At 43.0% G+C, this 70,500-nt stretch overlaps 5 protein-coding genes across 21 annotated transcripts; 4 read left to right on the plus strand and 1 right to left on the minus strand.

The window, feature by feature from the left end:
* Nucleotides 1-3,329: 3,329 nt before the first annotated feature.
* On the plus strand, nt 3,330-15,774 carry LOC119030469. 11 transcript variants are annotated; one of them, XR_005078280.1, is made up of 4 exons: nt 3,330-4,489; nt 6,512-14,382; nt 14,879-14,970; nt 15,158-15,774. XR_005078280.1 is itself a non-coding variant. In XM_037118077.1 (3 exons), the coding sequence occupies exon 3, from the start codon at nt 7,278-7,280 to the stop codon at nt 13,116-13,118; it is 5,841 nt and encodes a 1,946-aa protein (XP_036973972.1). In that variant the 5' UTR covers nt 3,330-4,489; nt 5,917-6,038; nt 6,512-7,277; the 3' UTR covers nt 13,119-15,774. The 11 variants fall into 11 exon arrangements, 5 of the variants coding, with proteins under 5 accessions (XP_036973972.1, XP_036973971.1, XP_036973973.1 ...); XR_005078277.1 differs by having other exon boundaries at nt 6,512-14,970; XR_005078279.1 differs by having other exon boundaries at nt 14,879-15,774.
* LOC119030483 (interferon-induced GTP-binding protein Mx-like) lies at nt 15,121-36,243 on the plus strand. Of its 5 annotated transcripts, XR_005078288.1 has the most exons (5): nt 15,121-15,260; nt 15,823-15,992; nt 29,940-30,150; nt 31,263-33,930; nt 35,718-36,243. XR_005078288.1 is itself a non-coding variant. In XM_037118113.1 (4 exons), exons 1-4 carry the CDS (start codon nt 15,216-15,218, stop codon nt 35,967-35,969), a joined length of 678 nt encoding a protein of 225 aa, XP_036974008.1. In that variant the 5' UTR covers nt 15,121-15,215; the 3' UTR covers nt 35,970-36,243. The 5 variants fall into 5 exon arrangements, 4 of the variants coding, with proteins under 4 accessions (XP_036974008.1, XP_036974011.1, XP_036974009.1 ...); XM_037118113.1 differs by lacking the exon at nt 31,263-33,930; XM_037118114.1 differs by lacking the exon at nt 31,263-33,930 and having other exon boundaries at nt 15,125-15,260; nt 15,816-15,992.
* Nucleotides 36,244-36,503: 260 nt separating this feature from the next.
* Nucleotides 36,504-39,282, minus strand: LOC119030479. Its single transcript, XM_037118106.1, has 3 exons — nt 38,507-39,282; nt 38,207-38,299; nt 36,504-37,974 (listed from the first exon to the last, which is right to left on the minus strand). Exons 1-3 carry the CDS (start codon nt 38,957-38,959, stop codon nt 37,342-37,344), a joined length of 1,179 nt encoding a protein of 392 aa, XP_036974001.1. The 5' UTR covers nt 38,960-39,282; the 3' UTR covers nt 36,504-37,341.
* A 12,693-nt stretch (nt 39,283-51,975) lies between these two features.
* Nucleotides 51,976-55,804, plus strand: LOC119030481. 3 transcript variants are annotated; one of them, XM_037118110.1, is made up of 3 exons: nt 51,976-52,701; nt 52,810-52,871; nt 54,621-55,804. In XM_037118110.1, the coding sequence occupies exon 3, from the start codon at nt 54,704-54,706 to the stop codon at nt 55,685-55,687; it is 984 nt and encodes a 327-aa protein (XP_036974005.1). In that variant the 5' UTR covers nt 51,976-52,701; nt 52,810-52,871; nt 54,621-54,703; the 3' UTR covers nt 55,688-55,804. The 3 variants fall into 3 exon arrangements, with proteins under 3 accessions (XP_036974005.1, XP_036974006.1, XP_036974004.1); XM_037118109.1 differs by having other exon boundaries at nt 51,980-52,701; nt 52,810-52,949; nt 54,627-55,804; XM_037118111.1 differs by lacking the exon at nt 52,810-52,871 and having other exon boundaries at nt 54,627-55,804.
* Nucleotides 52,958-57,239, plus strand: LOC119030476. Its single transcript, XM_037118101.1, has 4 exons — nt 52,958-53,308; nt 54,602-54,698; nt 55,830-56,812; nt 57,042-57,239. The coding sequence occupies exons 1-4, from the start codon at nt 53,018-53,020 to the stop codon at nt 57,060-57,062; spliced, it is 1,392 nt and encodes a 463-aa protein (XP_036973996.1). The 5' UTR covers nt 52,958-53,017; the 3' UTR covers nt 57,063-57,239.
* The last annotated feature ends 13,261 nt before the right edge of the window (nt 57,240-70,500 follow it).

Here is a 70,500-nt window from a genome sequence, read left to right on the forward strand (position 1 = left end):
GAAATTATTTGCCGTGGCAGTCAGGTTGGTTGATACTGTTTTCTCCCTGTCTGTTTTCCCCTCCTGTCTCCCTCACCTGCTTTTTCTTAATGTGTGTCTGTCTTTCATCAACATCTGCCAGATCAATTTGGTCTCTTCACTTCGGTGTAAGATTGTTTCATCCTGTAGGGTGACAATATTTGTGTTGTACCCTCGAGGTTTTTGCCAATTCTTGTTTGTCTAGTGTTGCTATGTTTTTTGTGTGCTGTTGCTCCAGTGTTTTTAACAAAACACTTTGATTTTTCTGTCATATTCACGTTTTTTACTCTCTCTCTCGTGTGCAGTACCATTTGTTTGCTCAGCTCCACCTGCTATACTGTGGGTTTCACTGACTCACTTTCAGACCACTCACCCTCATTGCCTGCCTTCCTCTCTGTCAGTGTACCAGCTATTTTTGTAAATAAATACCTCTGAACTCTTCTACTACCTCCAGTCTCTGTATTCTGGGTCTAGCATTTTTACCTAAACTAGCTTTAACGTTAAGGCTGACATTTTTAAACATTTGCATATGACACGTTGATGTAAAACAAGGCTTTTCTTTAAATGTATTTTCAATGTAGTTTGAATACACCAAAAAATATGTTTAAATTCCATCCATTTATCTTTTTTTGACTATCTGGGGTGAGGTTGCAGTGGCAGTAGTCTTAGCATGATTTTTAGACCTTCTTCTCAACACTCATTAACTTACTCTGTTCAACATTAACTCATATTTATTGTTTTTTTTTGGTTCAAAATCATAAAATTAGGAAAAAAGTTTTTTTGTTTAAAAAATGTAATTTAAAAAAATTAACTGAAACAACACAGTACCTTAAATGTTGTGTGGCAGGTTGACTGCAGGTTTCGCTGTTGTGTGGGTTTGAGGTGGGTCACCACGGCTGTCTCCCCAACCTTTAGGGGCTCCATGGCGGCCTCCCGCCAGAGGCAAAGGCCTATGGTGTCATTCCCCTGTCAAGACAGTGGAATAAATTTTTTTACCAACAACAACACTTGAATACTGCTTCCTTTTCATCCTTCCACTTTCTTTCCTCCTTTCTCTATCTCCTCTTCCTCTTCCTGTTCTGTGTTCTCTTTCTCTTTTTGACTAGTCTTCCTCCTTTGTCCCAGCCTCTTCCTGTAGCTCATCTATCACCTCCTCTTCTCCCACTTCTGCCCCCTTCCTTCTCCTCCCTATATCTACCTGTCCAAGAACTCCTAATTATGTCTGAAATTGTCTAGCATCAGTTCCTCTCAATTTGTTGGCGGAAACAGCATGCAGAGCTACCTATAGTTTGGATATGGGTCAGACATGCTCTTTCTTTTCATCTTCCCTCTTTCATTCAAACTCTCTGTATTTAACCTTCCTATTCCACATACCTATGGTTTGAAAGCTTACCTGTTGTAGGGTCACCTTTTTTAGGGGCACACAGTCACCATCAATTTGATTTTTTTTTATTGGTGATACCTGAATGACAAGATGGATTATTTTTATTTCTCATGTTTTATCATGATATTCCACGGTAAAGTTTATATCATTTTATGATAGTACTTTTAATTGTTAACATCAGTCTTGTTTTTTTTTATTATCAACTAATAGACAATCAACCTCTGAACACAAACACAAAGTTTATTAGTATAAAAAAAAAACATGAGTTACAAGAGTAAATTGAAAGTGCCCAATACAGTACTATGGCTCCTCACTGTCACTTTACCATCTTAATACTAGAGGCCTATACTTAATACTAGAAAAAAACTTGTATATTGCCTCCTTGACTTGGCCCTGTACTGTAATGAAGGTGTTGGTGTCCAGGCAGTCAGCAAGCAGAGTAGGGGTTGACTTCGGACACAGAAGAGCTTGTGCCTTCTCTCTTAGCTCCTCTGTGACCGTGATGTTTGTTGTTCTAAAGAACATTGTTTTTTGTGTAATGTTAATATAATAGGGGGGTTCCCTTCCCCTAATTTCGTGGCCTCGAATTATGTAGCTGTTGCCTTCCTTGATTTTGTCCCCAAATTTTTCAAAGAGGGTAACCTTCGTCAATGTTTTGCCGTCTGTTAACACGGCCACCTTGTTCATTTTTGTGGTGGCCGGTTTAACGTCAGACTGGGAAAAATCCCACATAATGACTTTAGCACTGTCAATTAATTTAACTACGGAAACTGTCGGGGGGGTGGTCTGAAGTATGGGTTTGGAGATTTAGTCCCCAGCAAGATTGATAGTTTCAAAGTTTCAAAGTTGGCTTTATTGTCAATGCTGCAATATGTGCAAGACATACAGAGAATTGAAATTCTGTTACTCTCTATCCACAATGAGTGTAAAAAAAGTAGAAGTAAAAATGAAAAAATAAAGATTTAAATATAGATTTTAAATATATACAGGTGACATCACGGAATGTAAACATGTGAAACATTTGTACATAGTGCAATTTGCAATTTTTTTATTTTTATATATATATATATATTTTTTTTTTTCTAAGTGTTCTTTTACTGAGTTTTTACTGAGTTTGTAAAGTGGCTGGTGCCTTTTGGGTGGGGGGGCGGGGGGGGGTCAGTAATGTCCGTGGGGGGAGGGGAGGGGGGGGGGGTCGGGGGGGGTCAGCAAGGTCCAGAGTTTGTGGGGGCAGCGGGTGGAGAGGGAAGGGGGGGCAGTTCTGGGAGAGAGTTCAGCATCCTGGTGGCCTGGTGCATGAAGCTGTCCCTCAGTCTGCTGGTTCTCGCCCGGAGGCTCCTCACCCTCCTCCCGGATGGCAGGAGACTAAAGAGATGGTGGTTGGGGTGGGTGGGGTCGCCCGCAATGCTGAGTGCTTTGCGGGCTAGGCGTGTTTTGTAAATGTCCTGGAGGGAGGGGAGGGGGGTACCGATGATCCTCTCAGCTGCTCTCACTATGCGCTGCAGGGTCTTCTTGCAGGATGCAGTGCAGCTGCCGTACCACACAGTGATGCAGCTGGTCAGGATGCTCTCGGTGGTGCCGCGGTAGAAGGTGCGCATGATGGGGACTGGTGCTCTGGCTCTTCTCAGTCTGCGGAGGAAGTAGAGGCGCTGCTGAGCTTTCCTGGCCAGTGATGCGGTGTTGCTGCTCCAAGAGAGGTCCTCAGAGAGGTGCACACCCAGGAACTTGGTGCTGCTCACTCTCTCCACAGCAGCACCATTGATGGTCAGTGGAAGGTGCTGGGTGGGGGCTCTCCGGAAGTCGACAACAATCTCCTTCGTCTTCATCACGTTCAGAGAGAGGTTGTTGTCTCTGCACCACTTGGCCAGTTGGCTCACCTCGTCCCTGTAGTTTGACTCATCGTTGTTTCTGATGAGCCCCACCACATAGTGCCATTCTGAAATGACAAAAAACAAAAACACACAGAGACATAAGTGGTTTTTAAGTGTCAAAAGTCTTGTCAAAGGCCTTATGGGTGGGTCTGACTGTCTGTCTGTTGCTAGACAGCACGGTTCCCTGAAGATGGATCACCAAAGGCATTTAAACAAAAAAAAACCTACACTCTAGAGAGTTGTCAATACAGGGCCTAGACTTGCAAGATCCATCAAGTCTATTCCATTGTTACATATTGGTTATTTGGGAATTTTGTTCACAGTAACTAAAAAGTAATTAGTAGTGAGTAATTAATTACTCTATATTTACAGTACATTGTTATGTAATATATGACATTAAAATCAAGGTAAGTAGTAATATGTAATACACTGCATTTCAAAAATAATGTTAATGTTGAAGACATTATGAGATGGTAAGTGAGATGTTTTTATTTTGAGGGTGTCTTTTGTATTTCTGATAGTATATAGAGAGTATCTGGGTTGTACACAGTCAAAAAAAAATTGTCTCCAAAAAGTCATTGTATTAACTTGGCAGAGAAGCAGCGATAACAAAGAACAAACTGAAGGTAATAACATTGAGAAATTAAATAGACAACTGAATCAGGACAACAAAATGTAATTTCAAGGTTTAATCTGAGAAGTGATAGAGGATTTTTTTTTTTTTTTTTTTTTTTTAATATATGTTATTTGTATTTTTTTTCAGCTGCCAACACATATAACTGCACATTTACTTTATCAAGCACTTGGACAGTTAAAGTTCAATTTAATAAATCGAACTTTATATTGGTATCTCTACCAAATTGTTTTTTTTTTTTCACCTAAAATAAAATACATATGTATTTTGCAGTAAAATTCACATACCGTAAAATACCAAATAATAGCTGGGCGTTTATTTGTTTGTTTCAACCACAACAGATTAGGTGTTTATTTGGGACAGGCATTTAACTGAGACCCTGGTTAACTGAAACTCGGCTATCATTTGGTAATATACGGTAGGGTCATAATTTGGTGTGACACCGGAACCAACGCTTTTGTTTCCTGTTTGCACCCGGTTGTTTTACGACTTCCCGGTGTCTTCTTGCAGCGTGAAGTTCATCGTTGTTGCAGTCGAGCTCTCTGCAAAATGGACTTTGGTCCGATAAAAGGACTTTTACAGGTAAGTTTTGCAAGATGCATTGTAAGAAGGTGTTTCGATGGCCTGTTGCTGTGTTTATTACCCCGAAAAAATTCAGTGTCTGTATTTTGCAACGATTTTGTTGAGGCTTTGTAATGCGAGTTGCGCGAACGTGAAGCAAGGCGTTAGCCCAGATAAAGAAAGCTAATTTAGTCGGTAACTGTTAGTCTGCTTGATTAACTGTTGTGATGGACCGTGCGTACATTTAAACAAAATTATGTGGTTCGCCCCGAAGTTGTGCTTGAGTTGTTTTTGTACATATTTCAATGTTTCCTGTTTGCGCCTCTTTTCAAGCGCCATATAGACAACAGAGAGTGCTTCAGGCATTGTGAATAGAAAAGTCCGTAACGCCAGCGATTGTCGTAGTATGATATATATCCCGCCCACAGCCGCCAAGATCCGATTGTCTGGTTCGTTGAACCGGGAAACCTATCAGCCAATCGCGTAGTTGCATTGATGGGTCCGTTGGTCTCAGCCCGGGGTTGTTGCTATGGCTGCCTGCTGTCAAGACTTGAGTTAAAGGTCTTTGGTAATATTGCCATATAGCTTTTTGGCTATAATAACCCATGTTACTAATGGTATAAGGTTGAAAGGTCATCGTCCACAGGATTCATTCAACGTTAATAATAAAGGTTAATTGTGAAAGCCAACTGAGAAAACCTTGTAGTTTAGCCTGCTAACATAGGCTGCTAACGACACCTCAGCCTATGTATAGCGTTAACCTCTTATTAACTGACTGCCGGTAATGGCAAATTTAGAACAACATTTAGTTGTAGTTCAGGTAAAATAAATGTATGTTAGGTTTGCTTAGAATGAAGGAGTGTTGGCTGAATGCTGCTAGGCCACTTCACCAAAGAAAGCTCAGTTCACCAAAGAAAGTAAAGAAAGCTCAGTGTTCATAAATGAGTGAATGGCTCAAGCTAGCTATCTTTGGCTAAATGACTTACCGGTCGGTTGGAGTTTTTACGTCTGTCAATCTGGAATACGAAGGAAGACAAGCAATAATTGTCAGCAAATACGTTCCAGTAAAACATAATTATTTACATGAGAACATATGATATTTACAGACATTTACTTGGTTTTTAGGTATATACTCACGAGAGCAGTAGCAAATGTAAAAGCTTCCTTCGGTCGGTTGATGACAGTGACGGTGTGATAACAGTCGGCACGGGCTTTAAATTTTACCGCCACTGCAATCAGGGTTGCCAGATATCGCGACAGAAACAAGCAATTGGGCCTATGAAAACAAGCCTAAAACAAGCAACTCCTCTGTTTCTGGTAGAAAAAATAAAGAGAGATTATTAGACTTTGAACACACACATAAATATCACCCTGAATCCTGAAATGGATTGTATTGTATAATTGTATCTATTATTGTTTTCATATGATATGATCCTTTTTTGTTTTAGTTCCAGGAATTCAAAACGATATGCCATGTAATACAATAGGAAGAGGAACTCTCAAACATGGACAAAAACCCACAACACGACTACCAATATGATAATAAGCGGACTTGGCAACTGTGGCTGCAGTGAGCACCTGATGGACTCTGTGTGTGTGTGTGTGTGTGTGTGTGTGTGTGTGTGTGTGTGTGTGTGTGTGTGTGTGGTACACATGGCTTACTCAGAGTAACATTTTGTTTGTGAGATACTTTCAATGACTAAGATCTGTATATTAGTATTGTTCTTGTTCACTTAAAGTATTGTTTCAATACTTTTTCACTTATCTGTTGTTTAAGGTGTTTTACTAATGTGATGAAGTCTGATGAACATGGTTCAAGTAAAGCTCAGGGCTGACTGGATGATGATCAAGAGCTGCTTAAATAGATGGATAAAAAAGTATGAGCAAGCCCCACAATGTATATACTTAACAGTGTTTTTGGGTGCATTTGATATTTTATTTCCTTATGGTGTCCCTTTTATCCAGGCAAGAAATATCATGTCAATTACTTGTTCTCTTTGGGAAAATGCTGACATCAAGCCATATGTATATGTCTTTCAACAGAAGCCAAAACACGTCATCAACATGCAGAGATTCTCGGGGCTCGGTGAGGAGGAGGATGAGAACATTCAACAGGAGTATCGAGTGCATGTTCTATGGCAGCTACTGCTAGAGATGGAAATTGTTATGGAACTGTGTACATTTTTACTTGCAGTTGCATTTTACGACCAGTAGACGGCGCAGTAGTTTCATTCATGTGTTTTTTGCGTGCATGGGTTTTACAGGAAGTGATATAGGCGAACCGGAGGTTGTTGTTTTTTTTACCGGCTCCGTAGCAAGAGATTCCTCCGTCCTCACGTTTGTTTTACCCCTTTGTAGTGGCAATATGAGTAAGTAAACATTATTTTCCATTAGTAGATCGCAAACGCTTCTGTAGTTTATCATAATTTGTTAATTAACGAGCGAGATGTGATCGCGAACTCTGCACGTAGATCTGTGTGTGTTAGATCCGCTACCTCCGTTAGCAGGCTACATGTAAACTTGTATTATTTACCTTGTGGTAATTGAACCTTTTGTGTATTTGTTTCAGTTTCACAATTTCTGGCAATAAATGCGATCCTGTCACAACTCCAGCCTGTTCCTTGGATAAAATGTCAGAAAGAGTTTAGCTGGCTGTGAATCTCAGTCCAGGACACTAGTCAACGCTGGGTGAAGCAGTACAGTGAAATCATAGCACTCGGCGAGGGACGTCGACAAACTGTTGGACACTGACTAGAGAGCCAGTCACAGACACATACTCACCTTCACCAGCCCTTCCCAGCCAAGCATAATGGAGACATCGGAGGCTCAAGGTCAAGATTGTGAGGAGACCAAATCACTCTCCGCTCACTCCTTAAAGTCCTCAAAGTCAGAAAGGCTGACTGTTAGATCATCAGCAAGAGCTTCAAGCAGGTCAACGACATCGAGCAGAGCAAGTATGGCAGCAGCAAAGGCTCAAGCGGAAGCACAGGCTGCTAAAGCCAGGCTAGCCTACGCTGAGAAAGAAATGAACATAAAGGTGGAAAAAGCTCGCTTAGAAGCAAGCCTTGGTGTACTTGAGCTACAGAAAGAGGCTGATGCTGCCATGGCCAAAGCAGAGGTGATGGAGCTTGCTGCTGCTCAGCTCGACGCTGCAGAGCGAAGTGGTGAGTTTGACTTCTTGCCTACCCAGGCAACACCAGAGCAGAAAGTGACTGATTACATAAATAAACACAATCACACTGAACTTCCTCGAAGTCAGAAAGACACCTTTATGCAGCATTGTGACACCACCTGTCAGCAGAAACAAGCGAAACATTTGCCGACATTCACACCTTTTCAACAAGAACCAAATCGCCACCAATTCTCACCACCAGATGGCAGCAAACCAACACTACAAAGAGATGTAGTTCAACAAAGTCCTCCCTACAATGTGTTACAGCCACAGTATAGGTTCACTACGAACCACACAGCTTCTGACAACGCAACCAGTGACCTCGCAAGGTTCTTAGCAAAGAGTCAGCTTGTGAGTGGAGGACTGACTAAGTTTGATGACCAACCAGAGACTTATCTGAGCTGGAAGACCACGTTTCAGAGTACCATTGCAGATCTTGGACTAACTGACACTGAAGAAATAAATCTGCTCATCAAGTGGCTGGGCCCTGAGTCCTCTGAACATGCTAAAAGGATGAAAGCAGTCAATATACGTCACCCATCTGCTGGTTTAAATATGATCTGGACAAGACTTGAAGAATGCTATGGCTCATCAGAAGCAATAGAAAGAGCCCTGTTTTCCAGGATAGAAAACTTTCCAAAGCTCTCCAGCAAAGAACCTTGCAAGCTTCGTGAGCTCTCCGACCTGCTCTGTGAACTGGAGGCTGCAAAGCTAGATGGATACTTACCTGGTTTAAGTTACTTCGACACAGCCAGGGGAGTGAGTCCAATTGTGGAGAAGCTACCCTTTCACCTGCAGGAAAAGTGGACAGCGGTTGGGTCAAGGTTTAAAGAAGACTATAAAGTTGCCTTCCCACCTTTCTCTTTCTTTTCTGAGTTTGTGAGGAAAGAGGCTAGAGCAAGGAATGACCCAAGCTTCACCACAGCTCATCCCTCCTCTGTCAGCTTCAAGAAAGAGAGGCTTCCAGGTAATTACAACACAAGGCCATCAGTCACAGTGCACAAGACAGACGTGTCAACAGATGTACACACACACACAGCGGTTAAACATGCAAATGAAGATATAAGCAAGCAATGTCCTATACATCACGCACCGCACCCACTGAAAAGATGCAGAGGTTTCCGAACAATGCTATTGGAAGACAGAAAGAAATTCATCAAAGACAATAACATCTGCTATCGTTGCCTTGCATCCACCAGTCATCAGGCAAAAGATTGTAATGTCACTATTAAGTGTGTGGAGTGTGACAGTGAGAGGCACCTGGCAGCTCTCCACCCTGGCCCACCAGTGCAGACACCAAAGCCCCTCTCTTCCTCTAAAGAGCATGGCGGGGAGAGTCTGAGCTCATCAAACCTAGATGTTACCGCCACCTGCACAGAGGTATGTGGAAATGGGATCACAGGGAAATCCTGCTCCAAGATTTGCCTGGTACACGTCTTCCCAGAAGGTCAACGACATAACATCAAGAGGATGTATGCAATCATAGACGATCAAAGTAATCTGTCCCTTGCAAAGACTGAGTTTTTTGATATGTTTAACATCCAGGGCACAGTAGAACCATACACCCTCAAGACTTGTGCTGGCACAACAGAAACATCAGGCAGAAGAGCATGTGGTTATACAGTGGAGTCAGCAGACGGGAAATTGAACTTTCCTCTCCCTGTGCTCATTGAATGCAATGCTATCCCTAATAATAGAGAAGAAATACCTACCCCTGAAGCCGCACGTCACCACCATCATCTGAGGTCAATCGCTGCTGAGATACCGCCCCTCGACCCAGATGTTGACATCCTCCTGCTCATTGGACGGAACCTTCTGAGAGCTCACAAGGTGAGAAAACAGTTGAACGGCAGACACAATGACCCATATGCACAGAAGCTTGACCTGGGCTGGGTTATCATCGGCGATGTGTGCCTCGGCAGCGCTCATAAGCCAACTGAAGTGAGTGCTCTAAAAACACATGTGTTAAACAATGGACGCCCCAGCTTTCTCACCCCCTGTGACAACCGCTTCAGTGTGAAGGAGAATTTCAGCCTGATGGGTCACACAAAAGCAACTCCTCAACAGCCGCAACCACCAAACCCACACTCCAAGCCCACTGCAGAGAATTTAGGAGAGACTGTCTTTTGCCGCACTGTTACTGACAACCAGCTCGCACCTTCTGTCGAAGACACACTCTTTTTAAAGAAGATGGAAGGAGTCTTCAAAGACAAAACTAACAGCTGGGTTGCACCATTGCCATTTAGGAGCCCCAGGCGTCTGCTCCCAGATAACAGGCCCTATGCCTACAAGCGGCTTATGTCTCTTCGTCGCACACTTGACAAGAAGGAAGACATGAGAGCCCACTTCGTCGAGTTCATGCAGAAAATGATAGATAACAAACATGCAGAGCTTGCACCACCTTGTGATAAGGATAAAGAGAGATGGTATCTTCCCACTTTTGGCGTCTACCACCCGCAGAAGCCCGGGAAGATTCGAGTAGTGTTTGACTCGAGTGCACAGTTTGATGGAGTGTCTCTCAATGACGTGCTGCTTAAGGGGCCTGACTTGAACAACACCCTGTTGGGTGTGCTCCTCCGGTTTCGAAAGGAACCGGTTGCCATAACAGCCGACATAGAACACATGTTTTACTGTTTTGTTGTTTGTGAAGAGCACAGAGATTTCCTTCGTTTTCTCTGGTATGAAGACAATGATCTCAGCAAGGACGTGGTAGATTACCGCATGAGAGTACATGTGTTTGGAAATAGTCCCTCTCCAGCTGTGGCAATCTTCGGGCTGAGAATGGCAGCAAAGGAGGCAGAAGAGGTCTACGGCAGTGACGCACGACACTTCATAGAACAAGACTTTTACGTCGATGATGCCCTGAAATCCTTTCCAACTGATGCTGAGGCTGTCGATGTCCTGCAGAGAGCGCAAAAGATGCTCGCTCTCTCTAATCTGCGTCTCCACAAAATCGCCTCCAACAGAGTGGAGGTGATGAATGCCTTTTCTCCTGAAGACAGAGCCAAGGAAATCAAAGATCTGGACCTCTCCACAGATGAGCTTCCTGTCCAGCGCAGCTTGGGAGTGAGTTGGAATATCATGTCTGATACATTCACTTTCCATGTTCCTCAGAGCCAGAAGCCCTTCACTCGCCGTGGGGTGCTTTCAGTTGTAAACAGCTTGTTCGATCCTCTAGGCTTCCTTGCCCCTGTAACTATCAAAGGACGACTTTTACTCAGACAGCTCTCCAACAGTGACCTTGAGTGGGATAGCCCCCTTCCCCCCGACATGTATGATGGCTGGAGAAGCTGGCAAGAGTCGCTGCAGGATCTCCAGGCAGTGCATATCCCTCGCACATATGTCTCCTTCTCCATTTCACAAGCTAAGTGTATTGAGCTTTGTATGTTTTCAGATGCTTCAGTCAGAGCTATAGCCGCAGCAGCCTATCTGAAAGTCACACATGGAGATGGACACACTGAAGTTGGCTTCATCATGGGTAAGGCCAAGTTGGCTCCAGTACCAGAGCTCACCATCCCCAGACTGGAGCTCTGCGCCGCGGTGCTCGCTGTGGAGTTGTCTGAGCTCCTCACAGAAGAAATTGACATGAAAATAGACAAAACTACATTCTACACAGACAGTAAAGTGGTGCTAGGATACATAAACGACCAGCACAGAAGATTTCATGTATATGTAAACAATCGTGTACAGAGAATCAAGCAATCCTCCCTACCAGATCAGTGGAGATATGTCTCAACAGAGCACAACCCAGCAGATCATGGCTCTAGGTCTGTAGCTGCAGGGAAGCTTGCCAGCACCACGTGGTTATGTGGTCCTGCGTTTCTTTTGCAGCCTGAGAGCACAACACCTGAGAAAGGCCCATTTGAGCTTGTTAGCCCAGAGTCAGATGTTGAAATTCACTCTAAAGTGACAGTGCTCACCACCACAGTCTCTACAAAGCATTTGGGCTCAGCGCGCTTTGAGCGCTTCTCTAAGTGGACGTCCCTGATCAAAGCAGTAGCTCACCTTCGTCACATCTCTCACAGCTTCATCAAATCCAGAGAAGAAACCAGTTGTGCAGGATGGCACCTCTGCAAGACAAGTCTCACAGATGAAGCTTTAAGTCAAGCAGAACACACAGTGATAAGATGTGTCCAGCATGAAGTGTATTCAGAAGAAATCAAATGCATCATGGCAAAACGAGGTCTGTCCTCCAACAGTTCTCTTCACAAGCTTCATCCAGTCATTGATGAAAATGGCCTACTGCGGGTAGGAGGACGCCTTGCAGAGTCAAGCGTGTCAAGTCGTGAAGCCAACCCTCTTCTGATCCCAGGCAAGCATCACATCACTACACTGCTGATCCGCCATCATCATGGGGCTGTAAAGCATCAAGGAAGGCACTTTACTGAGGGAGCGGTGAGAGCAAGTGGCCTGTGGATAGTAGGAGCCAAGAGGTGTATTGGCAGCATTATCCATAGATGTGTGACCTGCAGGAAACTACGCGGCAGAGAGGAGCAGCAAATCATGGCAGATTTGCCAGCCGAACGTTTACAGACTGACCCCCCGTTTTCTTATGTTGGCCTTGATGTATTTGGACCATGGGAGGTCATTGCACGCCGCACTAAAGGAGGACAAGCCAACAGTAAGAGATGGGCGGTTCTGTTTACATGCATGTCCACTCGAGCTGTTCACATCGAAGTGATTGAAACTATGAGCTCTTCCAGCTTCATCAATGCACTTCGCAGATTCTTCGCGATCAGAGGTACAGCTAAGCAGTTGAGGTCAGACTGTGGCACCAACTTTGTTGGTGCAGCCAGGGAGCTGAAGCTGGAGCCTCTAAAGCCTGGTGAGATGAGTGTAGACAGCTACCTCCTCAATCAAAGATGTTCATGGATGTTCAACCCGCCCCACTCATCCCACATGGGTGGCACGTGGGAGCGGATGATAGGAATTACACGACGCATCCTGGATTCAATGCTCTTACAAGTGAGCCACTCCAAGCTGACTCATGAGGTTCTGATAACCCTGATGGCTGAAGTTACAGCTATTATTAATGCAAGACCTTTAGTGCCTGTCTCCACTGACCCAGAAGCTCCTCTGATCTTAACCCCCTCAACTCTACTCACCCAGAAGTTTGGTGTCCTCTCACCTCCGCCTGGAGACTTCACCAAAGCTGACATGTTCAAATATCAGTGGAAAAGGGTTCAAGTTCTTGCTGACACTTTCTGGGCTCGGTGGCAGAAAGAATACCTCAACATGCTCCAGAGTCGTCAAAAATGGCAGCTCATCAGGCCAAACATGAGGGAAGGAGACATTGTTCTTCTAAAGGACAAGCAACTGAAAAGAAATGAATGGCCAACAGGAGTCATAGTAAAAGCTCTTCCAAGTAAAGATGGACTTGTCAGGAAAGTGGAGGTCAAGGTTACCCACAACAAGTCTAAAAAGACTTTCCTCAGACCCATTTCAGAGTGTATTCTTCTCTTATCTCCAGGAGATTAGATTGTGTAAATTTGTTATTGTGGCATTTTTAAAATAATGCCAGGCGGGGAGTGTTATGGAACTGTGTACATTTTTACTTGCAGTTGCATTTTACGACCAGTAGACGGCGCAGTAGTTTCATTCATGTGTTTTTTGCGTGCATGGGTTTTACAGGAAGTGATATAGGCGAACCGGAGGTTGTTGTTTTTTTTACCGGCTCCGTAGCAAGAGATTCCTCCGTCCTCACGTTTGTTTTACCCCTTTGTAGTGGCAATATGAGTAAGTAAACATTATTTTCCATTAGTAGATTGCAAACGCTTCTGTAGTTTATCATAATTTGTTAATTAACGAGCGAGATGTGATCGCGAACTCTGCACGTAGATCTGTGTGTGTTAGATCCGCTACCTCCGTTAGCAGGCTACATGTAAACTTGTATTATTTACCTTGTGGTAATTGAACCTTTTGTGTATTTGTTTCAGTTTCACAATTTCTGGCAATAAATGCGATCCTGTCACAACTCCAGCCTGTTCCTTGGATAAAATGTCAGAAAGAGTTTAGCTGGCTGTGAATCTCAGTCCAGGACACTAGTCAACGCTGGGTGAAGCAGTACAGAAATTGATAAAAATTTAACGATTCTGATTCCTTATATTTCAGTTCTCATTGGGTGAGTGAATAAGTACAAATTAGTTTGTTTGTATTAAGTTGCTTTAATATCTCATCAGAAGACACAGCACAGAGTGTACAGAAATTATGTGTAGCAAACACAGAACAAACCTGTGCCATGAAACATTATCAAGAGTGCCTTGGGATTAGGAAATTGTCCCTTTTTACATTAATTGTTCCAGACAAAAAAATAAAAGTGTGGCTTTTTAAGCCTAACTGTCATTAAAATCTAAAAAGAGAGACTGAAAACCATTAAGGAAAACCTTGAGCCTTTTGGAATATTAACAGTGCTAATTTGCATTGAACTTGAAACAAAAGCCACCACTGCAATTGAAAGTCTTGATTCTGTGGGAAACACTGATATACATGTATGAATGTACACGTGTATATAGTATGTGTATATATAGATATGTGTGTGTGTGTATGTAAATATAACTTACTACTGTACTTACTACTTTTTATGACATTTATTTTATTTCCTTACAATGTCCTTTTATCCAGAATATCATCTCTATGTCTTTCAACAGAAGCCAAAACATGTCATCAACATGCAGAGATCCTTGGGACACAGGATGACAGTGGCATCCTACGCATGCTCATGCAAGACAATAATGTCTTCCAGGTCGGGAAAAAAATCTATAGTTAAATTCTTAGAGGGCAGCTGGGCCTCGACCTCTGTGAAAGTCATCTGTGATGTCAGTGTCAGTGGTTTTGAAGAACATTGCCCATCCTTCCACATTCATCTGGTACACAGATTCATCCTCTCTGAGTCTGTGGAATCATGTAACGTTAGTAATAGAAGTTTATTGTGAAAGCCAACTGAGAAAATCCTGTAGTATAGCCTGCTAACATATGCTGCTAATGACAACTCAGCACAACTTGTCACCTAGTTCACATAAATAAGATGTATATTATTGACACAGTTTTGCTGTGAATGAAGGAGTGTTGGCTGAATTGGCCCAGTTCACCAAAGAAAGCCCAGTGTTCATAAATCAAGATCGAGGTAGCTATTGTTAGCTAAATTACTTACCAGTCGATTTGAATAATGAAGTCTGGAAATGAAAAAGACAAAGGTCTCGCAGCAAAGTCCCTGACTTAAAGGCAGATATCATTATCAGTCAAGAGCGCCGCAATGCGGTCCAGGCACAGAGTCACCACACGCTGGAGGAAATGCAGAGCTGTGCCGGGCCTCATGACAGTGGAGGTGGAGGTAAGTTTTTATTTTTTCATGGATTCTAGTATTAAGATGGTTAAGTGGCAGTGAGGGCAAATAGCGCTAGGGCGTGTTCTCTCCATTTACTCCTGTGACAGAAGTTGCAGATTGTGATATCTACTGAAATAAAACTGAAAACGTGATTCAAAGTCCTCTTGTATCACCAATACTGACTCATTTCCAGCACAGAGGTTGCTGGCAGACGTCTGGCTGAGCAGAGCCCCCTGGTGATCCTCTACCAGATGGTGCAGGAGTTCACGGTCCAGCTGCAGAGGGAGACACTGCAGGTGATTCAGGACAAGGAGAAAGCCAAGTCTCTGCTCAAAGAGGAGTCTGGCATCAGAGCCAAGAGAATCAACCTTCAGAATCACCAAGAGGGCGTGAAGAAGGCACGAGTTCTGTTGACAGATTTCAGCATGAACTTATACAGCTTCAGCAAAACACAGCTGCAGTGCTAACCAGATTTGTATTAGGAGAGTGTGATGACTTATCATTATTTAGGCTTTCTCTTCGTATTGCTCATGTGTCATTAATGGTTCCAAACTTCGATTCCATGTGCCCAGTTCTCCCATTCAATGGTCTTATATTTTGAATGACAGGCAGCATACACGGTGGGGTATATCAGTTCTGGCTGAGCAGAGCCCCCTGGTGATTCTCTTAGTTTTTATTTTATCATGGATTCTAGTATTAATATGGTTAAATGGCAGTGAGGGCCAATAGCGCTGGGGCGTGTTCTCTCCATTTACTCCTGTGACAGAAGTTGCAGATTGTGATATCTACTGAAATAAAACTGAAAACGTGTTCAAAGTCCTCTTGTATCACCAATACTGACTCATTTCCAGCACACAGGTTGCTGGCAGACATCTAGCTGAGCAGAGCCCCCTGGTGATCCTCTACCAGATGGTGCAGGAGTTCACCGTCCAGCCGCAGAGGGAGACACTGCAGGTGATTCAGGACAAGGAGAAAGCCGAGTCCCTGCTCAAAGAGGAGTCTGGCATCAGAGCCAAGAGAATCAAACGGTACCTGATTTGTCTCTGGCGTTTGTGCCCTCATTTCTAACTTTTCAAAAAGAAAAACAACAACCCCGCGTTCAGCCATGTGTCTCCTTGCTCACCATATAGATATTTTTGCCCTAAAAGTTACGTTTTTTTTCTAAAATTGCAGGGGTTTGGGAGGAGTTTTCCCATTCATTCTTATGGGGACCTCCTCATCTCTGTGTCTGCTACTTCTCCAGCGTGTGTATCTCAAGAATGCATGTGTGGTGCCTGAGATCCACTGTGTGACATCATCTTTAGAGTGATGAGCAGCTGGAAAATCTAGAGAAAGAATTCTCTTCAGCTGGATTTGGATTCTACATCTTTTCCTTTACATAGAAGATGCAGCCATTTTAAACTCTCTCTGCCTTTAACTTTCCACCTTTTCAGACTTTTTTCACCTTTCTAAGCTCCTTCTGCCGCTTCCGCTTCATGTTCAGCTATGGAACTGTTCAACTATCAATATGTTCATATTTTAAAGCATTTTTGGCCTTTCACTTTACAACTTTTCCGGCTTTTCCACTTTTTCAACTTTTCGGCAGGACGTTCGGCAGATTTCCGAGAGCGTTTCAGCCTGCAGCATTCACACTGTATTTTCGTAGGAAATACACATTTTTTTAGTTATTCCTGATTCCGTACGTTTTTCGGCACCTTTCTCCTCCTACAAATTTTGTGCTATAGAAACCATTCAAGTATCAAAATGTGCAGCTTTTTAAGGACATTACTGCTTGTATTTTTCTTTTTTCTACCTTTTATACTTTTGGAAATATTCAGCTTTTTCTGCAAAAGTTTGCCCATTCATCCTTATGGGGATTTTTTCAAATTTCATTCTGCTATAACTTCAGCATACCATAAGCTTTAGAAATTCGGCTTTTTCTAAACAAAATTTAACACTGAAGTAAATGGGAAAATCTTCAAATCCTCTTCCAAAACTCATCAACTTTACACCTCTTCCTGTCCTTCACACTTTGAGCTAGAGACACCATTCCAGCTTTATAACATATACATATTTTGGCCATAACCATTACAGTTTTTTCAAAAACCACAGGTGTTTGTCAGGTGTTTTCCCATTCATCCTTATAGGGACATTTTCATCTTTGGCTCTGCTCCTTCTCCAGCATGGGTGCAACCATTTTAAGCTCTTTATTCCTTTGTCCTTTCACCTTTTCAACCCTTTCTCACTTTTTTAAACTCTTTCTACCGTCTTACTCTACTACTTTTTGGCCTTTTCAGTCTTTTTTCACATTTTTAAGCTCGTTCTGCCCTCTTAAGCTACAGCTTTTCAACCTTTTCAGATACTCATCTTCCTGCCTTTTCAACTCCTTCAAACATTCAACTTCATGTTCAGCTATGAAAATGTTTCACTTCTTAAAATCTTTCAGCCCTCTTCAACTTTCCTTTCTATTCATCTTCTTAAAATATTCATTTTTCTGCCATTTCAACTCCTTCAACCATTCCGCTTCCTGTTCAGCTATGGAACTGTTCAACTATCAATATGTTCAACTTTTTAACCTCTTTCGGCCTTTAACTTTGCAACTTTTCCGGCTTTTCGGCTTTTTCAACATTTCGCCTGGACGTTCAGCAGATTTCCGAGAGCGGTTCAGCCTTCAGCATTCACACTGTATTTTCGCAGGAAATACAATTTTTCTAGTTCACTGTTAGACTTACTGAAAGGAGGGAAAATACCACTGCCTTCAAGATCGTCGCATACGATGACGTCATACACGCGCGTTTCTGATTTAGAATACAAATCTTTATTAAAAAACAAACAAACAAATCTTTGTTTATGTCAATACACAAAGTCACACCGCGGTACAGACAGAAAAAAAACTCACACTAGCATACTGTCTGCTGCCATACTGCGCCAGTAAGAACATTTTTACAACATATTATTTTTTGGAGCCCACATTGTAGGATGCAGCCCATGTGGGACAGTAATATATTTTGATGTTTAAGTATTAATCACTTTAAATCAGTTCACATTCACATTCTATTTAATTTTGAAATGAACAGTTGAAACGATTTTGTCAAGCAAAGCTGACTGGCGTCGGCTCTATAGCAACGGTAGCTGAGGATTATGGGTAGTGTATTGCCTACAGTTATCCAACACTTGCAAACAACTCTTTCTTTCTCAGAATCGAAGGGAAAAACACGAAAATTGATGTCCAGGAAATCAACCCACTAATGTTGTGTAACTAACAAGGAAACAATGGTGTTTCTGCCTTTAGAAATGTTGCGGATATCATTGTGAAAATCACTGTTAACGTGAAAATGGACAGTACTTCCGTGTGTCAGGTCCTCAGTTAACCAATGGGACTGATGCCCTCAGCATCTTTAAGCGACGCGGTCGGGTTAATGAATTGACGTGAATGGAAGGCTGGAGCACTGGCTCTCAGAGTCAAATATCGACGCGGATGGAATTACATTAGAATCAATTGAAAGCCCGCTGCGTCGGATTATGAGGCTTAGGAAGACCTTGTGCGCCAGAAACTGACGCTGAAGGGCCCTGACCAAGCGTCGGTTTTTGACGAGCTGGGAGTGAGACTGTGTTGATTATGGAGGCACCTCTCAACTTTCTCCAGCAGAGGGCCCCCTTACTCTTTTGTAGAACTTTGGGCCTCTCAATCCTGCTCCTCAAGGGCCTTTTAGGCCATTAGCAGGCCTAAAAAACAAAAAATTATAAAGTTAGAAACAGTTATGTGGTACCACGGTGATCTTTGCATCTTTACTTTCCTCTACCCCTCTCTATCTTCTCAAATCTCATGGGGGGGTCTCAGTGGAGACCCAGAAAATGTAACCCACAGGGCACTTCTAATCCTCCTTTCCTTCAATGTCTGTTGTCTACATGTATCTACACTACTCAAGCTATTGGGAGGCTAACTTGGACTACTCTACATCCTAAATATTTATATGGATTAATATTGTCTTATATATTAAAAATACATAATATAGCTCTATGTGTGTCCCCTGATTCTTTGGGTCTGCTTATTCTTTGTGTGTATGCCTAGTTATTGATTTTTAATTCCTGATGTTTCATTCGATCTGACACAGATGATACTGCCACACACAAAAACAGACTCAAAGTGCTTTATGAAATTCTTGTGTGTGCATATATTTTTTATGTGTGCTCCTATTGCTTGTGATATATTGCATGACATTGATGTGTATATAGGTACACTGTGATTGAATGTATATATTGTATAATACACTATGATAATCAGCACTTACTAGGACTCATGACCCTTCGGGAACCTTTTTACATCTCCAATAGTTGGGGAGCAGATTTGTGTCTGACCTCCCTGTGGGCGCACTCTCTCCCTCCCTCCCTCTATTCCTCTCTGTTTCTTCTCTTTTTCTCTTCTCCCCTCCTCCTCCTTCTCTCCTCCCCCTCACTGTTCCTTCTCTCTTCTCCCCTCATCTGTCGCGTCTTCTTCCCCCCCCCCCTCTCTTCAATGTCCTACGGGCCACACAAATACAAAATTGTTAAAACAACAAAATTGTTAAAACATCTAACCACATAAATCCTTGTGTGACAATAGGCAGTGTGAATGTGTGCAATTCTGAGCAGACCTCTGCACCAGTGCACTGAACCCACATCAGTGGCGATGTAAGAACTAATCACCCTCTACCTAACCCTAAAAAAAAACCATCAACGTATGGAGGACGCGTGGAGAGAAGTGCGCCATGGGCGCACACGCCAACGGACCTATGATCCTGGCTGGGATCGCGTGAGAGAGAGGGGGAAGGACAGTGCACCTCCCATGCCACTTCCGGCACGGGCTCAGTTCCCCTTACCTAACTCCTAACCCTATTAAATAATGAATAAAAGATAAATAAATAATTAATTAAAACCATACCAACCTATTATATACATGATCGCAGACAATTGATTAAAAAATATGTTAATTCACAGTACCGTTTATATGATTTAAAGACATAAGTTTAAATACATACATTTTATACGATTAAAAAGGACATTTCATTATGATTTTATAACATTTGAGCTTAAAAAAACCCAAAAAAAGACAGATTCTATACTCATTTCATGGCCAAACCTGCAGACATCCAACACAGAGGATACGTAGGAAGGGGGAGGGCCAACATCCGTAGAGGACCTGGAGGGGAGGTGATAAAAGGAGGCAGGAGGAGAATTCTTCATTCCTCCTTTGACTCTGGAACAACACTTACCTCTGTCAGCTAGATAACAACAGTCAATTCGTTCATACAGTGTCCTAGGCCTGAGGAAGACCAGAACCTGGTCGAAACGTCGCCGTCCAGCACACGCTTTTCTGTTTTTTCACTGCTCAAATGAAGTTGTTTTTTTTCTTTTACAAACAATTCATTTGTTTTGCCCCTTTAAGTTTCTTTTATTCATTCATTTAATATCATTATAAATATAAATATAAATATAAATAAATAATTAAAACATAACGGCACAAGCATCAATATTTCATTACATACCAACATATTATAACAACAAACATAATACATATCACCTATAATTACTTAAATACACCGTGAAGAAAAACAACATCAACGTATGGAGGACGCGTGGAGAGAAGTGCGCCATGGGCGCACATGCCAATGGACCTACACTGCAAAAACTGCCGATCTAACCAAGTGTAATAATCTTATATTTAGATTAAAAAATCTAATTAGTCTTGTTTTAAGTATAAATGGATTATCTAGTGCTGACTAGGAAAGATCATTTGACTTAATTCAAGTAAATGTCACTTGCCTGGTCTTGTTAAGCATCTTTGTCTTTTTCTGATACAGGAGACAAGTCTGGAAACATCCACTTCAGGTCTATAGAAACCTTATTTTAAGCACTAGTATGTCCAGACAAAAACATCTAATTTCAAGCATCAGCTCTGTGGTTAACATTTTCCCAGCTGGTAAAGTTGCATTCAAACAGTGAGGCTTAAATTGTTTACATCGCTTTTAATGACTGTCACACACATTTCATTAAGCAAGAGGGATGTCTATGTACAAATGCCTTTTTGGTTTTTGCATACAATTTTAAAAAATGGCAAGAACAGTATTGAACAAAGAACTATATTTCTTAATTTCTGTGGTTGTGATGCTTTTCAAATATCACACCAAACTGTTACAAACAATCCATGAAACAGTACACATGCAAACATGAACAGTTCTTACACAACAAGTATGGCTGAGTGATATAGACAAAGTCACATATCACAACATCTTTGACTGTATGCCTCAATATTGATATTTATGTCATATCACCACATTAATCTCATTTCACAATACTAACATATTGATAGATTGCCCAGACATACTGGTAACACCAAGAGACCTTATCACAAGCTTAAGAGCTCATTTCCAGAACATTGTGGAGGTTGTACTTGATTGGAACACACTGGTGGTCCTTAAAGGTAACTGCATAATAAGCTGTAAAATCAACTAGCTTCTCAGCATCAACTACCTCTGTGGCTTGTGCAAGATTAGGGATGTCTACTTCATATGCAAGCAAATCTTTGCTGAATCCCAAAGTGTCATAGAGTTGAGATTCAAAGCAGTACAAATTACTGTTCACCAGCCAGATATCTTTGATTAGCCCAAATACTGGTAGATGCTGGTCATTAACACCACTGATTATCAATGACTTATGACTTGACTTGTTTCCATTCAGGATAAGCCATTTGAGTGGCACAACAGTTTGCACATCACTAGTATCAATACCAATGTGGTCTCTCAGTTTTAATAGCACATATTCTGTGTTCACCACTTCAGATGTTGGGCCCAGTTCCTTCTCATTTGAAAAAATTGGGTGTTGCCTTCCATTCACATTGTGAGAGCATTCAAACCTCTGATTGTGCTGAACTAATGTCTTACAAATGTTCTTAAAATTCAATTTTGAAGCCCAGCGTTTAAAAAACCTGTTATATTCAAACCTCATACACATGTGTCTAACCATAGGACCCAAAGCCATAATGTGATGGAAAAATTCCTTTTCATTATGGGTTGATGAATTTTTAACTATTTTGTTGAATCAAATGTATGTGTGCTGCTTTCGGTAAACTTTCATACACTTACAGCCAGATAAACTCCTCTTAACATCAAGACTCTGAAGACTGGATTCGACGTCCACAGGTTTAATGACGTGTAAGAAATTTGTGAAACTGAAACATACAAAACATAGCCCAAAATCAGTGCTAAGATAAGTAATAATAAGCTGGTAATCTCATAAGATCATTCTTGTACATGAATAAATGTATACGTTTGCAGAAGCATGACAAGTCACACATTCAGGTTAACATCTGAGCTCATAAGTTTGTGCACGACGTGCCTCATGTAACCTGCGAGCTAGCAGTAACGTCTGCATGTTCTAGCATTAGCAAACCTTAAATCTCCGTCTAAATTACACAAAAACGAACTACGGAAGTATGTAATTACAAAATAAGAAGTAGCACAGTAGATACATACCAACAATGCTATCTTTGGGCTATAAAGAATGCAAAATACACCTGGGAAGAATGCAAACTGCAAGACGTTCATACAACGTGGGAAACTCTTCAAGTGTAAACATTTTCTTGCCTACGGAGGCTGCATTTGGACAAATAGCGCAGGAGAAATTAAGGTTCTCATAGGAGAGAAACGAGAATTCTAATACATGTTCCTGGAACCTCAAATGAAATGAAGTGAAGTTGTAAATATACTGTAAATAATAATAGTATCTTAAGCTTGACCCTATTTATTATTATTATTATTTTTTTTAACCCATAACAACACACTCCCCGCCTGACGTGAATACGTCACACAACAAACAGTCCATCATTACTATTGACTTTTATCTGGAGGCAGGAGGAGCACTAGTTCATTCACTGGCCTAAGGAAAAGAGAAGTCCCTTCTGGTCTGATGATCTTCACTTCAACCTGGCGCACTTTCTCGTCTTTGCTGGGGAAAGTCTGTGTCACCAGACCAAGGGCCACTCATTTCTGGGTACTTGGCTATTCTTGAGCAGAACAACACTTCCAGGCTGAATGTTGGGGTGCGAGGACTGCCATTTCTTGCGGGCCTGAAGTGTAGGGAGGAACTGCTTCCTCCAGCGGTCCCAGAAGGTGTTGGACAGATGCTGGACCTGTCGCCACTGGGACTTGTAGAGGTCCGCAGCTCCAAACTCACCAGCGGGAGCAGAAACGATGCTTGACTTCTGCGTGAGCAGAGCAGCTGGTGTGAGAATGAAGGAGTCGTCGGGGTCAGTTGTCACAGGAACAAGGGGCCTGGCGTTTATGATCGCTGCCACTTCTGCCATGAAGGTCACCAATACTTCATGGGTGAGCTTGTCTTTCAGCTTGAGAAACATGGAGTCTAGAATTCTTCTAGCGAGTCCGATCATTCTTTCCCATGATCCACCACAATGGGATGCATGTGGCGGATTAAATGTCCATGTACAGCCCTGTTCTGTCGATGTTTGACGGTATCTTTAATTCTTTGCTGGCACCTACGAAGTTCGTGCCACGGTCTGAGCGTAGGTGCTTGACTGGCCCACGCACAGAGAGGAAACGCCGCAGCACATTAATGAAGCTGGACGTGTCGAGGGACTCTATGACTTCTATGTGCACGGCTCTTATACTCATGCACGTGAAAATCACGGCCCACCTCTTGCTTTGTGCGAAGCCACCTCTGGTCTTACGTGAGGAGACGGTCCATGGCCCAAAAACATCTAACCCGACACTTGTGAATGGGGGGTCAGAGGACAGACGATCAGCAGGCAGGTCAGCCATTTTCTGGATGCTGAGTGGGGCCCTGAGTCGTCTGCAGATTACACAGTGGTGGATGATGCTGCTCACCTTCTTCTTCATACCAACTATCCAAAGGCCAGCTGCACGGACCGCTCCTTCTGTGTAGTGGCGGCCTTGATGGTGAATTTTCTCGTGGTGGTGTCTAATGAGTAACGCTGCGATGTGATGCTGGCCAGGGATAATCAAGGGCGTCTTTTCACACTGTTGTTTCACACGGCCTCCGACTCTTAGAAGGCCCTCTGAGTCAACAAAGACATCCAGATTCCAGAGAGGACTTGTTTTTGGTATCTTCTCTTGTTTTTGGATGCACTTTATCTCTTCACTGTAGATTTCCCGCTGAACTGCTTGGATGATCACAGCTGAGGCTTTACTACATTCTTCAACCGTGAATTCGGCTTTGCAGTAATGCCATCCCTGACATGAGCTCTTCCTTTCTGGAGTTTTCTTGAAATGGCGGGCTATGTGAATGATCAGAGTGACTGCTCGTGTGAGCAACTTCCAAGTGGAAAATTTAGCGAAGCGCTGGGAATCAAGCTGTTTGGGCGAGGCTGCAGTGCTTAAGGCAGACACTAGAGGCCGGATGTCTGGGTCCGTGCCGGGGTCGACAAGGTCATTCGTGTTTTCCGCGGTGCTGGGCTCTGCCCTGGACAGGAATTCCGGACCACTCAGCCAGTTGGTGTCTTTCAGGTGGCCAGCATGTACAGACCGTGTTGCATGATCTGCAGGGTTCTGGTGAGTTGATACATAGCGCCACTGATCTGGATGGGAGGATCTTCGGATGCGTAACACTCTATTGCTGACGTAGACATAGAAGCGTCTGGTCTCGTTGTAAATGTAGCCTAAGACCACCTTGCTGTCTGAGAAGTAGGTTACAGCATCGACATGAAGATCTAGTTCTGCTGAGATCAGGTCTGCTAACTCAACGGCAAGCACTGCTGCGCAAAGTTCCAGTCTCGGCACCGTATGCTCAGGGCGAGGAGCGAGCTTGGCTTTTCCCATTACAAATCCAATCTGCTTGTTCCCATCTGCGTCTGTAACTTTTAAGTACGCCACTGTGGCGATGGCTTTAACAGACGCATCACAGAAAATGCACAATTCTCTTCTTACAGCCGTCGATGGTGAAATTTCTGTGTAGCGTCTGGGAATGGAGAGCTCAGACAGCTCGGCCAGGGAAGATTTCCAAGATGTCCAGGCATCCTCCTTGGCTGGAGGTAGCGGGGCGTCCCAGTCACCATTCTCCATAGTGAGTTCTCGCAGAATAGCCTTGCCTTGGATAGTGACAGGCGCAACAAACCCAAGTGGGTCATAGAGGCTATTAATGGTGGACAAAACACCCTGGCGGGTGTATGGCTTCATCTCGTCCGAGACGCTGAACAGAAAGCTGTCTGTCTGGAGGCAGCGGCACCGTGTCAGCTTCAAGGTCGAGGTCTTTGAGGTAGCTTGCATGATCACTTGCTGGAAACGCCTCCATCACCTCTTTGCTGTTGGCTGCGATCTTATGTAGTCTCAGATTCGACTTGGAGAGAACATCCTGTGTGTTTTTTAGCAGGCTGATGGCGGCTTCGACAGTAGGCAGGGACTTTAGCCCATCGTCAACATAGAAGTCACGCATCACAAAGTGTTTCACATCTGGGTCGACGTGCAGCTCACTGGCTTGGACAGACTTGTGAAGGCCATGAATGGCCACCGCTGGTGAGGGGCTATTGCCAAAAACATGGACCCTCATACGATAGTCCACTATGGCCTTGGAGGGATCATTGTCTTGAAACCAAAGGAAACGTAAGAAGTTGCGGTCTTCTTCGCTCACCAGGAAACAATAGAACATATGCTCTATGTCGGCTGTGAAGGTGATGGCCTCTCTTCTGAAGCGAATCAATACACCGAGCAGTGTGTTGTTTAAATCAGGCCCAGTTAACAGCACATCGTTGAGTGACACACCGTTGTATCGGGTGCTGGAATCGAACACCACGCGTATTTTCTTAGGTTTCTTTGGATGATACACTCCAAATGTTGGCAAGTACCATCATTCTTCATTATCGCTGAGAGGTAGGGCTAACTCAGCATGGCCGTTCTTTAACATCTTGTCCATGAAGCTGAGAAAGTGATCTCTCATTTCAGGCTTCTTCTCAAGGTTGCGCTTAAGAGACATGAAGCGCTTCGTCGCTTGTGGCCTGTTATCTGGGAGCCGCGGGCGTGGACTCTTAAAGGGCAATGGCGCCACCCAGCTGCCGTTAGAGTCTTTACGTAGCCCTTCATCCATTATCTTCATGAATGTGGCGTCTTGAATGGAAGGAGCCACCTGGTTGTCGTCTTTGGTCCGCCTGAACACATTACACCCCAGGTGGTCGGCTTCACAGGGAGACTGGTCTTCGCAACATGCCGAGGGAGAATTAGTTATTTGAATGTCACTGAATTTCTCTTTAACATGAAACACATTGGGGCATGGAGCAAAGAGAGTTGGACGTTTCGGTTCTGCAATGTTCATGTAGAACGTGCGGATTGTCAGTGGTTTGTGGACATTACCTAAGCACACATTTCCAACAATGACCCAGCCAAGGTCCAATTTCTGAGCATAGGGCTGGTTGTGAGAGCCATTCACCTGTTTGCGGACTTTATGCACTCTGATAATGTCCCGTCCCAGGAGAAGCATAATGGGGGCATGCGGGTCAATGTCTGGGATGAGGTGTGCCACTGACCTCAGATGGGCATGGTGGAGCGCCACTTCAGGAGTCGGAATCTCCTCTCTGTTATTCGGAATGTCGTTGCACTCTATGAGGCTTGGCAATGAGGCACAGAAAGTTCCGTCCAGAGATTCCACTTCATAGCCACTGGCCCTCCTGCCTGTGGATTCCTTCACTCCAGCACATGTCCTCAGTGTATATGGAGCGCTCGGGCTTTCGTCACTGAACACTTCGAAGAACTGTGAGCGAACCAGCGACCTATTACTCTGCTCGTCTAATATTGCATACAGTTTCACCGCCTTCTCTCTGTGGCCAGCTGGAAACACTCTGACAAGGCATATTTTGGAGCAGGAGCGGTCTGCCAACTCACCGCCGCAGACCTCTGTGCATTTTGTGGTGACCTGAGACGGTGGCGAATTTTCTCCATCCTCCCCGCCGTGCTCAGGAGCGGGGTCCGCCTCTTGGGTCCACGGTGCGGGTCCAGGGTGAAGCGCTGTGTTATGTTTTTCGCTTTGACACTCAGCACACTGGATGTTGACCGTGCAGTTCCTTGCAATGTGAGATGAAGAAGAACAACATTTGAAGCACACATTGTTTTCTTTAAGCAGTGTTTTGCGCTCTTCGATGGGCTTTTGTCTGAATGCCCGACACTTGCGCAGGGGATGAGGCTTTTTGTGTAACAGACATATCTTATCAAGGTCAACAGGTTTTGTTGGGGGCTCACCAGTGTTGGACGTAGTTATGGGAGACACCTCTGTCTTGTGGACGGCGACAGAGACCTCTTGCTGTCTGGATGGCTTCCAAGGGGCTTTCTCAGTCTTGGCACCCAGGTCTGAGTGAGTGATGAAGTTGAAGCTGGGATCACTCATCATGCGAGCCTGCTGGGTGACAAAATCAGCAAAAAAGGCAAATGGGGGGGTAAGGCACCTGGTTCTGCCGCTTGTAGGATGTACCAGCTGATATCCACTTCTCCTGGAGACGAGGCGGGAGTTTTTGAACTATAGGATTGACGCCTCTCGACGTATCCAGGAAGGAGAGACCAGGCAGGTCACCCTCCACTTTAGCAGAGTGAAGCTCCATTAGTAAATTGCTCAGTTTCGTTAGCTTGGATCCGTCTCGACCAGTTATCTTGGGAAAGCTGTCGATGCATTTAAACAGAGCATTTTCCATAGCTTCAGCAGAGCTGTATGTGTGATCGAGCCTGTCCCATGCCATGGCCAGTCCTGCTTCTGGTCGATGGACATGTATTGCTCTTATCTGTTCAACTTGCTCCGCCGACTCTTTCCCAAGCCATTTGAGCAGAAGATCCAGCTCCTCACTTGGCGTCAGGTTTAAGCCACTGGTTGCGGTTTGGAAGGAATGCCTCCATGCTCTGTAGGTTTGCGGTTTGTCATTAAACTGGAGTAATCATGTAGCCACTAGCTCACGACGGGCAAGATATTTTACAAAGTCATTCATGTGTGAGCTATCACTGTTACAGTTCGGTGGCATAGGATAGCGTGACGGATGTCCATCATAAAGTCCCGGTGTGAACTGGTGCACCGGAACGGCATGCTCATTCTTGATCCTGACGTGTGGGGCACAAGCCTCTCGACAATACCTGGTGGCTGGATCATGAGCGCCTCCATCAACGTCCTTGCAAGGCTGCTGCGAGGAGAGGTTAGGCGGAGCAGGGTTGTTTTGTCGTGGCACAAAGGGTTTGGTATCAGCTTGGAGATGTGGGGGTGACGGCGGCGGCGCTGACCTTGTTGCCATGTCACCATTACCACCTAACTGCAGCTCCGGTCCTCTTTCTCTCAGTTGATCAATCACGTATTGCTCTGTGCGCTGTGAGGCCACCAAGTGATCAGGGTCTGTGTTCAGCTCACAACTGTGTGACTCATTACTGTGAGACTCACCAGCATCTGCAGCAGCCTCCAGTACTACTGCTTCTGCGATGGCTGCAGCAGCTTCCTTCTTGTGCTTAAGTACTTCCATAGATGCTTCCAACCTAGCCTTTTCTAACTTCAAATTCATTTCTTCTTCAGCATATACCAGACGTGTTTTAGCTGCTTCGGCTCTTGCTCTTGCTCTGGCTGCTGCAGACCCCGTCGATGACGCACTGGACCGTCTAGAGCACCAAGCGTGGGAGCTTGTCCTCAGCGATAGGCGTTCGTCTGAATTTGCTGGCTTAGCAGCGCCCTCTGCTGGCCTGTTTGTCTGCCGGCATTCCTCAGTCGCCTTTGTCTCCACAGCGCGTGCTGATCCTTCCCCACTCATCGTCTACTGGCTGGCTGTGGCGAGTTGGCGGTTAGCTGCCTGAACTGCGATTTCTTTCTAGCTTGATAGCTGTTGTTTCACTGTGCTGCCTTCGGTAAACTTTCATACACTAACAGCCAGATAAACTCTTCTTAACATCAAGACTCTGAAGACTGGATTTGACGTCCACAGGTTCAATGACGTGTAAGAAATTTGTGAAACTGAAACATACAAAACATAGCCCAAAATCAGTGCTAAGATAAGTAATAATAAGCTGGTAATCTCATAAGATCATTCTTGTACATGAATAAATGTATATGTTTGCAGAAGCATGACAAGTCACACATTCAGGTTAACATCTAAGCTCATAAGTTCGTGCACGACGTGCCTCATGTAACCTGCGAGCTAGCAGTAACGTCTGCATGTTCTAGCATTAGCAAACCTTAAATCTCCGTCTAAATTACACAAAAACGAACTACGGAAGTATGTAATTACAAAATAAGAAGTAGCACAGTAGATACATACCAACAATGCTATCTTTGGGCTATAAAGAATGCAAAATACACCTGGGAAGAATGCAAACTGCAAGACGATCATACAACGTGGGAAACTCTTCAAGTGTAAACATTTTCTTGCCTACGGAGGCTGCATTTGGACAAATAGCGCAGAACAAATTAAGGTTCTCATAGGAGAGAAACGAGAATTCTAATACATGTTCCTGGAACCTCAAATGAAATGAAGTGAAGTTGTAAATATACTGTAAATAATAATAGTATCTTAAGCTTGACCCTATTTATTATTATTATTATTTTTTTTTTTAACCCATAACAACACAGTATGAACACCTAACCTCTGCCCTATATGATTGTAATAGAGTCACGAACCAGCCAAAACTCAGATAGAAAGTCGCCTTCTTGTCTCATGTTTTATGTCTGATAATTTTATGCTTCACACAGAGTCCCAGGTCATGCGTCATGAAGTTTTAACTTCATGTCTTGTGTCGATGAGAAGCCTGTCTGATTGGGATAGCTGTATGTACGTATGTGTGTAGCTTAATCACTGCTGGCACTGAGAGTGCTTGTCTCTTCCCCTGACCTTGTTGATATCTGTGTATAAATTGTGAACACTCCTTTACTCGGGGCTCATTCACTCAGCTCATGAATTTGACTGTGTGGTGAGTCCATCTGCAGATGGTTGGATTAAACTTACCGAAAAGACAGATCTGACTTTCCTCTTTTATTGACAGAAATTTCCACCACAATTTGGCGACGAGGGATGGGATCACTTCTGTGAGAGAGCGCCTTAAACTGCAGACGGTTCAAAGGGTACGCGGGAGCTCGGACTCCAAAACCTCAACCTCGCCATCAAAGGAGCAGAGACGTGAGGGCCTGACGCCTGAGACAAGGTGGCTCGCTCACAGCTGTGATCTACAGAACCATGTGGAAACTGTCTTCTCGGTAAGCCAATATTCAACAGACCGTCGGTGTGTGTGTACGTACTTGAATCGATTCTCGCCACTTTTGGGTGGGCGTGACAGACGTGTCAACAGGGCAGGTTTGGGTTTCGAACCGCTGTAGAATCAAGGAAGCTTCAAAAGGGTTTCAGTCCCTGTGAGTTATTCTAGAGAACTCCGGTTTGTGATAGAGAGGAACTGAGAGCCAGCGAGCACTGAGTTTTTCCTTCTTGGGAGTAGAGCAAATCACGTGGGAAATTGATGCCCGGATTTGTCCCTCTCTCTCGTTAGGGGGAAAGTAATTTCTCAAAGTGGGTCGCAGTGCCAAGGGCCTGCTCAGACACAGACAGAACTAACATTTAATTTCTTTCCTATGCATCTTTTTACTTTCTTTCCCTCCTCTGAGTGATTTTAGAAATTAGAAGGAAAAAAAAAAAAGGGTGCCGAACGGAAAGGGAGTGTGCATGTGTCAATTGTCTATCCCCAGTTTTTTTTTCTGTGTCAGTTGTTGAGTTTTCGGTTGCATGTGTTGATTGTTTGTCTCTATTGGGTTTTTTCCCGAAGTTACAGATTCTGCGGCTTGGGTTTTTATTAGAAAACAGTTGTCTAGGTCATTGCATTGCCGTTTATCCATTTCTTTTGTTGATTTTACCGCTCCTTGGTCTCATATCCACTTGAGTAAAAGAAAAATAATTTTAACAACGCCTTGTTTCCTTTAGAAATTTTTTATAATCAATTCGGGGGTAATAAAAACCAAAATGGGTTCAGGAAACAGCTAAATTCAGGGGGACAACGATTATCCACTCAAGCTGACCTCCCCTCACATTCAGTATATGAATGCCAATTACGGTAAGAAGCGTGTGGATCAACTTGATGTGTGGGTCCGAGAGTGTGGGTTTCCAAGTGCTGGCAGTTTTAGCACCAAACAACTTGCCACCTTAAAAAGCAAACTAAAACAAATGGAAAGGGAAAGCAAGGAGAAAAAAAGGGAACAGGGGAAAGAACAAACAGACATTTGAACCAGATTGGGAAGCTTTCACAAATTGCCAGGAGGAAGCTTTTCACAGGGATAAGAACAGGCAGGCAGGGCCAGCTCCTCTAACCTCTCAGTCTCAGTGTCTCAAACTAGATCCCGATCTGGACTCGGCTCTGGCTAAGTCGTCTGCACCATCTGCACCACCTGCACCGTCTGCACGCCACAAGAGGACTCCAGGGCCACCGGACGTGAACTGGGAACCAGCAGCTGGGATGTCCTCCGCGCCGCCCGCCTTCCTATGACACCCACCACCCGTCGTACGGTGAGAATTCCACCCAGGGCGGGCCAGAGCGAGGCGATCGCTGGTGGTTGAGAGCCTAAACACACCACCACCATATGCCACCGTCAGCCACAGCCCTCACCACACACGGAGCAACTCTGTGTACAACTTCCAGGCTCACATGGTGGAGGTGGCTGGGAGTGAGGGTCGAGTGCAGCTGGTTTATAGGCCTTGGACATACAGTGACATGAAGGACGCTGCCGCATCACTTCCAGACATCCGCAATGGGGGAGCGGAGTTTGCGGTTCAGCTCATAACCTTTTGCCGACAGTTCAAGCCCACCACTGCTGAACTGCAACGCCTGCTGATGGTTCAGATGGGTACAACATGGGCCCGAGTTGCGGGCGACTACCCCGTGGAGGACATTAGGGTAGAGAACTCTGACTGGGCCAGTGACGACAATTTGGCATACAGAGACATCAGTGGAGGACTATGTTACAGAATCAGACAGACCTTCCCTCTGAAATTAGACATGGGGAAGATTTCTGCCTGCAAACAACGTGACAATGAACTCTTAGTGGACTATCTGGTCAGACTCACTGCAGTCCATGCCACACACAGTGGCCTCATGAAGCCCCGAGTCATGGGAGGCATCCATGAAGTCACTCCCTGGGAGGCCCAGCTATGGGACCGCTTCATGAATGGCAAGAAGCCGTTGAGGAACGGGCCAACCACACGGAAAAGTTCCTCAACGACGAAAAGAACCGAAAAGCGACAGGCTTGACAGAAAGACTCCAACTGGCTCAGTTGGCATGCTACAAGCACCAAGCGAGGGGTCGCGAACGCCGACGAGGACGAGGAAAGGGACGCCGGGGCAGATTCAAAAAACGCCCTGGCGTCTGTCATAGATGTGGAAAAATGGGACATTGGCAAGACAACTGCCCAGAGAACGACGCAACGGACGACTGACTAGCTGAGGAGCCGAGTACAGTGACGGACGAATCTGGTTTTGACGCACAGGCTGGGGAGGAGAAGCAACCTATGCATCTTTCACGTGAGAGCACCAACACTGACACACACACACCACAAACCCTAAACCCTACACCGAAGATGAGTGCACGCTATCTTAAAACAGTAGGAGTTTCAGGCTCCCCAATGACAGAAAGGTACACTACTCCACTTGCATGCGAAGATGAGCTACAGGGCCGTTTTAAACACTCTTTCCTGCTTTCTAAACACTGTCCCGTGAATCTCATGGGGAGAGATCTGATGTGTGCTTTGGGTATCGGTTTAAGATCGACTCCGGAGGGGTTAGTGGTGGTTAGGGAAGCAGCCACATTCGTGAAGTATGGTAAAGAAGATCTTTTTTACTCATATCACTGGCAGCTCCCCCTCACAGCTCTTGATTCTGTAAATCACACCCTCCTGCAGACAGCCAGAGCATGCACAGCGCACACACGCAGACATGGTGAGAGCACAAGACCTTCAGTGCACAGCACACATCTCCCTCGGTCCTGATACGAGCTTTGAAAAAAACTGGTGCAGGGAGAGACACGGACAAGATAAACTGAGGCTTGAGTGGTTGTATTGGAACGACAAAATCTGTGTTGCTTCTGTAACCTTGATGGATTCCCACTCGCAGCGTTTGTTCTCGGTACCGAACTCTGACCCTCACATTCCATTGATCAAACCAAAGGGGAAAGGGTGGCAGGAATTGGGACCATGGACCAGGGCATGCAATGGTGCAACAGGTTGGACACAGATGTCCGATCCACATGTTGAGTATCACCGCAGTTTGAGAACATACAGAAAAAGGCTTTCAGCTGTAGTAACTGCAGTACGATCTGTCGAGCTCATACCTGACACAAAAGGGGATTTCTCAAAATTTGTCAGGACAAATAAGGGTTGTTTTGATTCTTTTGATGCTTGTCATGAAAGATTTTTTGTTGATGACGTCACTGAGGTACCAGAGTTCCGAGTCACCAACAATTTTTAACGCAGCACTGCACGACAATTTGGATTCTTTAAAGCTGCCCAGCAATAGTGCACTGTTGACTTATGTGGATGATCTGTTGATTTGCTCTCCTACCAGAGAAGCCTGTGTAGCAGACACAGTGGCCTTGCTCTCCCATTTGGCTGATAACGGACACAAAGCAAGCCCGTCAAAGCTGCAGTTTGTCTGTGAGAAAGTTGTTTTCCTAGGTCATGTGATCACAAGGGAAGGGAAGATTCTCTCTCCCTCCAGAATAGCTGCAATCCAGTCTATTCTGAGGCCTCTCACCAAAAAGCAAGTAATGAGTTTTTGGGTATGACGTCATATTGCAGACAATGGATCCTGAACAACGCAGAAATAGAGGCACCATTGGCAGCAATCGCCCATGGGAAAGGCCTCAATGTGAACGACAAAGTTGAGTGGACGACTGACGCTGACAAAGCATTCACTGACCTCAAACTGGCCCTGCAGTCTCCCCCGACTCTGGGCCTGCCCGACTGCTCACGACCTTTCACCCAGACAGTCGACGAAAAGGGTGGGTACATGACTTCCATATTGCTACAAGACCACGGGGGCTGCAACAGGCCTGTAGCGTACTTTTCATCAAAACTTGATTCAGTGGCGGCAGGCTTGCCTGCCTGCCTCAGAGCAGTGGCTGTTGCAGAGAAAGCAGTGATGGCCTCTCGAGACATTGTAGGGTATTCTGATCTGACACTGCTGGTACCCCACGCTGTCTCCTTGATTTTGCTCGAGCAGAAAACCTCTCATCTCTCAGCTGCTAGGTGGCTGAGATACAACACCATTCTGCTAGAGCTCCCAAACATTACTGTGAAACGATGTACAGTTCTTAATCCTGCTACCCTTCTTCCCACAGCTGAGAGAGGCGCACGACTGTGTAGCTAACTTTAATGAAGTCTGCTCTCCCAGATCTGATCTGCAGGAAGTGCCACTTCAGAATGCAGACCTGGAACTGTTTGTGGATGGCTCAGCATCAAGGGAACATTACATGACATTGTTTTAGCTGAACCTCTCCCCTCAAACTATTCCGCCCAAGCTGCAGAGCTTGTAGCCTTAATGAAAGCATGCACATTGGCCAAGGACAAGTCTGTTAACATTTTCACAGACAGTCGTCATGTCTGGGGAGTTTGTCATTCATTTGGCCAAATTTGGGCAAACAGAAAATTCCTGATGGCTTCAGGAAAGCCAATTGCACATCACACATTGGTTGCCTCCCTCCTCGATGCTCTGCTGCTACCAAAACAAATCGCTGTCTGTAAATGTGAAGCTCACACTAACAAACCCGACTTCATTTCACAGGGAAACGCCAGAGCAGACACCGCTGCGAAGACAGCAGCTAAGCAGCGACTAACAAAACAATGTGTTGTTATCCCTGCCTCACCACTGACACCTTTCGCAGATCTGCAGGAACTACAAGCAAAAGCCACTCCACAGGAGAAGGCCAACTGGAGGCAAGCTGGTTGCGCTGTCAAAGAGAATGTTTGGTATGGTCCTAACAACAAACCGTGCTTGCCCAAATATCTTTTTCCTCACTATGCTAAGTTGACACATGGACGAGATCATGTGTCAAAAGGGGGAATGATGAGTGAGATACAAAGACATTGGTTCACAAAGGGCTTCTCAGCCTTCTCCCAAACTTTTTGCAAAAGGTGTGTGATCTGTGCCACAAACAATGCAGGGGGAGGTCTTCGGACGCAACAGGGCGCCCATCCATCCCCTAAAAGACCATTTGATCATTTACAAATGGATTTCATTGAACTAACACCTATTTAGGGAAAGAAATGCTGTCTCGTGGTGGTCGACATGTTTTCTAAGTGGGTGGAAGCTTTCCCTACATCCAAACAGGATGCGGCAGCAGTTGCAAAAGCTTTAATCACAGAAATCATCCCACGTTGGGGAATTCCAGCTAAAATTTCCAGTGATAATGGCACACCTTTTGTAAATACAGCTCTGAAGAGTGTGGGGGACTACTTAGGTATTGACCTAAAACAGCACTGCGCCTACCACCCAGCAAGTGGAGGTGCCATAGAAAGAGAAAATGGCACCCTGAAAAACAAGCTTGCTAAATGTTGCGAAGAAACAGGTCTGACATGGACCAAAGCCTTGCCAACCGTCCTCATGCACATGAGGGCTAGAATCAGAGCTAAAAACAACCTTAGTCCTTTTGAAATCTTGTTTGGTTGACCTCTGCACACCGGGATTGGGCCCGGCACGAGACAGCTCCCAGGGACAGGTCAGTGTGAGGATGAAATGTTGCGTTATTGTGCAAACCTGTCCTCTGTTCTTTCTGATATTCACAAACAGGTCAAGGACGCTCTGCCTGCCCCAGCAGCCCACAAACTGCATGATTTGGAGCCAGGGGATTGGGTCGTCATTCGGGATCTCAGGAGAAAGAACTGGAGAGCTCGCAGATGGAACGGGCCATTCCAAGTGCTTCTGACCACGGAGACGGCAGTGAAGATCACAGAGAGAGCCACCTGGGTTCACGCCAGCCACTGCAAACGGGTTCCAGAGCCAGCAGACGACACTTCACAGAGTGTGCTTATTGTAGAATAATCATGACTGATGTTTGAGCATGTCTTTTGAGCTGTGAAAAGAATCTGTTTTCCAAGCTGACTTGATTTTTTTTTATCCTTCACTATTACTTACGAAGGAATTTTTTTTAATCTAGTCTGTAGTGAGCATAGTATGCTCAAAGAGAGGAATTGTGATGGAAAAATTCCTTTTCATTATGGGTTGATGAATTTTGAACTATTTTGTTGAATCAAATGTATGAACACCTAACCTCTGCCCTATATGATTGTAATAGAGTCACGAACCAGCCAAAACTCAGATAGAAAGTTGCCGTCTTGTCTCATGTTTTATGTCTGATAATTTTATGCTTCACACAGAGTCCCAGGTCATGTGTCATGAAGTTTTAACTTTATGTCTTATGTCGATGAGAAGCCTGTCTGATTGGGATAGCTGTATGTACGTATGTGTGTAGCTTAATCACTGCTGGCACTGAGAGTGCTTGTCTCTTCCCCTGACCTTGTTGATATCTGTGTAAAAATTGTGAACACTCCTTTACTCGGGGCTCATTCACTCAGCTCATGAATTTGACTGTGTGGTGAGTCCATCTGCAGATGGTTGGATTAAACTTACCGAAAAGACAGATCTGACTTTACTCTTTTATTGACAGAAATTTCCACCACAATAATCTGTGAAGGAAGATGAAGCAAATAATGCTGTTTTGGTATAATATTGTTTTCTGGGAAAAGCTGCTTAAATGACTTCAAATGCTGCTTGATCAGTTCTTTAAGGTTTGTAACTGTTTGAAGGGAGATGACTGGTGCAAACAGGATCTGTGTTATCTCTACCAATCCAATGATAAACTGCACAAATAAACTCTCTTTGATGTTATTGAGCAAAAATGGCAGTATTTTCAAAAGGATAAGCATTTGTCCTGAAGATTGTTTTAGTCTGTTGTCATTTGAGGTCAGTGTAGAAACACTAATGGGACATGGTCTGTCTCGAAGATCAAGAGGCGAGTAAGGGAAACAGTACATAGCTGAATTAAATGCTTCCAGTTCTATCAGCCGACTAATAGTGAGCTGTTTTAGCACACATTTGATCTCCATAGGGGCGACCCCTTCAAGAATAATATGCATAATATCTTGTGGGGTCTGCTCAATAAGATTAAAGCCAGGAAAATCAACCAATGTACTTCTCCTGTTGATCCCATAAGTTGTTTTTAAATTGTTCTTTACAAATTCGGTTTTGGCCTTCTCAATATCAAAACACTGTCTCAAATGTCTTTCCACTGTTCTTTTGTTGAAAAAATTCTCATCAAAGTTAGTCTGCATGTCATTTGCTGTGCACTCACAATGCCTACATTTACAAAGAGCAAAACCTACACCCTCTTTAAAACCTGCAAATTCATGCTGAGCTAATGTATCCCCACAAATGGAAACCACAGCCCCATACATCTATGATTAGGATCTATGTTTCCTAACGTGTAATAAACCATTAACAGTTTATTCATTGTTGCATGTGATCCAAGTGGATTGCATATTTCAATCTCGTCTGTGTATAAAATCAACTGCAACGCAGCATGTCTGACAGAAAAAAGTGGGTGGTGCCTAAGAAATTCACCATCAGCAATATCATATAAAAACCCCTCTTTACACCTCTTAGGTATACAGCTTATCATTGTGAATATCCGGGGATCAGAAAACAACTCCTCAAGGCTCTTGAATAACGGAACATAACAAAATGAGTTAGTCTTAACGGTAAGAGCTCTTGAATTTCCTCCTTTAATTCTACATGCAGTCTGTGATATGACCACCTCCTCAGGCTCAACAGGGTGAAAAAAATGCCGAATGCTACTGTCCTGTAGATGCGTAGATGAGACTTTTGTGAAGGGGTCTTTAAAATCATCAAACACTGCCAGGACTGCTGTTTGGAGCTTCTCCTTATTTCCAACATGGGTGTCAAAGGCGTTTTTGATTTGGCCCCTCAAGTTGTCCAGAAGGGAGGCTTGATACTGTTGCACATCAGCAACAACACTGTTGACATTCCCCTAGAATAAAACAAGATATACTTGTATGAATGAAAAATGCATTATCCATTTGCTAATCCATCACATCTTAATTTGTTATCATAAAAACTTAGATCAGCACAAAAAATCTCTATCTGGACAATTTTCCATTTAACTGCAACTACAGGATGTATCAAAGTAAATAAGTGCAAATGCACAGTATAAGTATGTCAGTATTAAAAAAAAAAAAAAAAGGCAGAATTGTGTGCAATACCTGAGATAAGTAACATCTCTCACGGACATTCAGAGAAAATGCTGCAGCATGCTGGGTCAGACTGTGGCCAAACACACCAAAGGATGCCTCTCCCTAACAAAAACATGGAAAAATGCAATTTAATTTGATAGTTGAGGGCAATAAAATATAACAAAGTTAATATTATGCATTACATAGTAAATTAATGAGTTATCATCTCAAGGAATTTCATAGCAAAAGAAAAAAAATATGGCAAAACAATTTTAAGCTATATTTTGGTGTAATTTGTTAGTACAACTGTATAATGTACATGAATCTCACCAAGTTTTCTGGATTCTCAATGGGCATGGGCTCCAGATTGCTGTCCTGATGTTCGGGGTCCTCCACTGGGTTTTGGGTGCCTGTATGACCATGCTCTGGTACGGTATCCCATCCATCCAGTCCCTCCTGCTGTGATGGTGCCGCCCGCGTGCCATCCGAGGTGACACAGCCATGAATAATGGGAATATCATAGTTTTCTTCGGCAAGCCTAGTTGAATCCGCATATGGGAAGGCTGAACGCCTTGGTGGGCGACCACTAGCCAAAAATGCTCTGTGCTTGCGTTTTAGGTGATAGAAAAATGAGTTGTATACTCTATAATCTGCTGCACAGCCATCTACTCCACAGGTGACATGGAAATTAGGACTTCTACCATGTCTTGAATTAACATGTCCAAGAAGCATTCTCAAAGTAAGAGCCACAAATACAAGGCATATAACACAACGCCAACTCATGATTAAATCTCACCAAGTTTGTCACTGGTTCAGTATTTTGCAGGCTGATCATACACTTTGAGCATAGACATATAAAGAGTAGACGCCTCGTCGAACGCTGCTGCCTGTTGGCGCTGATGAGAATTGGGGCGGTCACCCGTTCCACTCAGTGTAATCTGTTCAGCAGGCGCGATTAGGTGTCAGCGCATTTAATCAATCGTAACTCTGATATAGAAACGGATTTTCACGCGTTTTTTTTTTTTTGCTGTAAACGTCATACATTATAGGTATGACACAGGACACATGGGCCGGCATAGTTTATTCATTATAAATGGATTAACAGTAATAGAATATTCTGATGTATGATATATGTTATGTATGATAGGTATTTTGCAAACACTATAAACACAACAGAAATCATATAGGCTCTCTCTCTCTCTCTCTCTCTCTCTCTCTCTCTCTCTCTCTATATATATATATATATATATATATATATATATATATATATATATATATATATTTACACACACACACACACACACACACATATTATAGATACGTTTATATATCAGAGAAAATTAAAAATATATAAATCATGTAGAGTATCAATATGATTCATATATAATATATTATATATATATATACATTTATATTTCAGAGAAAATTAAAAATATATAAATCATGTAGAGTATCGATATGATTCATATATATAATATAATATAATATATATATATATATATATAGATAGATAGATAGATAGATAGATAGATAGATAGATAGATAGATACATTTATATATCAGAGAATATGAAAATATATATAAATCATATATAGAGTATCAATATAACTCATATCAGGTCAATGAGTGAGAAATAAGAGAGAGAATCATAAGTGACTAAAACAAAACCTGGGTAACAAATGGGGACGGGAAGGAAGTGGAATGCCTCTTTCTTCGTTCTTCTTAGTAGCCTACATTCATTCAACTCGGAGTAGAATGACCGCCCCAAGATGGCCGCCGCATTTCTCCCTGCCCGGCAGCCGTTGCGGCGTCTACTCTTTATATGTCTATGCACTTTGAGTAGATGAAGACGATGATTGACTATGGCGAATTTGGCGCCTGCTTGCCCCAAGGAAAGCTGGGTATGCGCTATATGCTACATTCAGGTGGTGCTCGTAAACCATAAAGTTAGAAAATGTAAAATGACAAGCTTTTATTTAGGCATACCAGTTGTTTGTATTAAGGGATATGCCAAGAAGCAGAATCAATGACAATGAAAGATGTAAACAATGAATGCAGGCAATAAAATATTTATATTACTATTGGTTCCTTACTGATAGACCTGTCACTGTTACAGTCTTTTACAGTGAAGAAAAATATAAGTTAAGTTGTTAACCACTGGAAATTGTTCACATGTATTGACGTGATACATAAGCACGCCTAAACTCGGACATCATAAAACCTGCCCGAGTTTACCACTTGTACTTGCAATTTTGATGGCTGTTAGGTGGGGAAGTGTTAATTTCCTACTTCGCGAGGATCACCTGAACGCAGCACAATCCACATGGTCATACTGGATCAAACCAGCAAGCTAGCAGAGCCGAGAGCGGAGGTGGAGCAGGTGTTTGCATGGGCAGCGACCAAGAAGGCCAGTTATGGTAAGTCAGTAACTCAACATAATTAATAGTCAGCTCACTCAGATTATTGCCGAACAAATTAAGTTGATAGGCGTGTGCACAAAATGTGTGCCTCCGGTTTTTCTAGTTGATGGAACAGGTAGCCAAAGGCTAGGTTGACTCTTTGCTGATAGCTAAGCTAACGCTAGCGGTAGCTCGCTAACTCAGTGCGAAATCCGTTTTGCTAATTGGCTAACCCAACTAGGATGGGGTGTGTAAATGAAGCGAGCTAACCAGTTTCAGGTAAATAAATTGTCTTAATGTAATGCAGGGTTCGCTGACGTTAATAGTTCTCTTTTACTGTCATGGGGGGTCAGCACCATGCAGAAGGAGAGAGGAGAGGAGAGCGGAGCGGGTGTGTGTGTGGGGTGGGGGTATCCTCAGTTAGTGTTCTGTTGTGTGTGCACGTGCATGCTTAACATGTTCAGTTCACAGCTTCCTTCATAATTTAAAAATATGAGCACAGCCCAAAATATGAGCTCCTTCAGTTTTAATTTTTTTCATTTAAAATGTTCTGCTAGAAGCAACTTTTTATTAACCCTCAGACCCAACTGTCCCTCACCCCTGATGGTGGTGGAGGTGAAGACTGCAACAGTAACATGTTACAGAGATGTATTTATTTTAAAGGAACTATTTAATACCCATTACTGAAATGATGAGGTTAAATGACTAATTTTACTGTGTCAACTAACGCGTCGGATGCCGCCCCAGCGGAGCAAGTACTTGAGTACTTGGATATTGGCTACAGCCCTACTAATTAGTTGTCGTGCTTCGTAGCAATTGACAAATAGTTTTGGTCCCTTTGCTCCCTTTGTATCTGTTTTTTCTTTTTTTCTTTTCTTTTTGATTATTTTTAAAATTATTCTTTTTCCTCTAAGTTACAGACTGCTTTTTCTTGGCGAGATGGAGACATTTGATGAGACAACTGTGTCACTCTTGCAAGGTAAATTTCTTCTAAATTACCGAGACATTTAACATTTGTGCATATCTTTAGACATATCTGGAATGATAAGTCCCGAATGCGGTTCCTTTTCAAACAGTTGCGGTCAGTTGCTATAATTGCCAAGCAAGCCTCATGTAGAATTTTGATCCGAATTTTCATGCTCTGAAAGTATAGGATTAACGTAGTTAACATAACAATAACTGTGTGACAGACATCCTCTTGGTAATCCATCAGGACAGTGATGACAGCGCAGGTAAATTGGGAAGTTGTTGTCACAACGCGGTGAGGGATGTCCTGTCTTGGGTTTTTGTCCTGTGATTTTCATGTTTTATTTTGAAAGGTAACTCTCCTCTCGTTTCAGGTCACTTGCCCTTCCTCCCGTGTCCCCGGTCTGACGTCATTCCTGATCCTTGATTGTTTTCACCTGTGTTCCCCTTCCTCATGTGTATAAAGTCTTTGTCTTCCCCTGTCCGCGTCGCAGAAGTATTTCGTCTCATGTCGTATACAGAAGCCATTTTCCACAGCCTTGCCTTGTATTTTCTCATAGATAAGTATCGTCAAGTTTTATTCTCTGTATTTGTTCTCTTTGGTTGTTTGACTCTTTGTGTTATAAAGTTTTTGGTTAGTGCTTTGATTTTCAGATTAGGATTTTGATAGCCGTTTGTTTCCTCCAGGTGGAGCGCCTTTTGTTGTAAGTTTTCCTTATTCAGTGTAGATATTTTTGATAGCCTGTGAGCTGACCTCTTCGGAGAGTTTTTTGTTTTCCATTTAAGTTTCATAATCTAGAAATTAAGAATAGTGTAGGTTCCTCCTTCGGGAGCGTTTTCCGTTTTACGTGTTCTATGTCTTGTAAGTCTTGTCTGTCACTATAGCATTTTCATAGCCATTGTTTTGTCATCCATACTAAAAGAGTTACAGATCAGATCAATAAAACCTGTCGTTATTTCATCTACTCTGCATCTGAGTCCTCTCTCTTTGTCTGAGCGTGACAGTATACTTCTGCCAGACATGGACTCAGCAGAAGCCGAGCGACTGTCGGAGGTGCTGCGGACACAGGAAGCTCGCCTGACTAGACAAGAGGAGTTCCAGACCGCCATGGCTGCCAACATGGGTCAACTCTCTTCTCAGTTACAAGAGCTTCTGGTTCAACTCAGCCGACCCAGCCCTGCAGCGCCGCCTCCGTCTATCCCCGCCCCCCCGGAAGCAAGTACATTCTCCGGAGGAGCCTCATGCAAGCTAGCACCGCCAGCTCAATACAACGGAGACGCTGGTTTATGCAAGGCTTTTTTGATCGATTGCTCCATTCACTTTGAACTAATGCCTCACGCTTTCCCCACTGAACGGGCGAAAGTGGCTTTTATGATCTCTCATTTAACAGGTCGAGCCAAGGCATGGGCGTCCGCAGAATGGAGCCGGAATTCCGCTGTGTGTGGGTCCGTTGCGGCATTCCAATCAGCACTGACTAAGACATTTGACCCGGTGAGTTCACACCGAGAAAAAGCCCAAGAGCTGAGTACCCTGAAACAAGGCAGAGAGTCAGTGTGCGATTATGCTATTCAGTTCCGCACGCTGGCGGCTGAGAGCGGGTGGAACAACATCGCGTTATATGACCTCTTCCTGAAGGGATTATCCCCTGCCATTCAAGATCTCCTAGTACCCCTGGATTTACCCACAAGCCTGGATGAACTCATCGCTCTCGCTATTCGCACCGACAATCGGCGAAATCAATTGAGACGACAGCGGGAGCCGAAACCGGGAGTTCGAGAAGCAGCGGGGTCCGCTCCGGAATCAAAATGGCGGAACACCGCTCCTGTCGCGTCTGAAAAGCCTCTCCAACACGGCGAGGAGCCCATGCAGCTTGGCAGAGCTCGTCTAACCCTCGAGGAACGCCAGAAAAGACAACAGGAGGGGAGGTGCTTTTACTGTGGCGATCCAGGTCATCTCATCGGCTCCTGTCCAGTGAAAAAGAAGCCTACGGTGAGTTCGAATCAGGTCTCCAAGACCAATTCTCGTCACCTTATGTCGGTTACCTTGAACTCTAATCACATATTGGATGTCATGATCGATTCTGGAGCCGATGAGAGTTTGATAGATTGGGGTCTGGCTCACAAATTACAACTTGAAAGTGATCCATTAGTCAGACCTATCCGTGCTCGCTCGCTCAATGGCAAGGAAATTTTTAATATCACCCACATAACCAAACCAGTTAAAATGTCTATTGGAGAACACCATGAGATGATCCAATTCCACCTCTTCACATCCACATCTCATTCTCTGATTCTGGGACAACCATGGCTATATGAACACAACCCTCACATCAACTGGAAAATTGGACTGATCAAAGAATGGGGGGAAGATTGTAAACGACAGGGGCATATGGAACAATCTGCTGAAATTAACTTGTTTTCTGCAACCCCTGTCACAGATGAGGATTACCCCGACCTGACCTCAGTACCACCCTGCTATCATCACTTAAAAGAAGTATTCAGCAAATCTAAAGCCCTCTCTCTTCCTCCACATCGACCCTACGACTGCTCCATCGAGTTAATTCCAGGATCCACCATTCCTAAGGGGAGACTATATTCCATTTCAGGACCAGAACGCCAGGCCATGAATGACTATATCACCACATCCCTGAAGGCTGGATTAATCCGCCCATCGTCGTCTCCTGCTGGAGCAGGATTTTTCTTCGTAGGAAAAAAGGATGGATCGCTACGCCCTTGCATTGATTACAGTCCCCTGAATGATATTACTGTCAAGAATAGATACCCTCTCCCACTCATGACTACTGTATTTGATCAGCTGCAACAAGCTAAAGTATTCACTAAACTAGACCTGCGCAACGCATATCATCTGGTTCGCATTAAAGAGGGGGATGAATGGAAGACTGGGTTCAATACACCTAGTGGTCACTATGAGTATTGTGTCATGCCTTTCGGCCTCACTAACGCACCTGCTGTCTTTCAGGCCATGATAAACGACGTCTTGAGGGATTTCTTGGACCAGTTCGTCTACGTCTATCTAGATGATATTTTGATTTACTCTCCTGACTTTGCCACACACAAGAACCATGTCACTCAGGTTCTCAAGAGACTACTTGAAAACCAACTCTATGTCAAAGCTGAAAAAAGTTTGTTTCATGCCGATACTGTCTCGTTCCTGGGCTTCATTGTAGCCCCTGGAAGAGTACAGATGGATCCGGCTAAAGTGAGCGCTGTGGCCGAATGGCCTACTCCAGACAGCCGCAAGAAGGTTCAGCAATTCTTGGGATTTGCGAACTTTTATAGGCGGTTTGTCAGAGGCTTCAGCGCAATAGCAGCGCCTCTCCATGCTCTTACCTCCACCCAGGTTCCTTTTCGCTGGTCTCCTGAGGCTGACAAAGCATTCCTGGATCTCAAACATCGCTTCACCACGGCTCCCATCCTCACCCTGCCGGACCCTCGACGACAGTTCGTGGTGGAGGTCGACGCATCCAATGATGGGGTGGGAGCTGTATTATCCCAACGATCTGAGAAGGATGGCAAGATGCACCCCTGCGCCTTCCTATCGCGACGGCTGTCCCAGGCAGAGCGCAATTATGATGTTGGCAATCGGGAGCTGCTAGCGGTGAAGCTTGCGTTGGAGGAGTGGAGGCATTGGTTGGAGGGGGCCGAACAACCATTCATTGTCTGGACAGACCACAAAAACCTTGAATTTATCCGAAAAGCTAAAAGGCTTAACTCACGCCAGGCCAGGTGGGCTCTATTCTTTAACCGTTTTTCTTTTTCTCTGTCCTACAGGCCGGGATCCCGGAACGTCAAGCCGGACGTGTTGTCCCGACTATTCGATCCCGAGCCCAAGACCAAGCAAACCGAAACTATCCTTCCACTGAACTGTGTGGTTGGAGCGGTGACTTGGCCTATAGAAAATGAGGTTAAGCAAGCAAATGGTGGTGCTCCCTCACCTCGTGGCTGTCCCGACAACCGTCTGTTCGTTCCCTCTGAGTTACGGCCACAGGTGATCCATTGGGCGCATACCTCGCTGCTTTCTTGTCACCCGGGAGTCAAAAGAACTATATACGTCATCTCCCGGAGGTTCTGGTGGCCCGCCATGGAGTCGGAGGTACGGGAGTACATCGAGGCTTGTTCGGTCTGTGCACGCAACAAGACGTCATCACGGGCTCGCTCTGGGTTACTCCAACCGCTTCCCATCCCGTCTCGACCTTGGTCACACATTTCGATGGACTTTGTCACTGGGCTCCCGGTCTCTCGAGGAAGCACTACAGTCCTCACAGTGGTAGATCGATTTTCCAAGATGGCGAAATTCATCGCTCTCCCCAAGCTACCATCTGCCAAAGAGACGGCAGAGACTATGATGAACATTGTTTTTCGTGTCCACGGGTTCCCCAAAGACATTGTTTCAGACCGGGGGCCCCAGTTCGTGTCCAGGTTCTGGAGGGAATTCTGCCGACTCATCGGAGCCAGAGCTAGCCTGACATCCGGCTATCATCCTGAAGCCAACGGCCAGACCGAACGCCTCAACCAACAACTGGAAACCGGCCTCCGATGCGTGGTTCACCAGAACCCCTCTACATGGAGCCAACACCTGGTCTGGGTTGAGTATGCGCACAATTCATTACCCACCTCTGCTACTGGTCTCTCTCCCTTTCATTGTGCTCTAGGATACCCCCCGCCTCTGTTTCCAGACAATGAAGGGGAAGTTTCGGTTCCCTCAGCCTACGCCATGGTTCGACGCTGCAGACGCATCTGGGCAGCCGCTCGACAGACTCTTGTTCGTCAAGGAGACCGCGTCAAGAGAACCGCGGATCGGAAGAGACGTCCAGCCCCAGACTATCGACAAGGCCAGAGAGTGTGGCTGTCAGCGAAAGACCTCAATCTCAAAGTTCCTTCCAAGAAGTTGGCCCCTCGTTTTGTGGGTCCCTTCCCCATCACCAAGATCATCGGACCCGCAGCTGTACGACTTCGTCTGCCCCAGTCCCTGAGAGTTCATCCGACGTTCCATGTGAGCCAGATCAAACCTGCCAGAGAAAGTAAGATAGCTACCACCACGCCCCCACCACCACCTGAGGTCATTGATGGGGGTCCGGTTTACAAGGTGAAACGACTGTTGGCGGTTCGTAACCGGGGCCGGGGCAGACAATACTTGGTGGATTGGGAAGGCTATGGACCCGAGGAGCGACAATGGGTACCATCTAGGCATATTGTTGACCCCGACCTCATCACAGATTTTCATCGGGCCCACCCTGAGCAACCTGGGCCGTCAGGTGTCGGCCCTAGAGGGGGGGGTACTGTCACAACGCGGTGAGGGATGTCCTGTCTTGGGTTTTTGTCCTGTGATTTTCATGTTTTATTTTGAAAGGTAACTCTCCTCTCGTTTCAGGTCACTTGCCCTTCCTCCCGTGTCCCCGGTCTGACGTCATTCCTGATCCTTGATTGTTTTCACCTGTGTTCCCCTTCCTCATGTGTATAAAGTCTTTGTCTTCCCCTGTCCGCGTCGCAGAAGTATTTCGTCTCATGTCGTATACAGAAGCCATTTTCCACAGCCTTGCCTTGTATTTTCTCATAGATAAGTATCGTCAAGTTTTATTCTCTGTATTTGTTCTCTTTGGTTGTTTGACTCTTTGTGTTATAAAGTTTTTGGTTAGTGCTTTGATTTTCAGATTAGGATTTTGATAGCCGTTTGTTTCCTCCAGGTGGAGCGCCTTTTGTTGTAAGTTTTCCTTATTCAGTGTAGATATTTTTGATAGCCTGTGAGCTGACCTCTTCGGAGAGTTTTTTGTTTTCCATTTAAGTTTCATAATCTAGAAATTAAGAATAGTGTAGGTTCCTCCTTCGGGAGCGTTTTCCGTTTTACGTGTTCTATGTCTTGTAAGTCTTGTCTGTCACTATAGCATTTTCATAGCCATTGTTTTGTCATCCATACTAAAAGAGTTACAGATCAGATCAATAAAACCTGTCGTTATTTCATCTACTCTGCATCTGAGTCCTCTCTCTTTGTCTGAGCGTGACAGTTGTCTCTGCTAATGTGTTATGAACTAATGCCTATTGCATTCAACTGTGTGCTTGGTTCAGAAGCAAACTTTCCCCTCTAACCTATGTATTATTCAACTACTTCTGACTACATTTTGTTGTATATATCCTTCCACGTTGCTGTCGATGCATATAATCTCTGCTCTCAAGGAATCACTCTCCCTTAACTGTGTTTTCACACACTCTCATTGTTATTTACGCATGTGCAATACCCGATTAAAACCTTTATATCATTTTAATAGCCAGGTAGTTCATTTGCTCCTTTTTGTTTGCCATCTTTTTGCCAGATGAGCTCTTTTTCCTTATCTTTGAACTCCAGGTTCCTCATTTACAGATTTGAAAGTGTATGTGAAGTTGTTGCTTTTTTTAGAAGGTCTTATTCAGTGTCTGTGAGTTAGTGGCAGCACACCCGGATTTGTGAATTTCATGTAGTACTGGGCAATACACAATCAGATATCAAGATTGTTTGAAATAATTCCTTGATATCAGTATTGTGACAGTGTTGTACTACTACTTTGTAAATACGTTTACAAATCTTGGTCTCTATGCACATCTCTAGTCTCTGCTTTGGTGTGAATGATCTCAGAGGGAAGCTGACAGTAAAAGTTTAAATGCTTTTGCTGTTGATTCAGTGGCAGGCCATGACTCCAGAAAAATTCAAGCCAGACACTACAAAACACTTAAGGAGTTGTGGAAGAAACCTAGACCAAACCAGGATGATGCGGCTCATCTCTTAGATCTTGAGTTTGAGTCAAGAAGAGCCTTTATAGACTCAAGTTCACTCAAAGAAGAGGATAGGACTGAAAAGATCCTAGATGCGTATCCCTGCTTCAGAGACCACAAGCATGTGAGTTACTTAATTCTTATAATCCTTTGATAATTAGTCATCCTCCAAAATTGTTTGCGATTTTCTCTCTAACAAATGTTCTGTTTATTTTTACACTGAGATCATGGATGAACTGGGCCGAATTTTAGAGGCAGACAATAAGAACTTCACTGACCAGGTCAAAGCCAGATGGGAAAGCTTTTGCCAAAATATGCTGTTCTTTGGAGTGTGGAACAAGTCACTGAAGCCACCAAGGGGTCTTGATAAAAGTAAGCATAATATAGTATAGGGTCATTCCATATAAAATCAACTAACTGGGAAAAAAATTCCCACCTTACACCTTCAGAATCAGCTGGGTTTTTTTCTGTGTATGCTTTCTATCTTTCATCTATTCTATGTATCTTTTGCATATTCAGTGAAGCCATGCAAAACTTAACATTCATACTATGGATATTTTGTGAGTTACAGCTCCTCAAAGTACATTCAATTAGGTCCAAATTTCACACTATTTTATTCACTTCATTATTTTCTAGCATTTTTGAGCCCTCATAACTTCATTCACAATAGAGATAGCCACATTAAATTTTCATGGCTGAAAAACAGTCATTGGTATCCTGGGTGTGTCAGATGTTTTCTGGTAATTTATCAGAGAAAACTTGAAAAAGTGCATTTTGGGGAAACTTTCAAGGGTCATATCAGCATTTGGGATAGATGGTTGGTTAAAACACGTTATGGCAGATGAAAGCTCTCATTTTTAGCTATGTTTTGAGACCAGGCTCATGTTACAGTCATGATGCCCTCTATCAAAATTATTTTCTAAAATAGACAGACTCCTGTGATATAGATTTTGGCTTAAGATTGTGACAGCTAGGATGGATGTAAAATTGATTTGGTTGCAGTTTTCAACAGAGCTCAAGTGATGATTTCATGTGGCTATGTAATGAAGATCTGAGGGCTCATTCATGCCAGAAAAACATGAATAAAAATGGAATAAAATGGACATTCAACAAGTGCCTCCCACCAGACCCCCTTAGAATCAGTTGATTTCATACAGTATCGTTGCATATTTAATAAAGCCATGCAGAATTTTACATTGATACTATGAGTTACAGATCCTCAAAGTAATGTGGTTTTTTTTTACTCATGTCATTTACACACACACAGATACACTGTTCTCTGACAGCATAGTTTTTCCATGAGGACACTACTTTGGGCTCTGCATAAAATCAATGTTCTCACAACGTGCACAATATTGTCGCTATGGGCTATGTGTGGCAAATTGTGGCCACTCATGCACTAATGGATGACTTGTGATTGAGGTTTAGTGGGATGCATATGTAGTACACACCGTGGGTCTGCATGGTTTCATGCTTGTTCGCTGTTGAGCTTTCTTTTCAGTTAAACAACACTTAATGTCACAGTCAAATTGTCTAGCAAAAACAAGGACAATACATTTGATGTATCCATGTTTTCCAGGTGGACAGTTCCTTGCTCTGTTGAAGGCACTTCCTTCAATGTTTCCTTCCCCAGCTGCTCCACCCAAAAAGCTTGGATCAGCAAGTGAGGCGCTGTTTCATATTCTTGAGGTGAGTTTGAGTTATTTTCAGTTAAACTGAAACTAAACTTGATATGCCTGAGGTTTAATTTTGAACTCCTTTGTTGCACTCAGCCATCTGAGGACCCCAACGTGTTTCTCCAGAGACGACCCATCACCAGTCCAGTCCTCCTGGTAGAATCTACTAACCTCCTCCTGGCTGTTGGCACAGTGCCGCTGACCACCTTGCCTAAAGAAATTATCCACGAGGCTCCTCTCATCTTGCTGGGGTGTTACTACACCTTCCACCTTACCTACCCCAAGTGTATTTCTACTTTGTTGTCCATCATCCAGACAGAGGTACTGAAGGACAGTATTCATGAGTGTGACCTCACTCATTCGTACAAAAAGGCAATAGCTGAATGGGAAGAATTTAACAAGAAGTAGAGCCAGAAATGCACAGGTTTGTCCCCTGACAATTTTCACAGTCACCAAATGTGATTGCTGCTCAGTCTTTGAGAAATATGTTGATGACTGAAAGTCTATTGTTGTTTTAATATTTTTGGTAACCAGGTATTGAATGTGTGATGACATGATGTCGGAGTAAAAATTCTTAAAAGATATGTGTGATCACATCTTTTTTGAATCAGTGTGACAGCAATGTTTGGTTAATGTTTGCTTTTCCAAAAGGTCACAGTACAGGTCATTTTGGTTGAAAGCGGTTTATAAATTTGTAGTGATCTGCTCACACAGGATTTGTTTAAATTAAAAAGCTTGTTAATATTTGTAGCAGCAACAGATTCAGAGTTGCCTTGTATGTAAACCATTCTAACTGTATCCTTCCCTGGTTTCATGTTAATAAAACCATGTTTTTCAAGCATTGCCATGTTTACTTATTTTAAGAACAAGTGATCTAATTTAGCTCCCTAAAAACAAGAATTTCATAATTCTAATTTTTAGTAATTTGATGTAAAAAAAAGTACTAGTTTTGAGTGATAATAGGTTTGTTTTGCATTAACTAGACTTAAATAAATTGCTTGAAATTAGTGTTTTTGATCTCATTTCAAGATTTTATGGGCTATAATCAGAGTCACACAGCTTTACTGGTTTTAAGACAACTTAACAAGCTAAATTTGCTTACTGCACTGGCAGCCAAATTTGCTGCTTTTAAGTGCAAGTATGCTTAAATCTAGGGTGTTTGACCTTAAATTTGACAGGCCATTTTTGCAGTATACCCCAACCAAACTCCACCCAGAGTTTTCTACCAGCAACCAAGCTGGAGAACCCCTAGAGTGTACAGGATCTCAATTAAGGTAATAAAGAAACATATATACATGTGTGTACCTCTCCTTACCTGAGTCAAGGAAATGTCTCCGGCTGGCCTCCCATCCATGGCAAACTCTCCACCGTCAGCATCACCTGCCGGACCAAAACCAACATTGGTGAAGGGGAGCCCCTGGGGGGACCATCATCCATCCATGAGACCCTCGAGCATCACACCATGCCAGACTGTATTAACTCTCTATTCAGTTGCTTTCTTCTCCCTCTCCACCAGATGGAGCCATCGCACCTCACTTCCCTTTCCTCCTCCTCGGTGTGGCCCCACCTCAGCCAATCCCTTGCCTGGATGAGCCTTGGAGGAGGGACCCCCCTCCCTCCCCCAATGCTACATCTAGAGGCACTGGCTCACCTCCTGCTATCACTCCCTCCGAAGAAGCAGCTTGGCTGCGAAACGTAAGGGTTTACAGGCTGAACTGGGCCTAACCTAGTAGGCTTTTCTTAGATAATTTGGTTTTTATCCTCTCTTGTTGACCTACACAGGCTGCTTGAGATTGTTTTTAATGCATTTGTTTAAAAATAAAGATTAAATTTTAACAGTACACTGTAAAACAGTACATGTTAATAAAAGAATAAAGTTAATGTAACTCAAACTCTGAAAAAAGTTAGAGTCACTCATTTCCATGAATTAAACTAACTCAAAAATGAAATGTTGTGGTAACAACTCAGTTGCTTTGAGTACACTTAAAGTTTTGGAGCATTTAAGTGTTGGTAATGTCATTCCATTTCATTCCACTCACTCATTTTCTATAAGCTGTGTTTATTTTTAAAAAAATAAGTCCTGATCTGCCATTTAGTATTCTATTGTTATTTGGGTTCAGAAATCAGTTTATTGTGAACAAGTAAACCAGAATGCATAAAAAATAAGCTCTCATAAATCTGTCAAGCTATTATATTTTTTGTAAAAAAAAAAATAAAAAAATAAAACAAAAATTATATACACATTTGTCAAATAGGTTAAATACATTTTAAGAAACTGGCAGATATATCCAAATGAATTGCCCACCATAACTCGATACACTCTTTAGTTGGAGTTTTTTCAGCTCTAGTTTTTTCACTGTGTCCTAATGTGAAGCGCTCGGACTCAACCTTTTCTGCACTCAATGTGTTTGCAACGTTTGCACACGGCACCAACGCCACTCCGCCACCAACTTCAACCTGACAAGAACCCGTGCAAACGGAGCGGGAGGCAGGAAAACGTCGCTGCGTTGCTCACGAAGCCTGATGTGTAACCTGCCGCGTGTCCTAACGTGGGTTTCACAGTGCACAGCTTGTGTCTCTCCTCCTGATGAGGTGACGTTGTCGTCATTTTCTTGCTGATTTTGTACGAGTTTTACTTTTTTTTCCCTTTTACTTCAGCGAGCTGTTTTTTATCGGACTGTCTGGATTGACAAAGCAGAACGTGCGCGCTGGAGTGAGGGTAAGTTAACGTTAGCTAACACTTTTCAAATGTTATGCACTAACGGTTAACGTTAGCTAGCACACAACGTGGTTTAAAAAATAACCGTCGTGCTTTGTGTTTTTGCAGTTAAATTCGTCGAAGAAAGGCGGCTGCGTATATCTGTTCAACTGCTGTTAGCGACCCTGAATTTAGCGGGAACCTCGACTCCATTTTCTGCTTTCCATAACGTCTCCGCTCTGCTGGCTGATAAAAGTCAATTCATTTTGGTCAGTGAGAAAAGTACATTTCTGCAGTGGACAGAAAACGTGTTTACTGAGCAAACTTGTAAGAAAATATGTGGAAATGTAAATTATGTGAGTTTTCTTGTTGCTTGAAAATACAGTTATTGAGACATTACAGGCTTTACCATGGGCAGTATTCTACGGTTTCCCCATTGCCTTGCCTGTATACCAGTTGCATGTGCACATTTACCACTTTTAATTCACTGAAGGTTCATTTGTCCAGAAATCATTCTGCTAGAAGAGTGGTAGGTGATGACGGTCATGATTTGATGTTTGACCGGGCATTTCATTGCCCTGTTTGTGAATTTAAGCAGCCATTTGTGGAGAGGGAAATGTACAATCATCTAAGGGGACATTTAAGAAAGAACTAAATGGTGCCATGTCCATTTACGGCTTGTAAGTTTGAAACAAATGTTTACTCCACATACAATGCACACAAATGCAGAGAACATCAGAATGCATCAGACTATGATGTAGCAGTTGTAGTGCAAAACGCTCCAGATGTTTCCCAGGAAAGTGACATTGAACATGACTCAGTGGAGCTATCACATGAGGATGAAACTGCCCCAGTAGCAGACACTAGCACTGAGGGATTAGCAGAGCAGTTACAGTACAATCTGGCTGCTTTCTTTCTGAAAATGCAAACTATTCTCCATGTATCACAGAGGGCAATACAGGAAATTATTGAACACATTGATCAGTTGTTTTCACTGTCTGAGCCTGTTGTCAGAGAATCTGTTATCAAAATACTTAAAAAACATGACTGTTCTTTCACTGACACACTTGTAAGTGAGATTGCCCAGGCCGTTTCAGAGAGTAATGTTTTGCATAAATCTGTTACGTCTGAGGGACCACTCTCAACAGCTAAGAGAAGAAAATCTTATTTTGAGGAGAAGTTTCCATATGTTAAGCCTGTAGAATACCTAATTGAGTCATCACAACGCTCCTACATGTATGTGCCTATTCTCACATCTTTACAACAGTGGTTGCAAAAACCTGATGTACTTGAGAAAGTCAAAGAAACAACATCACACATGCCTGGACAGTATCTTTCATATTGTGATGGCTCCCACTATCAGGAAAATTTGCTTCTTTCAGATGGGGGTGAGAAATTATCAATAATTCTTTATGTTGATGATTTTGAAATTGCAAATCCTCTAGGGACGTCGAGAAAAATTCACAAATTATGTGGAGTGTACTGGACTTTGGCTAACATACCAGTTAAGTATCGCTCAGTCCTCCATTCTACTCAGCTAGCCCTCTTGTGCAACGCAAATGATGTACGACAGTTTGGATATGAGAAGGTTTTTGCACCTCTCTTGGCTGACCTAAAAACACTTGAAGAAGTGGATGTCTACATTGAAGCATTTGGTGACTGTCTCAAAGGCACAGTCTACTCTGTTGTGGCTGATAACCTTGCAGCCCATGGGCTCGCTGGTTTCAGTGAGAGTTTCAAGGCTACATATTTCTGCAGAGTCTGCCTTGCCACCCAGACAGAAATGCAGAAATCAGATGCCATGACTGGTGGTTTTGAAATGAGAAGAAAAGATTCCCATGATACCCTGGTTCAAAAAATACAGACAAATGAAACTATGGAGAATTATGGTGTAAAACAGAGTTGTGTTCTCTCTAATCATCTCTCCTATTTCCATCCCATTACAGGATTTCCACCCGACATCCTCCATGACTTGTTTGAAGGAGTGGTCCCTGTGGAGCTGGCACACTGTTTGAAAGGTTTGATGGCAAAAAAATATTTCACGTTGAAAGAGCTGAATAATGCAATCCTGTGTTTTCCCTACCAGCATTCTGACAAGGTTGACCGTCCTCACCCAGTTCCTCAAAATTTTGTGAGTCGAGGAACAATTGGTGGGAATGGGCATGAGAACCACACTCTTCTTAGACTGCTACCTGTTTTCATTGGCTCCAGAGTGCCAGAAGGGGACAAAATATGGGAGATCCTAATGGAATTGAAGGATATAGTTGAGCTTGCTGTTTCTCATAGTTTCACAGATGATACCATTCAGTATATGGCCAGCAAGATTTTAGATCACAGGCAACTCCTTCAGGAAGTCTTCCCCAACTTAAGACTGCGACCAAAACATCACTACATCGAACATTATCCTTTTCTCATCAAGTGCTTTGGTACTCTGGTGCATCTCTGGACAATGAGATTTGAGGGGAAGCACAAGGTTTTTAAGAAGATTGTTCGTGACACACACAACTACAAAAATGTATTGAAAACACTGGCAGAGAGACATCAAAACATGATGGCATTCTATCTGTCATCACAAAGATTTTTCAAGCCACCAGTACAGACTTCAAACATGGAGTCTGTCTTTATTGAAACATTGCCTATTGATACACATCCAGTAGTGTCAAGCATCACAGACAGCACCAGTGTATATGGCACAAAACAGGCAACCATTCAAGGCACAACTTTTGTGGTAGGAATGTTTGTATGTACTGGGACACATGCTGCCTTGCCTGAGTTTAAAGAGATCAGAAACATATTGCTCATTGGAAGTGAGATATTTTTTCTGTTAAAAGACTATGAGACCTGGTATCTTGAGCATTTGCGGTCATATGAGCTAACGGAACATACAAGCAAGAGCCATTCTGTGAAATCTCTGAGTCAGTTAACTGACCAAATGCCACAGATTGCCTACAAAGTTTCAGGCAGGCTAGTTCTGACAACTAAACATTTCATTTCAGTGTCTGAATAAAGGATTGTTCAGTATGCATCCTAATACTACATATGTGTTTAACTTGCATGTACAAAAATGTACAAGTGAATATATCTGTGTTTAGCAGGAAAGGAGAGCATCGACATGTTTTTTTCTTTCTTTCTCTTTTTATATGTTTCAGGCTTCCCCAACACAGTGTTAATGGCAACTGATGTCCTTAAACTAAGAGTCATCCTCGATGACGTCAATGCAGAGAGGCTTATTCTGCCCTCTCGTCCTGAAACTGTACAAGCCCTCATTTCTGAAATGAAAGATAAGTTAAATCTGACCTTTGACTTTCGCCTTCAATTTGAAGACCCCGAGTTTAATAATGCTCTCAACAATTTAGTCAACATGGAAGACCTACCAGCTAAAGCAACCATCAAGATAGTTAGAGTTATTGAGTCAGATCTCAGTTCCACAAGCACAGATGACACTGTGTTATTGTCAGACAACACCGACTCACCAGAGCGACTATGCCGATGGCCAGCCATCTTTACTGTTCCAACATTCTCATACGAGGTGGAGTATATGCTAAGAGAGAGAAACTCTGCCCTGGGAGATGGAAAAACTGTCAGGTTGACCAGGGATCAAAAGCATAACATACTAGATGTCATGGCTGCTGAAATATATAAGCACAAAGCATATCCGAGTACCAAACAGATTGGCTTGGCCGCAGAGGCTCTGGTGAGCAAACACCCTTGTCTAAAAGAAAATGGATCCACAAAAGGATACGAGGGCTGGCTGAACAGTTTGCGCTTCAAGATGGGCAACTACAGGACCAAATTGAGCAAGTCTGGCATAAGGGATGTGGCTGTAAATGCCGGAAAGCGTAGCAGGACCAATCCAGAGGGTGCGGCATCCAGGGCCAGCATCAAAAGACCCAGAAGAGGGGAAATTAATTTCCTTCCAAACTATCCTCATGGAGAAAGGAAGCAGACACTCGAGACGCAGAGGCTTGCAATGGTCGAGCAGTTCAAGAGGACATCAATGGAAAGAGACATGGTATCCATCCATCAACATATGCAACGTATGTTTGCACTCAGACGTGAAGAAATTGTGAATTTAGCTCCTCCAGTTGTTGAACTGAAGGACAGATGGCCTGCACTCTTCTGTGAAGCCCAGGTGAGTAAAAACTTAAAAATGGTACTCACCCTGAGGTTTCTCTGTTTTTTTTTTTTTTCTTGGCAGTTTTTCCCTCAATGTTTTTCCTCAGTAGATGTGAGGGTCATAGGGCAGAGGATGAGAGACAGACAAACTGTTTTTAAATGAGCTAATAAACTTGTCAGGCCCAGCAAAAGTCACTTCTTAACAAACTGGCACCTTAAAGGCGCTAAACCTAACTTGCTTTTAGGAGCCTCAAACCCACAGGTGAACAAACCAGGATGCCATGGATGGGGGACCAACGCGAACGACGGGAGAGGTCACAACCCAGAAAAAACGAGGACTTGGGTGCCGTCGGGCCCTAAAAGAGCCTGACATATGAGTAAAGTTTGTTTGTGATCATCATCTTGCCTTTTTAGAATTGCAATAAAGTTTTCAATCGACAACATTTTGTATCTGCGTGTCTGCCTCTAGTGTTATGCATTGTTCCACCACAAAAAAAAAAAAAAAAAAAAATTGGGGGATGTAACACTTACCTGTCCTGTCCACCAGGGCTGACACTAGGAGCTACCTACCAGCTTTATCCAGCAGGGGTCCTCCTTTCACTGTCAGCAGAGTGTTCTCCACCTCTTATCCTGCTGTCCACAAGCCTTTCAGGCTGAATAGCAGGCCTAAATATAAAATACAAAAATATATCAAACTGAACAGAACTCTGTGGTGTAACAATGCTCAATCTAAAACACTCATTGTTTGCTCTCTATATTAGGCATTACAAAGCACAACTGTATTCATGCACAATCTGATGCACCTCTCTCCTTCGCCATGGGTGGTGTGGATACGTGTGATTATGGGCAGGCCTCTGTGCCAGTGCACTGGACCCACAACAGTGGCAATTTAAGAACTAATCCTCCTCTACCTAACCCTGAGGTGATCCCTGACCTCAACCTCACTCTATCCCTTGCCTAACCCCAACCAGGACCTTGACCTTTAACCCCAATCACCCCCCTAGCCCTTAAACCTTTAAAATTGAATTAATTTATGAATATATAATTAAATAATTAATAATAAATAAATAAATAATTACTTAAAACCATACCAACCTAGTAAATACATTAATAATAAATACATAAATAAATAATTAAAACCATACCAACCTATTACAGACATGATATCATAGACAATTGATTAAAAAATATGTTCATTTACAATACATTTTATATGATTTAAAAACACAAGTTTAAATAAATACATTCTTTAAGGTTAAAAAGGGCATTTCATTATGATTTCATAAGATTGGAGCTGCTAAAAACACAAAACAGACAAATTCTATACTCAATTCATGACCAAACCTGCAGACATCCAACACGGAGGGTACGTAGGAAGGGGGAGGGCCAACATCCGTAGAGGACCTGGAGGGGAGGAGATAAAAGGAGGCAGGAGGCAGAATCCTTCATTCCTGCTTTGACTTTGGAGCAACGCTTACCTCTGTCAGCTAGAAAACAACAGTCAGTTCATTTATACAGTGTGCTAGGCCTGAGGAAGACCAGAACTTGGTCGAAACGTCGCCGTCCAGCACACGCTTCTTTGATTTTGCATTGCTCAAATAAAGTTGTTTTTTCTTTTATAAACAATTCATGTATTTTGCCCCTTTAAGTTTCTTTTATTCATTCATTTCAGTTCATTTCTTTATAAATATAAATATAAATATAAATAAATAATTAAAACATAACGTTGCACAAGCATCAATATTTCAATACATACCAACATATTACAACAACAAACATAATACATATCACCTATAATTACTTAAATACACCGTGAAGAAAAACAAAAACATCAACGTATGGAGGACGCGTGGAGAGAAGTGCGCCATGGGCGCACACGCCAACGGACCTATGATCCCGGCTGGGATCGCGTGAGATGAAGGGTGAAGGAGAGTGCACCTCCCGTGCCACTTCCGGCGCGGGCTCAGTTACCCTTACCTAACCCCTAACCCTATTAAATAATGAATAAAAGATAAATAAATAATTAATTAAAACCATACCAACCCATTATATACATGATCGCAGACAATTGATTAAAAAATATGTTAATTTACAGTATCTATTATATGATTTAAAGACATAATTTTAAATAAATACATTTTATACGATTAAAAAGGACATTTCATTATGATTTTATAACATTTGAGCTTAAAAATACAAAAAAAGACAGATTCTATACTCATTTCATGGCCAAACCTGCAGACATCCAACACGGAGGATACGTAGGAAGGGGGAGGGCCAACATCCGTAGAGGACCTGGAGGGGAGGTGATAAAAGGAGGCAGGAGGAGAATTCTTCCTTCCTGCTTTGACTCTGGAACAGCACTCACCTCTGTCAGCTAGATAACAGTCAATTCGTTCATACAGTGTGCTAGGCCCGAGGAAGACCAGAACCTGGTCGAAACGTCGCCGTCCAGCACACGCTTTTTTGTTTTTTCACTGCTCAAATAAAGTTGTTTTTTTTCTTTTAGAAACACTTCATTTGTTTTGCCCCTTTAAGTTTCTTTTATTCATTCATTTCATATCATTATAAATATAAATATAAATATAAATAAATAATTAAAACATAACGTTGCACAAGCATCAATATTTCATTACATACCAACATATTATAACAACAAACATAATACATATCACCTATAATTACTTAAATACACCGTGAAGAAAAACAAAAACATCAACGTATGGAGGATGCGTGGAGAGAAGTGCGCCATGGGCGCACACGTCCAACAGACCTACGATCCCGGCTGGGATCGCGTGAGAGAGATGCAGAGGGTGAAGGAGAGTGCACCTCCCGTGCCACTTCCGGCGCGGGCTCAGTTACCCTTACCTAACCCGAAACCACCGGTCACTGCTCCACGGTGGCGTCTGACCAGCGGGGTCATGAGGTCAACACGCGCACAGAGGGAGAACTGTGTATACCGCTAATCACAACTTATCTACAATTACAGATAGATATGAAAAACAGATTCCATACTTACCTTCACGGCCACCAACGCCTCGGACAGTAGAGGATTATCTCAGCCTATAGGAAAAACAGGAATCTGCACAATGCACTAATTAAGACGCAATTTACCAGACAGGTGTTAACTGCAGAACCAATTAAACACTGGGCATTCAAAAATAGAAAGTTCCTCTTCAACCCACACAGGGAGCAGGAGCTCCAATAAGCACAAGAATCACCCCACAGAGTAAAAACGTCATTTATTGCATTGTATGTCAGGCCTGCAATCTCCTCTATGTAGGCGAAACTGGGAAGACCCTATTGGCCCGACTCAAACAACACCTCTACAGTATCAACCAGAATAAACTTAACACGCCCCTAGTCCAACACTTTCAGGTGCACTCCCCCCGACACCTCTCCATCACGGGCCTGCAGACATGCGCGTCGTGGACGGTCGGCCAGCGTAGGAGAAATGAGGGACTCTGGATCCGCAGACTGAGAACGGAGGCCCCCTCCGGTCTCAATCTACCCTAAAAAGGGAGCTAAATCAGGGCTTGATTACTCTAACATGATCAATTCTTGTGTTCACAGCTCTTGAAAAATAAAAGTACCATAAATGCCCCTGTATACAATTGTGTGTTGCCTTTCTCTCCTCTCTGTCCTTCCCTCACACAGCTGCCGACGTACCACACATTGTCTTCCTGGGGAAGAAAAAAAAAAATTAATAATTAATCATGGCCCCTCAAGAAGAATCCAATAACGTAAACATGATGATCCACATTTACTTACCTTTACATCTGAGTAGTTGATTTTGGAGGCACCTCTTAACTTTCCCCAGTAGAGGGGCCCCTTACTCTTTTGTAGAACTTTGGGAATCCCAATCCTGCTCTTCAAGGGCCTTACAGGCCACCTGCATGTATTTCCGCGCCTCATCGGTCGAGCGTAGCCACTTCTTGTCTCCGTCGGGAAGTGTGATGCGGAGCCGTGCAGGATACAGGAGAGAGGGTTTGAGCCCTCGATTGTAGGGATCCGCCATGACTTCTCTGTACTCGGCTCGCTGGCTGAAAACTTTGGGGCTGTAGTCTCTTGCTCTTGCTCTCACTCTTGCTGGCCGCGGTATTCCAGCTTCCCTCTACGGCGGGCCTCACAGACAAGGATATCCTTGACCTGGTAACGGTGCAGACTGGGCACGGTCTCTGCCCGGGGCCCGGTTTTGCTGTTAGCGAACGATGGGCTCTGTCAATCTCGGGTGGAGATGGGAGCGTCTCCTTTCCAAAAACCTCGCACAGCAGATCGGAGAAAAAAGCTATAGGTCACCCACCTTCAACTTACTCCGCTAGACCCAGGATGCGAATGTTTTGTCTTCTGCTGCGACCCTCTAAGTCGATGACTTTGGCCGCCAGCTTGGAGTTGCTCTCCCGTAGGCTCAAGCAGACATTTTCTAGCTGACTGACACGCTGGCTCATGTCCTCCGCAGCGAGCTCGAGAGACCAAAGGCGCTGGCCATGCTCATCAACTGTGGAGCGGACCTGGTCAAATTTGTTGTCCAGCTGGTTGAAAGAAGCTTTAAAGTTGTTAGCAAGCGCCAGCCTGTGCTGGTCATGTAGCTCAGAAATAGCCTCCATGGTCAAGCTAGCGGCTTGGTCGTCTTTTTTCCCAGACTTGCCGCGGTGCAAAGTCATTTCAAAGCGGATGTGGATTAATGAATAGTTAATAGCTCAATATCAATTTGCATGCTAAAGGAGTGAATGAGTGAAAAAAAAAAAGCAGAGCAGGTAGGAGCTCTCATGCGTTGCGTCTACTCCATGTGGCAGTCGCCCTAATTTTACGTTTATCAAAAAATTATATACTGTACTGTAATTTGAATAATAGGACTTGGTCATCTGGCAATTTTTGTTAATACTGCAATTAATTATTGAGCCTTAGTCAAACCCTTCTGTCAGCAGAAAACCAGGCCAATCAATTAAGGGGAGAGAAAATTTATTATTTATATCTAAATTATTTCTTCAATATTATGTGTTTGTGAGAGAGACTGAGTGTAAGAGAGTGCATGTGGGCCAGTGAGTGAGTGTACGTGTGAGTGAAACAGAAAGCATATGTCAGTATGAGTGAAAATCAGTATGTGATGTATGACAGAATGAGTGAGACTTTAGAATGAGTGTGAGTGAGGTGTAATGATTGGTCTGGATGTAAGCTAACAGAGGGCTCTTGATTCACAATGGACACTTTCCTGAATGTCTCACAGCAACAGACTTGGCAACATTTAGTCTGTAAAAGTTTAAAACCTGTATTATTACACAGAACTGCACTTGTACATACATCTTCAAATCAGCTAAATTAATTAACAACTTTGATATATTCAACCTGTGTTACAGAGGCACATGACATTTTAATACTGAATGCTCTTTTTCAACTTTTTACTCACTGGAAATTATGCAACACCTGCGCTGATGGCAGGGTCATGTGACCTGCATTAGATGTCTTCCTTTAAACTTTTTTTTAAGCTTTCAAATCGCAAATGCTAAAAACAGCAAACAAATACAACAAGCAGGTATCTCAAGAGATGCTTTTAGGTTTACTTTTGTCTCCATTAACCTTTTTTACACTGTGGGCTCCCCAAGTACCTCCTCCCTTTCTGCAATTATGAGGTAGCAGTAACTTAACACACATAATACTGAACCAGATGAGTATGGAATGAAATGAGGCTGAATCAAAAAATCAAACAAAATCAAAACACTGCCATTCTTTTGACAGTTATTGTGACAATTATACATTTTTGTTAGAGGGATCATTCTCACTATGTTTTGTATCAAACATCTTTACTTATTTCTTCAGAGAGCAATATGGAGACCTCTGCAGCTCCAGGAAAAAAGGCTGTCACGGTTTCATTATCAAAACATAAAAAAGGTCCAAGTAAAATATAATATTCAATACAGTAAAAATAAATGCATGAAATATTCAATAGTGTTTGTTAACTGTTCAGCCCCATCAAACTCACGCTCAATCACACAGCACACTTATGTAGACAACCAGTATAGCTATCCCTAGCCACAACATCTGGCCCAAAAGAGCATTTTTTTTAATGTTTGCAGTTTTGGGCTGAGCTTTTTTGTGCAAGGTTCAACAATATCTTCTGGATGAACTCAACTGTGTTCTTCATACCTTTTGGGTAATCCAGATGGAGTGCATATATTAAGCTGAACAGAAGAAAAAGTGCTTGAGAGGTTGTGGGAATCTCATCCATGATAATGTTTCCTTCAAGGATGATTGTAATGCTCTTAATCTCTGGTGGCGTGTCCTCAGTTATGACTGTAAGAACCCCAACAGGCACCTGGGTGTCCGAATCCTGCATTCAAAATAAAAGAACACGAAAAAATTCAGGTAGGATGCTAAGACTCACAGTTATAGTGTGTTCACTTTGATGATTAAAGTGTCTGCACAAAGTCACATAGAAGAAACCACAACTCTGGAATACTGTCTTAGAAAGCTCTTTAGATCATGAGCAGGTAGAAATGGCAGCATTTCAGCACTAAGCCTGCACAAAAAGCATTTAAAAAAAAAAAAAAAAACACTATCCAACTCCAACTATCCACTATCAAAACATCTGTGAAGCTCAGATTTGGCTAAAATTTTGCATGCATTGAAAATCATTTTAAACAAATGTGTAGATGCAATTAAGTGATATAGCCCTCTAAACCAAATTTTATATCAAGAAATGGAAATAAAACATTTTCACCAGAGACTCAGATGGAAAATTGCTTTCCTTCAGCATCACATGTGAGACATCAAATTTATTTGTAACTCCCAACTGATTAAAAATATGTCACTTGTTTAATGTTGTTGGACATTGCAGGACAGCAGTGCGTGTTGTGGTGATGTCACTGGTCTCATGGAAAAAAAAGACAAAAAACAATAAGCAGAAGACTTTATGAAAGCAAACTTATTTGGGAAAAAAATGTCTGTGGATGTTTGTGTGCTCGAGTTACAACGTTAAATTATAAAGAATTACTTGTCCTGTAGTAACAGCTGTAGGCCTAGTTGAAGCGTGCAAGCACACTACCACAAGGTGGTAATGATGAAGAAATTGAAACACTTGTATTGATTGGCTAGAGGAAGCGATCAAGTCATTGGCCGACAACTCCTTTTTTGGATTTGAAGAGGTCAATGAGGGCCATACCTGACTTTCTGTGAACAGCACAGTCAAGCGTTCCATCATCCTTTTAACTGTAGGCTGTTCTTCCACGATTTCTTTACGCCCCAAAGAAAATGTCTGGTCCATCATTTTCTTCACATTGGCTGAGTCCGGAAGCCTTTTCTTTGCTTCACTTTCAAGATGTCTTCTAACAGACTCATGAGAATCTGCATTTTCACCATCAGGAAAATTTGGCAAGAAATTTGTCTCACTTCTCTTTTGGCCTTTTATGTTACTGCATGATGGTGCTCCTTCAGGGAAATCCCTAGTCCTCTTCTTGCCATTCACCATGACATCGGCCATTCCAGATCTCCTCATTTTCGTACGGAAATTCCCCATCTTAACCTTAATGCTATTTTTCCATCCAAAGTATCCAGTGGGTGATCCAACTTCTTTCAGACAGGGATGTTTTGCAATCAGTGCAGAGGCCACTTCTTGACAGTGTTAATCTGTGGGATATGCTGTGTACTTGTACATTGTCTGTGCAAGTCTTTCTAAAATCATGTCCTGAGAAACATCCATCCGAGTTCCATCCTTCATATAGGCAAAGTCTCCCTGTCTCAGTCGGAAATTTAGATCCACAAAGAATTCTGGAATATCAAATGCAGATGGCCAAGGATCCGGCCTCATCAACTGAGATTTATCTTCACTTGTATACAGTATCTCTTTATCAGATGTGCTCTGTGAGGAAGGGAGGGACTCAAGACATATAATTTTCAGCGTGGCTCGATCTGGCAGCTCTGACACATCTGTCAGATTGCAGAGTGCATTGTTAAACAGTGGGTATTCAAACTGTAGTTTGAAATCATATGGCAGTGCCAGTTTAACTTTCAAGACTTCCAAAAGAGACTCAAGGTTGCCTGGTTTCTGATCAAGACTGATTCTTCTAATTTCACAATCAGTGACAACGACTACTGTTACTGTATCCACTTCCTTTAGAGCTGCTGGTGGTGAGAGCCTTGTCTAAAACATCATCTTTGCTCAGCAGTGCCTGAAGCATTTTAATCAGTGGAATGTAAACTATATTTCGACCCTCAGTGACAAACTCCACAGGTTCCACGACAGGAAATTATTTCGCTATGTAAGTTGCTCTTCTATTGGAAGTTGAAAGCGAGCCTCCAACTGATGTGTGTTTCAAAAATACATTTGTGTCAGTCACTGCACAGACTACCTCCTTAACAACAGCATTATCAATATCAGGATAATGGCGTCTGAGTGTCTCCTCAACCACAGAAAACATCATGGGTTCTGAAAGTTGAAACACCTGTCCTATTTGCTGGATGATTTCTTGGGGAGCACTGTCAGATATGTTCAGTATTGTCTGCATTTTCAGGAAAGTGAGGCCAAGTTATGCTCAAGCTGAGAGTTGAGGTCACTGACATCAACACCAACATCTGTCAGATCCTCTTCTTCTAAACTAGTGACATCTTAAGCTGAGACAGGTTCAGCTGGGACAGAGGTGCTCTACTCAGTGCCACAGAGCTGCACAGCTATTCCTGGTTTGAACTGAAGACTAGATGTAAAATACTTCTGGTCATGATTCCTATTTATGTGTGTGTTGAGTGTAGAGTAGACATTTGTCTCAAAGTCACAGTCCAGATAGGGGCACTGCACTTTTTGCATCAACTTCAGATGCTTGCGTAAATGAGTAAAAAAATCATTTACACTGCAAGGTTCATTAAACTCACACACTTGACAACTAAATGTTTGCATATAATCTTTTTCACTGGCCAACTGTGAGTGTAATCTGGATACATGAACCTTCAGGGCATTAAACGATTTGAATGTGCAAATACACTGCTGATAAAGACATGGTATTGGGGAGGTTCTTTAATCTATAACAGTGACCACCTGTCGTAATTTCTAATGTTGAAATATTTGGGATTAGCAACCTGCCCTTTGAGATGTAACTTATTATTTGTCATCATATTTTAAATTTAAAGCCAGTCTAAGAAATAAAAACAAGTGTATTATAGTAAACAGCTGTCTATGTTCTGTAAGACAATACCAAAAAACTTTTTTGTCACATTTATCATTATTTTCTTAAAAAGGTTTTTAATGCAATCATTTTGCAGTGGTGGATAAAAAAATAATAAACATGAAATAAAAATTATTGAGAGTGACAATACCGGAAAAGATTGTGGTCCAGTCTACCGAGAAAGCTTCTTGTCAACGAAGTAGCAGCGAGGGAGGAGGTACAGTGAGACGAATAGCCACGGCTGCTGAACTGGTCTGGCTATCTGGTACCCTGGTGGCCAAATCACTATTAGTGACCGAGGGAACCTTTTTTATAACTGCCACCAACTTCACTGCCAGAGGCACCACCTAAGGTAGGCTATATGGAGAGGAAAAAATAAATTATTAAATAGTACAATTTTAACAGTCATTTTGAACAGCCATGTGTATTCTCATGTCCTTCATACCTAAGCAAGATTCAATGAACTGACTAAACATGATGTGGAAACATGGTTTCACTTGTTTCATCACTCATTTCAGTCAGACGTCTTTACTTGCCAAATCAAGCGTTTCAGGGCGCTGGGAGCTTGTTTTAAGCAGTTAGAGCAGATTCATCTGTATTCAAGCCAAAAATGCTTTCTCAGCTTAGATTTTGCTCAAAATGTATGAATGTGACCTAAACATGATGTGGAAACATGGTTTTACTTGTTTCATCATTGTTTTCATTAAGACGTGTTTTCTTGCCAAATCACGCGATTTAGAGCGCTGGGAGCTTGTTTTAGGGAGTTAGAGCAGATTCATCTGTATTCAAGCCAAAAATGCTTTCTCAGCTTAGATTTTGCTCAAAATGTATGAATTTGACCTAAACATGATGTGGAAACATGGTTTCACTTGTTTCCTCACTCATTTCAGTCAGACGTCTTTACTTGCCAAATCAAGCGTTTCAGGGCGCTGGGAGCTTGTTTGACGGAGTTAGAGCAGATTCATCTGTATTCAAGCCAAAAATGCTTTCTCAGCTTAGATTTTGCTCAAAATGTATGAATTTGACCTAAACATGATGTGGAAACATGGTTTCACTTGTTTCCTCACTCATTTCAGTCAGACGTCTTTACTTGCCAAATCAAGCGTTTCAGGGCGCTGGGAGCTTGTTTGACGGAGTTAGAGCAGATTCATCTGTATTCAAGCCAAAAATGCTTTCTCAGCTTAGATTTTGCTCAAAATGTATGAATTTGACCTAAACATGATGTGGAAACATGGTTTCACTTGTTTCCTCACTCATTTCAGTCAGACGTCTTTACTTGCCAAATCAAGCGTTTCAGGGCGCTGGGAGCTTGTTTTAGGGAGTTAGAGCAGATTCATCTGTATTCAAGCCAAAAATGCTTTCTCAGCTTAGATTTTGCTCAAAATGTATGAATTTGACCTAAACATGATGTGGAAACATGGTTTCACTTGTTTCCTCACTCATTTCAGTCAGACGTCTTTACTTGCCAAATCAAGCGTTTCAGGGCGCTGGGAGCTTGTTTTACGGAGTTAGAGCAGATTCATCTGTATTCAAGCCAAAAATGCTTTCTCAGCTTAGATTTTGCTCAAAATGTATGAATTTGACCTAAACATGATGTGGAAACATGGTTTCACTTGTTTCCTCACTCATTTCAGTCAGACGTCTTTACTTGCCAAATCAAGCGTTTCAGGGCGCTGGGAGCTTGTTTGACGGAGTTAGAGCAGATTCATCTGTATTCAAGCCAAAAATGCTTTCTCAGCTTAGATTTTGCTCAAAATGTATGAATTTGACCTAAACATGATGTGGAAACATGGTTTCACTTGTTTCCTCACTCATTTCAGTCAGACGTCTTTACTTGCCAAATCAAGCGTTTCAGGGCGCTGGGAGCTTGTTTGACGGAGTTAGAGCAGATTCATCTGTATTCAAGCCAAAAATGCTTTCTCAGCTTAGATTTTGCTCAAAATGTATGAATTTGACCTAAACATGATGTGGAAACATGGTTTCACTTGTTTCCTCACTCATTTCAGTCAGACGTCTTTACTTGCCAAATCAAGCGTTTCAGGGCGCTGGGAGCTTGTTTGACGGAGTTAGAGCAGATTCATCTGTATTCAAGCCAAAAATGCTTTCTCAGCTTAGATTTTGCTCAAAATGTATGAATTTGACCTAAACATGATGTGGAAACATGGTTTCACTTGTTTCCTCACTCATTTCAGTCAGACGTCTTTACTTGCCAAATCAAGCGTTTCAGGGCGCTGGGAGCTTGTTTTAGGGAGTTAGAGCAGATTCATCTGTATTCAAGCCAAAAATGCTTTCTCAGCTTAGATTTTGCTCAAAATGTATGAATTTGACCTAAACATGATGTGGAAACATGGTTTCACTTGTTTCCTCACTCATTTCAGTCAGACGTCTTTACTTGCCAAATCAAGCGTTTCAGGGCGCTGGGAGCTTGTTTGACGGAGTTAGAGCAGATTCATCTGTATTCAAGCCAAAAATGCTTTCTCAGCTTAGATTTTGCTCAAAATGTATGAATTTGACCTAAACATGATGTGGAAACATGGTTTCACTTGTTTCCTCACTCATTTCAGTCAGACGTCTTTACTTGCCAAATCAAGCGTTTCAGGGCGCTGGGAGCTTGTTTTAGGGAGTTAGAGCAGATTCATCTGTATTCAAGCCAAAAATGCTTTCTCAGCTTAGATTTTGCTCAAAATGTATGAATTTGACCTAAACATGATGTGGAAACATGGTTTCACTTGTTTCCTCACTCATTTCAGTCAGACGTCTTTACTTGCCAAATCAAGCGTTTCAGGGCGCTGGGAGCTTGTTTGACGGAGTTAGAGCAGATTCATCTGTATTCAAGCCAAAAATGCTTTCTCAGCTTAGATTTTGCTCAAAATGTATGAATTTGACCTAAACATGATGTGGAAACATGGTTTCACTTGTTTCCTCACTCATTTCAGTCAGACGTCTTTACTTGCCAAATCAAGCGTTTCAGGGCGCTGGGAGCTTGTTTGACGGAGTTAGAGCAGATTCATCTGTATTCAAGCCAAAAATGCTTTCTCAGCTTAGATTTTGCTCAAAATGTATGAATTTGACCTAAACATGATGTGGAAACATGGTTTCACTTGTTTCCTCACTCATTTCAGTCAGACGTCTTTACTTGCCAAATCAAGCGTTTCAGGGCGCTGGGAGCTTGTTTGACGGAGTTAGAGCAGATTCATCTGTATTCAAGCCAAAAATGCTTTCTCAGCTTAGATTTTGCTCAAAATGTATGAATTTGACCTAAACATGATGTGGAAACATGGTTTCACTTGTTTCCTCACTCATTTCAGTCAGACGTCTTTACTTGCCAAATCAAGCGTTTCAGGGCGCTGGGAGCTTGTTTGACGGAGTTAGAGCAGATTCATCTGTATTCAAGCCAAAAATGCTTTCTCAGCTTAGATTTTGCTCAAAATGTATGAATTTGACCTAAACATGATGTGGAAACATGGTTTCACTTGTTTCCTCACTCATTTCAGTCAGACGTCTTTACTTGCCAAATCAAGCGTTTCAGGGCGCTGGGAGCTTGTTTGACGGAGTTAGAGCAGATTCATCTGTATTCAAGCCAAAAATGCTTTCTCAGCTTAGATTTTGCTCAAAATGTATGAATTTGACCTAAACATGATGTGGAAACATGGTTTCACTTGTTTCCTCACTCATTTCAGTCAGACGTCTTTACTTGCCAAATCAAGCGTTTCAGGGCGCTGGGAGCTTGTTTGACGGAGTTAGAGCAGATTCATCTGTATTCAAGCCAAAAATGCTTTCTCAGCTTAGATTTTGCTCAAAATGTATGAATTTGACCTAAACATGATGTGGAAACATGGTTTCACTTGTTTCCTCACTCATTTCAGTCAGACGTCTTTACTTGCCAAATCAAGCGTTTCAGGGCGCTGGGAGCTTGTTTGACGGAGTTAGAGCAGATTCATCTGTATTCAAGCCAAAAATGCTTTCTCAGCTTAGATTTTGCTCAAAATGTATGAATTTGACCTAAACATGATGTGGAAACATGGTTTCACTTGTTTCCTCACTCATTTCAGTCAGACGTCTTTACTTGCCAAATCAAGCGTTTCAGGGCGCTGGGAGCTTGTTTGACGGAGTTAGAGCAGATTCATCTGTATTCAAGCCAAAAATGCTTTCTCAGCTTAGATTTTGCTCAAAATGTATGAATTTGACCTAAACATGATGTGGAAACATGGTTTCACTTGTTTCCTCACTCATTTCAGTCAGACGTCTTTACTTGCCAAATCAAGCGTTTCAGGGCGCTGGGAGCTTGTTTGACGGAGTTAGAGCAGATTCATCTGTATTCAAGCCAAAAATGCTTTCTCAGCTTAGATTTTGCTCAAAATGTATGAATTTGACCTAAACATGATGTGGAAACATGGTTTCACTTGTTTCCTCACTCATTTCAGTCAGACGTCTTTACTTGCCAAATCAAGCGTTTCAGGGCGCTGGGAGCTTGTTTGACGGAGTTAGAGCAGATTCATCTGTATTCAAGCCAAAAATGCTTTCTCAGCTTAGATTTTGCTCAAAATGTATG

Source organism: Acanthopagrus latus, chromosome 12 (genome assembly GCF_904848185.1).
Source record: "Acanthopagrus latus isolate v.2019 chromosome 12, fAcaLat1.1, whole genome shotgun sequence".
Classification (NCBI taxonomy): domain Eukaryota; kingdom Metazoa; phylum Chordata; class Actinopteri; order Spariformes; family Sparidae; genus Acanthopagrus; species Acanthopagrus latus.

What these genes read in the sequence shown, in the direction of transcription:
- LOC119030483 (XM_037118113.1), top strand. Translation starts at nt 15,216, where the DNA reads ATGGTGCAGGAGTTCACGGTCCAGCTGCAGAGGGAGACACTGCAG. An exon ending in TGCAGAGGGAGACACTGCAG is followed by an intron (nt 15,261 to 15,822) that starts GTGATTCAGGAC and finishes TCCAGCACACAG; the next exon opens with GTTGCTGGCAGACATCTAGC. An exon ending in AGAGCCAAGAGAATCAAACG is followed by an intron (nt 15,993 to 29,939) that starts GTACCTGATTTG and finishes TTTTATTGACAG; the next exon opens with AAATTTCCACCACAATTTGG.
- LOC119030479 (XM_037118106.1), bottom strand. Translation starts at nt 38,959, where the DNA reads ATGAGTTGGCGTTGTGTTATATGCCTTGTATTTGTGGCTCTTACTTTG. An exon ending in TTGAGAATCCAGAAAACTTG is followed by an intron (nt 38,300 to 38,506) that starts GTGAGATTCATG and finishes TGTTTTTGTTAG; the next exon opens with GGAGAGGCATCCTTTGGTGT. An exon ending in AGAGATGTTACTTATCTCAG is followed by an intron (nt 37,975 to 38,206) that starts GTATTGCACACA and finishes GTTTTATTCTAG; the next exon opens with GGGAATGTCAACAGTGTTGT.
- LOC119030481 (XM_037118110.1), top strand. Translation starts at nt 54,704, where the DNA reads ATGGCAAAAAAATATTTCACGTTGAAAGAGCTGAATAATGCAATCCTG.
- LOC119030469 (XM_037118077.1), top strand. Translation starts at nt 7,278, where the DNA reads ATGGAGACATCGGAGGCTCAAGGTCAAGATTGTGAGGAGACCAAATCA.
- LOC119030476 (XM_037118101.1), top strand. Translation starts at nt 53,018, where the DNA reads ATGTGGAAATGTAAATTATGTGAGTTTTCTTGTTGCTTGAAAATACAG. An exon ending in GCTGGCACACTGTTTGAAAG is followed by an intron (nt 54,699 to 55,829) that starts GTTTGATGGCAA and finishes TATATGTTTCAG; the next exon opens with GCTTCCCCAACACAGTGTTA. An exon ending in CACTCTTCTGTGAAGCCCAG is followed by an intron (nt 56,813 to 57,041) that starts GTGAGTAAAAAC and finishes ACTTGCTTTTAG; the next exon opens with GAGCCTCAAACCCACAGGTG.